Here is a 72,089-nt window from a genome sequence, read left to right as displayed (position 1 = left end):
GTGAGAGGAAAGAGTCTTGGCTCATGCCAGGAAGGGAAAAGAGAGCCTGGGGTGGTGCACTGAATAGGGGATTTATAGGCAGTTGAGGACTTTTGGGAACTGAGGGTTTAGGGTGTGGACTTGTACCACCTGCCCTGCCCTCAAGGTGGGCTGGGTCATTGTCTGTCTGCTAGGGCTGTTTACAGTGAAGTCACGGGTTATGCTGATATATCCTTGCAGAACACTCAAACATTCCAGGCCAAGTTGCTCCTGGCCTTTTGACCTTTAACTGATCTCACTGAAGATGTCTATATTCCTAGTCTAGTATCTTTACCCTAGAGAATTAGTGAGACCTTGACTTTGCATAATGCTGAACACAGAGTTTGATAAGGACTTTACATTGTTACATTGCTTTGATTGTAAATATTTTGCTTTGCTTTTTCCGGAGGGCTTCACCCTACTCTAAGCCCATGGTCCCTGTCTCAATAAGAAATGCTGGCATCCTGCCCATACCGGTAAGATACCATATCCCTTGATTAGAAGTTGAGAACAGTGGGAGTCCCATCTTTTTGGCCATACACACATGAAATGAAACTTCCATCAAGCTGAGCTGGGTAATGGGGAAGGAAGAAGTGGGTCATGGATCAAGTGCCACAAACCCTAACTGCTCTTATTACGTTTTAGTAGGTTTCCTTGAATAAATATTTGCTGTATGCCCTTACAACAATTTCTAGATTTTCTTAAAGTTTATGTCAGTTATGCTTATTTCACCAGGGAATGGATCTGTGGAAGTCCTCATAGTTCTGATCCCAGAAGTTGATTCTTAAATTAGTTTTTAAAGTTAAGACCTTTGTGAAAGGGTGTCTTACCAATGGATTCAATGTGACCAAAGAAATTGACAACAAAATGTTCCTGGGGTGAAAGGGCTATACCCAACTTTATTTCCAGGTGGCAGGCAGGTCAGTCACTAAAATCCCGTTCACTCAGAGCAAGTCTGTATGCAGCAAGCTGGTCTCCGCCTCTGGGCCCCTCTGTCTGCACAGCCGTCCTCTGGGCCTCTCTGCCTGCACAGCTGTCCCATGCCATCCCCTGGGCCTGTCATCAGTGCTGCCACCACTCCAGCCTCTGCTCTGCTCTCCTGCAGCCTTGCAGCCCTGCCACGGTGTCATGCCCAGAGCATTGGGCGGAGCTCTTTATATAGAGTCAACAGCCATGTATTGCCCACAGGTGTGCAGTGAGCTAGTCAACCACAGCCAGGTGAGAATCCTGGCCACAGGAACTCTCATTTTATCCACACTCTATCCCTCCAGGATTCTCTCCTCTCAATCTATGAGCCCTTAGTCCTCTGCAGTGGTCCCTGGGAAAGTAAGCTTGAACATTGTTCTCCAGCCTCTCCAGCAAAAAGTCTTGCAGACACACAGGCCAGACTCATGGATCTGTCTGACCTCTGCCTCTTTGGTCTTAATGGCTGGAACTGCTGCTCTGGTTTCAGTTGTTGCCATAGCTCCAGTAAGATCCTATTTGGCTTCCCATCTAATTTCCTTCCATCTACTCCTGCCCGTATTAAATCAACCCACATCTGTGTCCTCGTAACCCTCAAGGGGGCCCTCAAATTCCTCCTGTAACAGGTCTTATTTCTTTCCAGGTTCTTGCTGCTTCAGCTACTGTATGTGTCACCTCACATTTTGTAATTGCTGCCTCAAGCCGGGCTGCACTGTCAGGGAAGACAGCTTTCCCATCTCTGATCCCGACAGAACAATTCCATCCACCCCTAAGTTCCACAGCCACCTGCTCAGCCTGAGTATAGGGGTGGACCATAGAGTGCTCCATGAACTGGGGAGGGGGCTGCTCCTCTCCCTGGGGAACTTTCAGCTGCTAGGTCTTTCTTTACAAACACTGGGTGTGCTTTCAGTACAGGAGGCGCCAGTGCCTCTGGCACCACCCCTTCATCCTTCCCCCAGCTCCTCCATTTCTGGGGCTGATGGCACCTTTCTCTCCACTCCCCCAAGTGCCTCCTCTGGTACAGTGCCTCGTAACAATGCCAGCTCAGTCTTCAGAAGGTCTCTTACCTTCAGCTCAATGTTTTACAGCTGACATTCTTGTGCCACCTCCTCTCACATCAAGGCCATCTCCTTCCTCAGGGAATCCACAGAAGTTTGTAGCTTGTGTTCTTGTGCCACCATTTCTTGGATCTCTTCTGTGGACCTTTTTAATACTGTGAGAAGTAGCCAACTCACAGTCCCTGCTGCCTCATGGGCACTCTGCTTCTCAAAGGATCTACTTATTATACCAAGGGCCACCCCTACTGCCTCAGGTATCACCTCCACTTGCCTCCAGTCCTGGGGTGGGGCCCAGTCCTCTAGGAGGCAAGCCACCTCAGACCACATATCCATTGGGGGACAATCCACTGTTTCCCCATTCACAAGGGCAGCTTGTCTTTTCACTTGGTCAACAGTGAACCCTGCCAACTTTCGCCAATTGTCGTGCCATGGGTTTCAGCCCCAGGCAGGTTTGCTGTGAATTCAATGTGACCAAAGAAATTGACAGCAAAACATTCTTGGGATGAAAGGGTTATACCCAACTTTATTTCCAGATGGCAGGTCAGTCACTAAAATCCCATTCACTCAGAGCAAGTCTGTATGCAGCAAGCCAGCCTCTGCCTCTGGGCCCTTCTGTCTGCACAGCGGTCCTCTGGGGGCCTCTCTGTCCGCACAGCCATCCTTTGGGCCTCTCTGCCTGCACAGCCATCCCCTGGGCCTCTGCACAGTCGTCCCACACAGCCATCCCCTGGGCCTCTGTCCTCGGCACTGCCACCACTCCAGCCTCTGCTCTGCTCTCCTGCAGCCTTGCAGCTGTACCACTGTGTTGCACCCAGAGAACTGGGCGGAGCTCTTTATATAGAGTCAACAGCCATGTATGTATTGCCCACAGGTGTGCAGTGAGCTAGTCAACCAGGGCCCGGTGAGAATCCTGGCCACCAGAACTCTCATTTTATCCACAAATGGCATGGATAGCAACATAAGCTCTGCCCTCAGGAAGCAAATATTATCAGAAGGAAGAAGAATACTCACAGGTCCCAATGGCATGGGGTAGAATATAATGAGGTTACTTCACTGAGTAGATGAGGGGAAAGTAATGCCAGGGAGATCAGGGAAAGCTTCATGAAGGAGGTTACATCTGAAGGTGGTTTAAAATGTAAGTGGAGATGAAGAGGAGAACTTTCAGGCAGAGGGCATTGCATTAATTCATTCATTTGTTCAGTGAATATTTACTGAGAACCCACTATATGCAATATACTGTTTCTAGGTGCTGGGTATACAGCAGTGAACAACACAGACAAAAATCTCTGCCTGACTGTGCAGCACAGAGAAGACAAGTAGTGATTTTACAGCATCTTACTACGCTGATGGACAGTGACTGTGAAGGGATATGTGGGGGGGACTTGGTGAAGGGGGGAGCCTAGTAAACATAATGTTCTTCATGAATTGTAGATTAATGATACTGAGACAGGGACCATAGATGTAGTCAGAGTAGGGTGAGGGCCTCCGGAGGGGGCATGGCAGAATATTTGCAGTCAGAGCAATGTAACTACATACAAGGTAACCCCCCTACTAAAACTCTATGTTAAACATTAAGCGCTAGAATCATTCTTCAGTGAAATCAGTTAATGTTCCCCCAGATAAAGAAGAGTAGCACATGTTTTATTATGCTAATCATTTGTAACCATGTGTAAGATTCACTTTAGCATGCTAAAAGGCCCAGGCCTATGTGCTGTCTTTCCTCCTTCAGATCTGACAAGGTGATTTTGCAAACTGAGCAACTAACTTAGCATGCAGACCCCGCTGTAGACGGCATAGTTAAAGGCAGGAAGAATTCCATCTTAAAGATAAGATTGCATTTTAACACCCAGGAAGTTCAAGAGGCAAGATTCTTTAGCAAGTAGACAGCCCACCTTGGGGGCTGGGCAGGCAGCCTTTTGATATGCTCCCAGACCAAGGCGCCGGTGTCCCAGAGAGAAATCAAGGCAGGAAATTCCTTACAGTTAATTTTTAATATTCAGGAACCACTTAACAAGTCCCCACCCCTAAGTTTTTTCATGTTCTCGAAAAATCATCAACTGCCTATAAAACCCCCTAGATAACGCACCACTACAGACTCTCTTGTCCCCTCCTGGTGTGAGCTGGGAGCTCTGTCCTTTCACTTTATCTCTAAATAAAAGCCTGTACCTTGCTCTCCTACCTTGACTGTTTGTAAGCTCATTCTTCAGCTCCGCAAACAAGAACCCTGGCATCAATACCAAAATAAAATATATATACACAGACACACACACACACATACATATACATATATTATATAAAACATATATAAAAATATATAACTATTTATATATTAAAGAAAACATTTTTAAATAAAATTGCTACTTACCATACCTTGAAAAAAAAATCTCTGCCTGAATGAAACTTAAATTCTGGTGGGAAGGAGAGCAGAAAAGAAATATAGTATATAAGCAAGTGATAATAATAGAGCAGAGCATGGTACTATGAAAAAGGTAAAGCAGGGTAGGTGATACGGAGAGCTATTTAGCAGGCCAGGAAGTCTTTAATTTGAAATAAAGTGGTCAAGAAAGACCCCACAGGAAAACCAAGATTTGAGGAGTGTCTTAAAGGAGATAAGGGAACAAGCCCATCCTATAACTCCGACAGTGTTCCAGGCAAGAAGGAGCAGGAAGTGCAAAGGTCTTGAGGCAGAAGCATGATCAGCAAAGAAAAACAGTGAAGAGATTTGTGTGGCTGGGACTAAGTGAGGGAGAAAGTGGTAGGATTTAAGTTTAACGAAATAGCAGGAGGGACAAGAGTCTAACATGAGCAAGTGTGTGTGGATGAGTAGAGAAAGACCTGGAACAATGGATTGAAGCCAAATTATGGAAGGCCTCAAATGTCAGGCAGATGAGTTTGTATTTAACTCAGTGGGAAAAATAAAGCTTCAGAGGTATTAGCCTTCAAAACCCAGACTAATGAGGTAGTATATGTCACTTTCTCTCTCCTTATTCTCCTCCTTGCTTTTTCCCCATCTCCCTACTGAGGCCTGAAGTGGGCAAGTAGCAAGATCAAGCAACAGAAGGTGGGTACAGGACAGACATAACCACAGCACTGGCTCTATCCCCTCCCATCTCAAGCCTTGATTGACTTCTCGGTGGAAAACACATCCCTTAACACTCCACAGCTTCCTTTGACAAAATTAGTTCCCATGTTTTACTACACTGTCAGGAATTTTCTCCTTACATCTCACCTAAGTTCCTTTACCTTTGGTTTATTGCTTTTAGAAGCAAGCAACTCTTCCATCAGCTTGGAATTCTGAAGAAAGCACGATGAAAAATAAGTCTCACACTCAAAAACCTCTGTCACCCTCAAAGAAAGGAAGTCAGTCTTTATTTATGTTTATAATTACCAAGAAACCCCTGTCCAAGGAAAGTCAGATATCGCTAACTATCAGCACATTTCCCAGAAAGGGTAAAGTCAGTTATAAGCAGCCTTCTAAATCAATTGATTGGACTTCAGCTTTTACCACTAAAAGAAAATCCTCTGCGTTATAATAAAAGAAAATCTCCATCATAGAACAAAACAAAACAAAACAAAAGCAGCAATCCAAAGCCTAAAGAATCACCTCTGACACTTAGGGAAATTATTTTGCTACATCAGAAGCCAATATTGTCTCTATCATAATGCTTTCAATTGGACTTACAATTCAGATAGCAATGCTGCAGGTTAAGGTTGCTGGTTTTGACATGAATAGTTTGAAAGCATGGAGACATTGAGGCCAATCTTAAAGAAAAGGAGCTCCGAAAAATTAATTAATTGTTGGTGTGTGTTTCTACAGAAACACACAGCATTTTAGCAACTGAAACTTTCAGCTGTCACTTCAGCTTATTTGTGGAATGAGGAAAATTGCTCTTTTTATTAAGGTGCCCTGACAACTTTGTATGATTCTGTAGTGTATTCAAGATCATCAGAAAAATTTTATGTATCTGCAACATCAATTTACTGTCAAGTATATGGTACTGATGTCTCAGTATTTGAAAACTGGCATATGAGTGATGACTTTTTTATTAACCAGAATGCTGGATTAACTAGAACATCATTTTCCCTAGCCATATCCCATAGCTGATATTTTAGTGCACAAGGAATCATGTTTTACTAGAAAGTACTGTTACAGAACAAGAACAAACACCAGGAGCAGCTTTATCATTATGTATCAGGGTCTTGTAATCTACTCAAAATTTAAAAGCAAAGATCTTGTAACGAAATTTGAAAACCCTAAGTCAGCTGAAGCTGTTGTAACACAAATATCATAGACTGGGTGGTTTAAACAACCAAAATGTGTGTCTCCCAGTTCTGGAGGCTAGAAGTCTGAGATCAGGGAGCCAGCACATTTGGGTTCTCAGTGCTGGACTTCTTCCTGGTCTCCCTGTATCCTTACATGGCAGAGGGGGTGAGCACATGTGGCTATGGTGAGCACAGAGCTCCCACTTTATGCCTAGTTAGATGTGAAGAACAGGCAAGGGTGAGGACCAGGAAGCAGTGGTGTGATGGAAGCTACGGATCCAGCTCCTTACAAGTCAGTTTTGTCTCCCTGGTGTTCTCCCAGGCTGGTGCCAGAGTAGAGAGGGGACAAAGGCTCCATTTAGGAGAAGCAAGCACTCTGGTGTGTCCTCCTATAACGGCATTCATTCCATTAATAAGGGCTCCACCTTATGACTTAATTACCTACAAAAGGTCCCACCTCCTAATGCTCCTAATACTACCACATTGGTGGTTCAGATTTCAACATAAGAATTCGTGGGGGCAGGAACACAAGCATTCAGGCCATACCAACCTCTACTATTAAAAGTGTTCACTTTCCAGGCAGCTGAACTTAGAAATGCTGGGAGCCATTGAAAGCCTCCAATAGGAGCTACCCATCCAACACCTAGGCCTATTCTGCTCCCAATATGAATGTTCACTTCTTAGAACGTAAGAGAACATCTTAGGGATCTTGGTAACTGTTATCTATTTCCAAGGAAGGTACCAGAGAAAACTCACACTAATTAATTTTCAAAACATAAAATTTCACTTTGTTGGACTTTCACTGAATGCTGGTTATTTTAGATCATACACGTTGAGGCAAAGCAGCAAAGCTCTGTGCAGAACATACTAGGGTAAGAATCAGAAAATCTGAGAAATTTTTCTGTTGCTGTTGCTATTGTTTTTAAAAGCCTGGTTCTGCTATTCATCTGTTCCTCATTTGTTTTTCTCTAAATTGCCTTGGGAGGAGGGGGCTGGCAAATATTGTCACCTGACAAGGAGATGGTGCAGAATAATAAAAAAGTGCCTGCAAAGCATTTAGAATGCCTTGGAGATAAATACCAACTAGCTATTATTATAGTATCATTAATAAGCTAAAAATAATAATCAGACACATTTAGTGAAAACGCTGGGCTAACATGAAATACACTCTTTCACAGAAGAAAGAATGGATTTGGATCTTGATATTTTTCTTTGTCTCCTTCCTAGTATTGCCATTTCCCATGAATCACTACAGAGAACCAATCTCAGGTCCTCTGAGCCCATCTCCTATGTGCTGACCAGGATTGAAATTTCTTTTTCTTTAATTGTCATGACCACAAGCTTTAGACACAGCAGTGATTCTACAAATTCACTCCAGAGCAACAAATCTATTACCAGTATTGAATCTAAATTTTTCAATTAAAAGGAGTCAATAAGCAGAACTTTCTCTTTTATATGCCAAAACTCCATACAAGAAAGCTAACACCTTTTCAGCAATTTGGAACCCCTGCCACTTTAGATCATCTTTCACTTCTCTTGTCAGGATTATGGCATGAAAGTGTTATGTTTTAAATTACTTATCATGTCACTTCTTAGAGTCATCTCTTTTTTTAGTTGAATTAAGAGATTAGGAGCATTGGAATAAAATAACCCATGGACTTAGAAATATATAGTAAGGTGAAATTATTTTTAATGAGACCTTTGATTTATATTTTAATTTTAAATGCACAGATAAAGTGGTATCATTAAACATACTTTAACTTTTTATAATAAATCAATGGTACCTTAATTATTATGTTATAAAGTAAGGACATATAAATTATTCATATATAGCTGCTGCAAATTGAATTTTTAAAACTAGCTTTATATTCCATATTCTGGCCTCATCTTAGCCACTAGTGGAAAATAGTCCATTTCACAGCTACTGATAATGTGACACAGTTGGCAGTCTTTACTCAGAATAGACCTAAGAGTGAATGAAAAGAGAAATGTCAATGTTGTAGAATATAGATCGGATGAGAATATATTTCCAGCGAAACTGAACATTTGTGCAATGACAGAATAAGGAATGAGTTCTCAAAAATGTTACCATTGGTTAAAAGAGTATTTAGACATCTAAATATTTAAAATTTTGTTTTTGGGGGGTATATTGATTTTATGGATTTTTTTAATTTAACTCATTATTTGATAACATTGCACTAAAGGCCTACCCCTCCCTCCTTTTAGGTCCAATTTGCCTGTGCACTTTGCTCCTTATCCCCTAAGGGCCATGGTGAACACAGAGCTCCCACTTTATGCCTAGTTAGGTGTGAAGAACAGACAAGGGTGAGGAAGAGGAAGCAGTGGTGTGATGGAAGCTACAGATCCAGCCCCTTAAAAGGTCAGTTTTGTCTCCCTCGTGTTCTCCTAGGCTGGCGCCAGAGGAAGGGGGAAAAGGCTCTATTCAACCCCTCTCTGCATACCAGTTGCCATGCCACAGAAGCTCTCCCATTTGCACTACTACCCAGGACAGGAATCTTCAGCAAAAATGGTCGCTTTGATTTTGCATCTCCTTGCTTTTGGTATCTAGCACCGAGAAACCCAAGCTGTCTCTTGGACTGCCCAAGGTTACCCCATTTAGTCACCTCGCCTGGGCCTTCTCTTTCCTGGCAGCACTCCATACTTCAAACCTTTCCCCTTTGCTTGCCCTTCAAACTTGACCTTCCCTTTGCTCCAGCCCCTTGGATCCTTGCTCTCAATTTGCAAACTGAGGAGACATTCAGGTGACGATGGATGATTGTACCGTGTATAGTATCCAGTGCTAACAGAAGCCCTTTCTTTATCACCAACAAGAGCCCAGAGATGTTCAGCTCTGGAGCAAGAAAGGAAATTATTTTGTGTCAGGAATGGGACCCCTTCCATCACATCCCCCACAGAGCGAGGCTACCCAAAGGCACACAAAGCACTAGTTCAGGCTCCCGCAATGGAGCCAGCAACCCCCCGCCACACTCCCTTACCAACAATAATTTCTGAAAGATGTTGATACGTGATAAGTAGAGGGCAAAAACATCGATTTAGTCATACAAGAGATTATTAGAACTTTAAAAATGTTCAGTTATTTGAAGGTTTGGAGTTGCTATGGGGGAGCTATAATCTTAATCCTTGAGACCTCTCAAGGTCTTGTCCCTGCTTGAGGCTGGCTGAGAGAAGGTGGACTATTACAGCCATTGTCACAACCTGTTCCTTTGTAAACTCAAGCACAGCTAGGACGCAGGGAGGAGGAAAATGCAAGCTATAACACGTGCAGGAAAAATATCTCTGACCTTTCTAATGCTTTCAGGCCTGGGATGCCTCTGTTTGCTCCTGGGACGTATGTCAGAACCTTAATGCCAAACCAAAATGATCAGCCCAGCTGTGAAGGAGAAGATTCTTTGGTGGACATCTGAACTCTGGCCCTTCCCCCACAAGTGCCTGCCCCTTCAGAGCTTACTTCTCCCTAGCTTTTTCTAACTGCTCCACTGAAGCTCATCAGCCAATCACATGTATACTTCTCCTTTCTCCCTTTGCCTCCCCCCACTCTGCTCCCTACTCTCCCCAAAAATCATTAAAGTAAGAACTAATTTGGTAAACTCACTTCTAATAATGTGTTTGAGGGGGTGATCACTTACAGGAAAAACATGAGCCTGGAATTCATATAAACTTAGATTAAAATTCTAGCAGCCCCAGTACTTATGATCTGTATGACCTTGGGCATAATAGCTAGCCTCACTGTTCTTTAGTTCCTCATCTGTAAAATGGGTATAATAATAATCATGCCTACTTCATTAGAAATTGTTTTGAGAATTAAATAATATATCCTATGAAAAGTACTTATCATACTGGCAGATACTCAGTAACTGTTAGTCCCTTTTTCCCCTAATAAAAGACATGTATATTTGTATAGTAAAGTCACAACCCAATGTCTTTAGTTCTTATTGAAACAAATATTTGTGGACCATCTGCTATGTGGCAGGCAGTCGTCTAAGTTCTGGGGATTAGCACTAAATAAAATAGATAAAATTCTATAGTCTCATGGGGCTTATATCCTAGTCGAAAGAGAATGAACAGGTTATATATATGTAACATGTCAGATGCTGATAAGCGATATGAACAGAGATAAAGCAGTGACAAGGGAATAGCTTGCATGGTGTAAGCAGAGAGAGGTGCAATTTTAAATAGAGTGCTCAAGATAGAAAGATCTATATAGATAGGAAAGGATCATCCCAAGCAAAGAAGACAGCAGGGGCAAAGACTGGCAGGTGGGAGTGTGCCTGGTGTGTTCAGAGAACAGCAAGAAGGCCAGTGTGGCTGGAACAGTATTAGTGAGAGGGTTAGTAATAGAATCTCAGAGGGGTGACGTCAGATCATGTAGGATCTCATGGATCACAGTAGGAACTTTGAGTCTTCCTTTGACTGAGATGAAAAGCAATTGGTGGGTTTTCAAGCAGAGCCGTGACATGATATGACAAGACTTTTAAAAGCCACTCAGTGGCTATGTAAGGGGAGAAAGGGAAGAAGCAGAAATCCAACCAAGAGATTATGGTAGCTTAGACTAGAATGGTAGCAGTGGAAATGGCAAGAAGTAGACTGGTTTTGATATATTACCCCTGTCAAATGATGATTAATACTTGGAAGAATACTAAATTAGTGTGAGAGGGAAAGATTGTTGGGATCTGGGTAGGGTTTCCAAGGAAGTCTAATGCTCATCAAGCATATTGCAGGAAAGGACAACACTGTGAGAAATATGAGGAAATTCTATTTGAGGCAGACATCCTTGCAGGGCTTTGTGATTCATCTAGGTCAGTTGTTCTCAACCCTCTCTGTGCACTGGAACTCCTGGAGAAATTTTTCAAATGAACCAAAACAAAACTAGGAAATATCACTTCCCCAGGCCCCATTCCAGATTGAATAAATATGAATTTGTGAGGGTTGGAGCCTGGGCACCAGTACTTTTTACAGCTCCCTAGGTAAGGCTAAAGAACATCCAAAGTTGAGAACCATCCGCCTAGATACAAGTCTGGCCCTGACACTCAACTTTAGGAAGAGCTCCAGATGGGTTCCACTCCTGGGAATACTATTGGATTAGTTGAATCCTTTGCCTTGATCATGTGATACATAACCTCAGAATGTTGCCACAAATCAGGGACTTCCAAATCTGCTGCCTCCCTTTCCCAGATCGTTACTTCTCTTCCAATGAAGTTTGCTTTCTCATAACAACCCAGATCCAAGACAGGACTGCAGATGCCGCATCTCTCCTGCCGCTCTAGCCTGTACCATATATCAAGGCTGCCTCCTCTAGGAAGCTTTGGTCACTTAAGGCACAGCAGCAGAATGCTCTCCCTGCGCCATCTACAAACATTCACATTTAAAATACACCTCAGAAGTGCTTCACTGTCATGAAAGCAGTAGTTCCCAACATTGCACTTTAAAATTACTAGGGAAGCTTTTAAATAATGCCGAGGCTCAGGCCTCAACCCAGACCAATTTAATCAGCCTGTCTGGTGGTAGAGCCCCAGGATCAGCATTTTTCAAAAGCTCCCTAGTTTTTTCTAATGTGCAGCCAAGTCGAGAGAACATCATTGTTCTACATCTATGCTTTTAATACCAGTCCTCTAATTTTACACCTGACAGTTGTGTTTTTAAATCTGTTTTCTCGAATTTACCTAATGAGCAAGATGAAAAAATCTCTTATTCTAAGAAATAATAACCTTAACAATATTAACAAACAGTGATGTAACAAGGATGGGACACTGCAACAACTGCCCTGGATGCAGACAATAAGGGGTGTATTTTCTGTACAGCATTTAAAAACAAACTATCAGTTTGCTTTGTATTGTCACCACGTGCTATCATTTACAAACAACGTTAGTGATAAAAACCTCACAAAGCTCCCACTGCCCTCCCCTCTTAGTATGCCTCTGCTAACAAAAAATCACTTTCACAAGCAGGTGGGGAAGTGCAATTGCTACCAGTTGGTTTCAACTATAATTTCACAATGGAGAGAACAAGACAGACATCTTTGCATAAATCTTCCAAGAATCTCACCTGGTAAAGCCATTTAGAGAGAGAAGTCATTCTTAACTATACTAGCTTTGCAAAATAAGCTCCCCCCCTTTTTTGCAAGAGAATAGTGATGTTTAAATAAGAGCACTTGATAGATGGTTAAATATAATATACAGCCTCTGTTTGGTATAATTGGAGCAGTAGATACAACGAATTGGCACACAGTATCCATTGCCACATCCCTCTAGTGTTCTTGTCTGTAATATAGAAGACAAGAAGACTAAAAACTTCAGTGTTCTAGACCCTAGGAAATGTAAATGAGGTAGAGACATCTTTTTGCCACTTTGGCCATTGCTAATCACCAAAAGCAAGATCTGGAAACCCTTCTTGCTTCAGCAACATTCTAGGGTCCAATGAATAGACTTGTGAGTATTGAGAAGTAGTTGTAGTAACAATAGTGAATTCCTTATTGCAGGATTGCAGATATGGCACTGTAGTCATAAGGTCAACTTTCAAGTTCCAGCTGTGGCCTCCTCACTGCTGTCACTCCTCACCTTCTTGAATGTAGCAGAGTTAGCAGTACCCCTGATGCGCTAGTTTGACAGTGTTGATTGGGGAGTCCTTCCTAGAAGCCTAGCCCAAAGCCCAGTTCTCCAGCCAAGAACTTTGTAAGTACCTGATTCCCTGTATTAAACCATTTTCTGCTTAAAATAGCTAGAGTGGTTCTGTTTCATATAAAGTAGTTGGTACCATGCAACCATTAAACAAATATTGATCAAACAATATTACAGTGAACATGACAACTTAAAATCCCTGCCCTCATAGAGCTTATATTCTAGTGGAAGGATACAGAAAATAAAAGGTATCTTTTTAGAAGTAAATGATACAGTATGCTAGAAACTGATAGTGCTATTGAAGTAAACAAGAGGGATAGGAAACACCAGGGTTTATAGCAGGATGCAATTCTAAATGAAATGGCCATGCACTATAATTCACAACCACAATATAGGTAGGTCATGGGGAAGGCAGAAGCAACAGAAAATACTCCATTTCTGGAAAATAACATTATTTTGAACTTCACATTATTTCTAAAAACAAATGTTATAATACAGTATCTGGCATACATGAAAGATGAACCAAACCAGGCAACCTGAACAAGAAACAGAAGCAACTACAGGACAAAGAAACAGACCCACAGAACTCTGATATTGAAATATTCAGAAACAGATTTTAAGATAACTGTTTACTAGTTTCTAGGAGATAAGGGGAATGGTTGGAAATTTAAACAGAGAACAGGTGCTGGGAAACACTAAGAAAATGTAATAACAGAGAATAAGAATTAGTGGTTGAGTTAAACAGAGATTAGATGCACAGGAAAAGAGAATTCATGAACTAAAATATAGTTCTGAAGACAGCACCCATAAAGATGCATGGAGAGGCAAAAGTGTGGGAAAATAGGAGGGAAAATATTCTGCTTCTGAGTACATGCTCAACAGAAAAACATGCACATGTGCATTGAGAGACATATAGAATATTCATTACAGCATTACTGTAACAGCACCAAATTGAAAATAACCCAGACATTTTTCAACAGAACAGATAAACTTTAGTATAGAATGAATACTATTCAGCAATCAAAAGAGCTACATATGACAACTTGGATAAATCTCACAACTGCATTGATGTGCAAAAGAAACCAGATAAAATAATACATACTCCTGTTTAATGTATACTCTCAATACATACTTCCATTAAAACAAGGTTCAAAAACAGGTCAATTTTTTTTACATGAATGATGTGTGTTATGGTGGCAAAATTATAAATAAATGTAATTTAAAGTTTACCATAAAATGGATAAGTTACATGTTGGCAAAAGAGAGTTATTTGACTGAGAGTGGCAGGCAGAACATTCCTAGGGTGCACGCATTGCTCTATTTTGTAATCTTCATGATTGTCCTACAAATGTTCACTTTATCATAACTCATTAAGCTGTACATTTTTGCTTTATGCACTTTTCTGAATGTGTTATATTTCACCAAAATAAGGAATTTAAAATAACCACCATAGTGGCTAACCTCTGTAATGTGATGAAGGTAGGGGACCCACCACTGAAATGGGCTGCCTTACTTTAATAGGAATGATGGTATCAAAGGTTAACAGATATCAAGGGGCCACACTTAACCACCAGAGGTAAGGTAAGCATGCTTATTGTAATGAGCAGCAGAGTTAGAGTGTTAGAATGGCTTGATCTGCATAGGACTTACATAGTAGCTAATTATTCATGAAGCCCTTGGACTAAAATAGATGAGCAGCCCTCTAAACTCCTACTGGATAACATGGTCTCTTACCCAATTCCCAAACCTGAGACAATTTACAGAACAAAAGCCCCTTTAGGGAGGGTCCTGTAATACCATCAAGTATGTACTGTACATCTTTCTTTCTAGGTTTACCAAAAGGAACATGTAAGTCATTTACCCAGGTAACTCTTTACTGGGGAAAGAAAAATACCTAAAATGTTTAGGGGTCATTGGACACTGGCTCTGAGTTATACTAACCCATGGATCCAGAATGTCACTGAGGTCTACTTGTAAATGCAGGGGTTTATATGAGTCAGATAACAAAATGGAATTTTGGCTATCTTACTGGGCTCAGTAGATCTGTAAACCAGTAATGTGGTTCTTTCTCCAGTTCCTAAATGCATAAATTTGAATTATTACTTGGCAAAAGCTAAATCCTTGCATTGGCTCCCTAACCAGTAAATCAAGGGCTATTATGGAAAGAAGAGCCAAGTGAAGGCCTGTGGAACTTCCCTCTCCACCAAAGGGGTAGACCAAAAGTAATACTGTATTCCTGGGAGAAGCACAAAGAGTAGCGACGCCATCAAAGATGTGTGCAGGGATTGTGATTCCTATCACGTCCCATTTTCCTATCACGTCCCATTTAAGCAGCCTATTTTGGCTTTGCTGAAGAATCAGGTCTTAGAGACTGACAGTGAATTATCTTCAGCTTCGTCAGTGGGAAAGTCCAATTTGCAGCTGCTGTTCTAGATGGAGTTTCTTTAAGAAACTGGAGCAAATCGACACAGTTCACAGCACCTGGGTACAGTTTTCATTCTGGCAAGTGCTTTTTTACCCCTGTACCACTCAGCAGGAAAGAACAGGAGCAATTTTCCCTAATCTAACAAGAACAACGCTTAGATATACACTATTTTATTTCAAGGATACATCAATTTTCTGTCATAATTTAGAACACTGGAACCTTGATCATCCCACAGGACATCATGCTAGTATGCTATTGTCAGTAACATCTTGCTGATAGGGACATGGTGAGCAGGAACACCTGAGGCCTTGGTGGTAGGAAGATAAAATCCATGAAAATTAGGGGCCTGCTTCCTCAGTGAAGTTTCTGGTGGTCCACTGGCCAGAAATATACTGGGATATCTTCAATGAGAAAGGCAAGTTTCTGCATCTCTCAGCTCCTGCCACTAATAAAGAGGCACAATACTTGGTTTCTTTGCAATTTGGTGTCAACCTATATCACACTTGAATGAGCTGGTTTGATTCATTTACCAAGTAACTCATGATTCTGGCAACTTTGAGTGAGGCCCAGACATTAGAAGGTTCTCTAGTGTGGCCAGGCTAGAAAGCAAAAAGTTCAGTCACTTGGGCCTTATGGCCAAACATTCAGTGGAAACTTAAAAGAGACCTAGAACTCAATATAATGAAAACTCTAAATAATGAAACTTTCAAGGGTAATAAAAGCAGTATTTTGAGGGATATTTATAGCCCTAAATTCCTGTAATAAAGAAGAAACAAGTCAAAAAATTAATGAGAGAACTGTCTATCTTAAGAAATTATGTTTTAAAAACCCAAGAGAATAAGCCCAATGCAAATACAAGGAAAGATATTAATTAATAAATGTAAGACTGGAAACTAATTAAATAAGAAACAAAGATACAAAACCAGTAGATCTTTTTGGAAAAAAAGTAACAAAACAAACCTCTGACAAGATTGATTAAGAGGAAAAGAGAGAAGACACAATATATGAATGAAAGGGAGCATAACTACAAGTGACAGTACTTTAAAAGATAACACTACAATGTCATCAACACCAAAGGCCAATGGTTTTTGAAACTTTAGAAAAATGGACAAATACCTAAAAACCATAATATACCAGAACTTACTAAAAAATCTTTTCTTAATCTTAAAATATCTTATAACTATTTTAAAATTTGAAAGCAGTGGTTATAATCTTCATGCAAAGGAAACACTAAATCAAGACTTTTATAGATGAGTTCTACAGAACTTTCAAGAGATAATCCAAGTTTTACACACTTTCAGATAATTAAAAAAGAGGGAATACCACACAACCTATTCTTCAAGGCAAGTAAAGCTTGACACCAGAAAAAAAGAAATTATAGGAAATGAAGATTATGAATTCTCTCAACTCATAAATACAGATGCAAAACTCCTAACAAAATATTAACAAATCAAACCCAACAGTGTATAGAAAAGACAGAATATCATAACCAAATTGAATTTATCATAGGCATGCAGGGATGGTTTAATATTAGAAAACCCATAAGTGCACCTTATATATATTAATGGATTAATACAGAAAACCACATGATCATTTTGTAGATAAGAAAAGTCTTTCATCAAATTTAAAGCCTATTTATGACAAAAGGAAAACTCTTCTTAAATTAGAAATGAAAAAGGAGATTTCCTCCCCTGATACAAAGCATCTGCAAAATAATTCTAAAGTTAGCATTGACTTAAATGAGCAAACATTGGAAGCATTCTCTTTAACATCGGAACAATACAAAGAAAACCATTTGTGGGGAAGTTGGGGTTCCTATGGCCAGGATCCTCACTGAACTTAAACCACCTGATGATGTAACTGGCCTGTTGCTAGGCTACCGCTTCCACACCTTTAGGCAATAAGCTGTAATTGCACTATATAGAGAGCTCAGCCCAGTGCTCTGCATGGAGACAGACGCTAGTGCTCGACCTACCGCCAGAGAATAAGCCGGGTAATAAACCCTTTCACCCCAAAGAACGTTCTGCTGTCAATTTCTTTGGTCTCATTGAATCCATAGAGAACTTGCCCGGGGCTGAAACCCGTTGGCAAGACAATTGGCGAAAGTCAGCAGGGTTCATTGTTGACCAAGGAAAAAGACAAGCTGCCCTTATGGGAGGGGTGCTTCAGCAGGCTGCCCCTGTGAATGGGGAAACATCCCCCAGTGGGTATGTGGTCTGAGGTGGCTTGCCTCCTGGAGAACTGGGTCCCACCCCAGGACTGGAGGCAGGTGGAGGCAACACCTGAGACAGTAGGGGTGGCCCTTGGTACAGTAAGCAGATCCTTTGAGAAGCAGAGTGCCCATGAGGCAGCAGGGACTGTGGGTTGGCTGCTTCTCAAAGTATTAAAAAAATCTACAGAGGAGACCCAAGAAATGGCGGCACAAGAACACAAGCTGCAAACTTCTGTGGATTCCCTGAGAAAGGAAATGGCATTGATGCGAGGGGCCTATACCCCTCTTCAGGTGGCAGATAAACTATATTGGGCCTCTACCTGTGTCAGAAGTTTATCAGTATGCGATGACTTGTGTGGACACAGCTACTGGACTTCTGGTTGCTTTTCCTACCCATTGTGCAGACCAGCAGGTGACCAAAAGAGGCCTGGAGCGTCTCTTTGCTGCCTATGGCTGACCACCGGTAATTGAGAGTGATCAGGGCACCCATTTTACTGGACATACACTGCAAGAATGGGTGTGACAGCTGGGAATCAAATGGAAGTTTCATGTGCCACACAATCCTACCGCAGCAGGCATGATAGAGAGGCACAATGGCTTGTTAAAATCCGGACTAAAGTCAGATGCCAATAGTCTGCAGGGATGGTCAGTCCGCTTATAGACTGTGCTACGGCATTTGAACGAGAGACCCTGAAAGGGAGCCCTGAGCCCCGTAGACATGTTAACACATATGGCTGCCTCCCCTATACAGCTGCAAGTACAAATCAAGGAAGAATCACTGAAGCTGAGGTTCTTCATTGTCATTCTGAGATTCATTTCTGGAGGCCCAGTTCAAGATTCATTCCTCTAGCCCAGCCAATATTTTGGGAGGCCCCTATTCCATAAATAAATATGTAGAAAGGAGGAATGATTTTGTTTCCTGTAAGTGAATCCTGACTGATACAGATGCACTCTTGAGAAATAATTTTTACGAGGAATCCTTCTTTGCTTATTGAAGAACATACTATAACAGACCATAGTTTCATTTTGATTGAATTTCAGGGAATATTTGGCTTATAAAATGTTAAATTTAAATTTCTCTAATGCCTGGCTTATCTATCAAGCTTTTAATTATATATGGAAACTTGTTTTCATAAATAAATAACCACATGACAAAGGGGAAAAAAAACCTGCTCCAAATATTTATGGATTTGGAAATTATTCCTGTCATTTCAACTAAGCTTTTAAAATATGGGCATTTTTGCTAAAATAAATTGAATTAAACTTAGTCTAGTATCAGCTCATATTTATTCAGGGCTTATTCTGAGCTAAGCAGTGTTCCATCATTCCATTTTCCACTTTCTTTTTTGCTTCCTCACCACATATCTTTTGATCCCCAGAAAACAGTCTTCTTGTTTTCCGAAGACAAACTAACATGGGATTATTTTAATGGTTAAAACAGACACAAGTGAGTTTGCAGCTTCAAGAGGTACCATCTTCTATAGATTCGGGTTCATTTCTATGCCTAGCTACATTATCATTAGAATTATCACAACAATACAGATAAAAACTAAGTCAGTAATCCCCTATTTGTATGTCGATAGTAGGAAATACAGTCCTCTTCACAGGGGTTGTGCCATAACGAGTTCATATAATGTTGATGCAAGTAAATACTCTAATAGAAACACATTCCCCATTGACAAATGAGGTATGTCTTTTATTTCAAGTATTTCCGCTTTTCTCCACCTTCATCTACCACCCTGTTACAAGCTTTTATGATCTCCCATCTTGACTTCTACTGCAGCCTCCTATCTCTTCTCTCTGTTCCACTCTTCCTTTCTAATGTTCTCTTTACACAGCACTTAGGGCGATCTTTTGTTAATGATCAAATCAAAACATATCCCTGCCCTTCTTAAAACTCTTATTTCCTTCTCTTTGTACTTGGGACAAAAATCTCAAATCCTTAACATAGCGCTCATGATCCTGCTTGATCACATGCCTGTTAACTCTCTAGCCTCACACTCTCACTATGTAAAACACCTCAATTTCTCCATATTCTGGACTTGCATTCATTTTCTTGAACACCCAGGTGTTACTGACACAGCACAGTATCACTTGCTGTTTCCTCTCCTTGGAATACTTTCCTCTTCACATTCACATGACTGGCTCCTTCTTATCCTTCAAGGTCTTAAATGTCACTTCCTCAAAAGAAAAAAAACCCTCTCATTTTCAGAATACTTAGCTCTTCCTTTGTAACGCATATCACAGTTACACTTATATACTTATTTGAATTTATTATCATCTGTCTCTCCCACTAGACAATGAGCTTCATGATGGTAAAAATGGAGGATTCTGATTCCCTCACCCAGTGGTGCTAGTGGGGGCAGCTTGAGGAGTTAATCTTCCATCTCTTGCCTGGGGTAAACTAGCAAATCTGATTTCCTCCACCTAGTGGTGTTGGCAGGCTAAGTGTGGAGATGTTCCTCCCAGGGGAAACAGGTGGCACTCTTATTCTCCTGCCAGGGTGGTGTTACTTGGGTTCAGTGGAGAGCTGAGCCTTCACTCACACCCAATATCAAGGGGGCTGAAGAAGGCGTTGCGATCTGGGGCTAGTAAGCCCTCCCCTCTGCCCTATGTCTGGTGCCAGTGACATCCATGGGGGAGCTGAACCTCCCTCCAAGCACACCTGGCAGCAATAAGACTAAATAAGGTGATGTGAAGCAGGACTACTTAGCATTCCACTTACCACTTTCCCTGGTGTCAGCAGAAGCCAGTGAGAACCTGTGCCTCCACAGAAACCTGGCACTAATGAGACACAGCAAGGCAGTGGCAGGCAGGGTTACCTGGCATCCCACCTCCTCTTCTCCCTCCACTGGTGTCAGTAGTGCCCAGTGGAAGCTGATAGCCTGCTTCCTACCCTGCACCCTACTTCCCCTGGTGATGGGGCTGAGCAGGGAACTGCTCTTACACCCCCACCTGTGGGCAATGAGGTGGCAAGTCAGTGTCCCACTTTCATAGAGAAGTGTCAGCAGGGCCAAGCACGGAGCTGATACTCCATTCCAGCCATCTGAAGTAAGGCACTGTGGGTCAGCAATCCACTTTGTCAGGCAATATCAAGAGGACCAAGTGGGAAGCTGAACATATATAAATTGCATGCTATACCTCAACAGGGGATTACCTGCTTTTTAAAAAAATTAAGTGGGATCAAGTCTCATAATATCCAAAATGTCCAGGATAGAATAGAAAATCATTTGTCATTCCAAGCACCAGGAAAAACATAACATGAATGACAAAATACAGGCACACCTCAGACATATTGCGAGTTTGGTTCCAGATCACCACAATAAAGCAAGTGTCGCAATAAAGCAAGGCAAATGAATTTTTTGGTTTCCAGCCCATACAAAAGTTATGTTTATACTATACTGTGGTCCATTAACTGATGGATCAGGGTAGTGGTTGCTGACGGTTGGGATGGTGATGGCAATTCCTTAAGACACCAATGGACTTTGCCACATCAATGGACTCGTCCTTTCATGAATGATTTCTCCGTAGTATGTGATGCTGTTTGATAGCATCTTACCCACAGCAGAACTTCTTTCAAAATTAGAATCAATCCTGTTGGACCCTGCCTCTGCTCTATCAACTAAGTTTATGTAATATTCTAAATCCTTGGTTGTCATTTCAATGATCTTCACAGCATCTTCACCAGGAGTAGATTCCACCTCACAAAACCATTTTCTTTGCTCATGCATAAGAAGCAGCTCCTCATCCATTAGAAGTGTTATCTTGAGACTGCAGTGATTTGGTCACATCTTCAGACTCCACTTCTAATTCTAGTTCTCTTGCTATTTCTACCACATCTATAGTTACTTCCTCCAGTGAAGTGTTAAGCCCCTTAAGTCATCCATGAGGGTTGGAATCCACTTCTTCCAAACTCTTGTTAATGTTGATATTTTGTTCTTCTTCCCATGAATCATGAACATTCTTAACAGCATCTAGAATGGTGAATCCCTTCCAGAAGGTTTTCAATTACTTTTTCCCAGATCCATCAATGGAATCACTGTCTATGACCCCTAAATCCTTACAGAATGTATTTCTTAAATAATAAGACTTCAAAGTTGAAATGATTCCTTGAGCCATGGGCTACAGAATGGATGTTGTGTTAGCAGGCATGAAAACAACATTGATCTCATTGTCCATCTCCATCAGAGTTCTTGGGACACCAGGTGCATTGTCAGTGCACAGTCATACTTTGAAAAGAATCTTTTTTTCTAAGCAGTGGGTCTCAACAGTGGGCTGAAAATATTCAGTAAACCATGTTGTAAACAGATGTGCTGTCATCCAGGCTTTGTTGTTCAATTCATAAAGCAAAGACAGAATAGCTTTAGCATAATTCTTAAGGGCTGTAGGACTTACAGAATGGTAAATGAGCACTGACTTCAACTTAAAGTCACCAGCTGCATTATCCCTAACAAGAGAGCCAGTCTGTCCTCTGAAGCCAGGTATTGACTTCTCCTCTCTAGCTATGAAAGCCCTAGATGGCATCTTCTTCCAATAGAAGGTTTTATCATCTACACTGAAAATCTCTTGTTTAGAGTAGTCAGCTTCACCAATGATCTTAGCTAGATCTTCTGGATAACTTACTTCAACTTTTATATCAGCACCAGCTTTACCTTGTTATGGAGATGGCTTTTCTTAAACCTCATGAACCAGCCTGTGTTAGCTTCAAATTTTTCTTCAGCAGCTTCTGAGCAGGTAAAACAGTAAGCCACTCTAGAAACAGTTTGGCACTTTCTTATGAAACTAAATGTGCAACTCTGATATGAGCCAGTAATAATACTCTTGGGAAATTTATCCCAGAAAGTGACAGTTCCATTTACACAAAAACCTGTACACAAATGTTCACAGCAACTGTATAAATTTATTTGAGCTGCCATAGCAAAATACCACCACAAGGCAAGGTGGCTTAAACAATGGAAATTTATTTTCTCACAATTCTGGAGGGCTAGAAGTACAAAGTCAAGGTGTCAGCAGGGTTGGTTTCCTCTGAGGTCTCTCCTTATGGCTTTCTGATAAACACCCTCTTGCTGTCTCTTCACATGGTTGTCTCTCATCCCTCTATGCACACATGCCCCTGGTGTTTCTTCATTATTAAGACACCACACATAATTGGGTTAGGTTCCTACCCTAACAGACTCATTTTTACTTAATTGCCTCATTAAAGACCTATCTCCAAATACAGTTACATTCTGAGCTACTGCAGGGTTGGGACTTCAACACATGAAGTTTGGGGAAACACAATTCAGCCCATAACAGTGGCTTCATGTAAAATAACAAAGAAGTGGAAACAACCTAAATGTCCTTCAACAAGTGAATGGTTGAACAAGCTGTGAAGCATTCATACCGTAGAATACTACTCAGCAATAAAAAGGGAAAAACTAGTGATACACAGAACAACCAGGATAAATTTCCAGGAAATTACACTGAGAGAAAAAAATCAACACCAGAAGGTTACACACACTGTATGATTAAATTTACATAACATACTTGAAATGACAAAATTATAGACATCGGGAGAAATCCATGGTTGCCAGGATCAGGGACAGGAAGTTGTGTGGCTATTAAAGGGCCAATATCTCCACAGAGAGATGGGTGTGACTAGAAAAGGATAACATGAAGGATCCTTGTGGTGATGAAACTGCTCTTTATCTTGATGGAATCAACATCAATATCCTGGTTGTGAGACTCTACTATAATTTCACAAGATACCGTTGAGGAAAAGAGGGTTAAAGGGTACATGGGATCTCTGTATATTACTTCTTGCAATTGCACCTGAATCTACAATTAACTCAAAATAAAAACTATAAAAATAACCTAATTGTTAAATAAACTGCCATAAAAATATAAAAACTAGTTATAGTTCTCCATAAAAAGGTATTTGTTGAATAAATGAATTAATGCTTTAACTTTACACCCTGATCTCATAACCACTAACCATATTATTTACCCAAATGTGACCCTCTGCCTGAACATGTGTTACTCAAAAGAGCATGTTGATGCTAGAAAGCCATATGAAAGCTGTAAGATAATAAAGGAGAGAAAGAATAAGAAAATGAGTCAACAGCTACTACAAATGGTCCCAGGAAACTACCTTTGGGACTGGTGTGAAAGCCTGAATGGCAGCAGTAGAACAGCTCACTGGATAATATGTGCCCAGGAATAGGGGACTAGCATGGAAAGTCCCCAGGAGTAAGGTACTAAGGAAGATTTACTCAGCTGGAGTTTGGATGCTTCTACAGAGAGCAGGTTTGATCTTGCAGTAAGGGGTGGAGCAAAAACACAGCTTGCTTCATCAGTCAACAGCAGCTGGGAAGGAAAGAGCTGCAAGCTTGGCTCAGGATAAAAGTAAGGGAGAAATTGCCAAGTGACTACTGGGAGAGCTCTGGGAGTGAGTCACCCAACTTAACTATTAGTGAGTTTGAGTGACATCAGAAATTTTTAAGTAATGAGATCCATGCACTGTATCTCACCAACTTGTATGTAGGGTGTACTTTGAAACACTATAAGCTGCAGTAAAGAAATACTGTGATTTGATTGACTTACTGATCACAGGCCATGCTGAGGAACAATGTTGAGAGATGAGTTCCTGGGAGAAGTAACAGTGGAAGTAGGAAGTCTGAAGAGCAGCCTCTTTGGAAACCCACTCCCTTCCCTAGGCTCTTTCCTTGACAGAAGCAGTTTATTAGTGATGTCCATGTGCAAAATTTCTCTGAGGGGGCGGGTTGTCTTTAGTTTGGTTTGTCATCCCCCCAATCCCCATAAGTGCTTTATTTTACAAAGAATATTTTAGTATTTAGTTTCCTTAAACAAAAATAAGCCTCTACTTCTAATGAAAGATTTATTAATTTTTGCTAATTGAATAGGGGAAAAGGGACCTCCATGCTTTTATTTTTAAGAATTTAAAATGAAAGTTCACTTCCCAACAAGTTGAATGAGACATTAGTTAGAAATGTTAGCACAGATACCTATCCCTGGAAAATAATGGTCTCAAGCCACATATATTTTGACACAAGTAGATCTCAAGAAATGTAGAATTCTGAATTCCACAGGAAGGGCGATCTTCAAATGGCCAATGCCTGCTTATTCAAGGAGTCTTGGGTTTGGATTTAATGCCATTAATGCCTGACAATTAGTAGTACCAGAATATAAGTGAAGATGGCCACTGCTTCAACTAGCCCCAACCTTGAAGGAACTCAACATCTGCTTCTCTTCACCTTCATCCTGGGCCTTTGAACCAGGCCAGCTCACTCAGGAAGCCAGTTAATAAAAATTAGCTTAAGCTCTTCACCCTCACTCACAGAAATGATTCTGGAGTCCCCTCTGCCTTCAGGTCCCATCCTGAGTTCCTACGATTAGCTGCTTTCCAATGTCAACCAGCTTTTAATCCTGTTGGCTTTGTTTTTCTTTTATGGGACTCCACTTGACCCCAGAAGATAGAATTGTGCTTCCTAAGCTTTGATTTAAGACATTCTATTGACTATTTCTACTTCTGACCTCCCTGGGTGTCTTGGACCATTTGGGCTGCTATAACAAAATACCATAGACAAGGTGGTGTATAAACAACAGAAACTTTTTATAACCATTTTAATGAAACATACTTTACATAAAACATTATATTGGCTTCAGATGAACAACAGATGGTAACTACACTTGCTCTGGTGAGCATGGATGTGACTGATGAAACCACAGAAATGTATCATTCACAGTGCTGGCAGCTGGCAGTCTGAGACCAGGGTACCAGAATCATTTAGTAGAGACCTTCTTTCAGATCACAAACTTGTATCCTCACACGGTGAAAGGGACAAGCTAGTTCTCTGGGGCCTCTTTTATAAGGGCACTGATCTCATTTGTAAGGGCTTTGCCCTCGTGACCTAATCATCTCCCAAAGGCTGCAGTTCCTAACACCATCACACTGGGCATTAAAATTTCAACATATGAATTTGGGGGAGGGGTAACACAAACATTCAGACCATAGTACTGATGCCCCCTGACTTGCCACACTGAGTCCAGTTACAGACTCTGAAACTCCTTCAAGGCTCTTCCTTAGTTGACTAGAACCCTATCCAGGCCCACACACAGGCTCCCTTGCAAGAAGGGATGAGACAAGTACCATTCCAATCCCTGCTGCTCGGTTAAGGTTTGGGGAGTGTGAGAAAGAAGATGATAACTTCTAAGTCAACAACAGAACCAGACTCAATATGAAGATAAGAGCACAGGCCACATTAACTATTACAGTGGTTACATTAATGATGGCAACAATTATTGAGCAATTACTATGTGCCAGATATTGTACCAAGAAATTCATCTGTTTACTCATTTAATAACCACAACAACCTATAAGATAAATGCTTTTATTATATCCATTTTATACATAAAGAAACTGAGTGTGGGGAAGTTGGGGTTCGTATGGCCAGGATCCTCACTGAACTTAAACCACCTGATGATGTAACTGGTCTGTTGCTGGGCTGTCGCTTCGACACCTTTAGGCAATCAGCTATTATTATGCTATATAGAGAGCTCAGCCCAGTGCTCTGGGCAGAGGCAGAGATGCTAGTGCTCACCCTACTGCCGGAGAACATGCCGGGTAATAAACTCTTTCACCCCAAGAACATTTTGCTGTCGATTTCTTTGGTCACAGTGAATCCATAGCGAACTTGCCTGGGGCTGAAACCCATTGGCAAGACACTGAGACACAAAGATATTGAGTAATTTGTCCAAAGGGTCACAGCTGGAAAGTGCCAGCTGGAAAACAAACCAAGATAATTTGGACCTACAGTCTTTATTTTTAATGACTATACCATGTGAGTAACCAGTGAGAAGGCAGCCACCTGCAAGCCAGGACCTGACATGCAGGTGCCCTAATCTTGGATATCCAGCCTTCAGAACTGTGAGAAATAAATGTCTGTTGTTTAAGCCATCTAGTCTATAGCATGTGTTATGGCAGCCCAAGCTAAGACAGGACTATGTAAGTTTGTCTCATTCCTCTTAAAAAATATTGGCTCTAGAAAAAATGCTCATAAGGAAAACAGAAAGGATATTTCCCTGTACTAACTAGCTTTTAGGTGACTATAGAAGTTATTTAGCTAATAGTTTTAATAGGCCATAAAATATTCACAACACAGCAAAGTATTTCAATCTGATATCAGATTTCAAGGCTGTTTTAAAAAGTAACCAGATGCCAGGTTGGCTAAAACTCAGAGCAATACAGTGACCTGAAAGGGAAAAAGGAAAGTCACACACACAAAAAAAGGGAAAACCTGGCTAGTGTCCTAAGGAGGAGTTAAAAGAAATAATATGAGATATAAAAAGTAACAGGAGAACATTCCCAGATCACGAGAGGTAAGAATGAAAAAGAGCATGATGGCCCTCAGACAAATGAGGAGAGAAAGCTGAGGGCAGGTGGCTGGGCAAAGCTGTTTTCCTGGTCTTTCTGAAAATGTCCAACTGTGATCAGTTACCCAGAATAAAAGCCACTAGTGAAGGGAGGATGATATGCCAGACCATAGGAAGGGAGGGACCAGTAACAAGCACTAAAATGCTGAACTGGCCATTTTAGAAAACTGGCAAACGTGAAGCCTTAGAGATGTCTGTCCTTTAGAAGTGCTCAAGCCTAGAATGCACAGCATAGACCCCCAAGTTTAGAAAAGGTTACTTTACTTTACCTGTGGCTCATTAACTCATTGTATTCTGAAAAGTGAACTCCTCTTTCTTTCATGTTCTTTCAGGTATTGGCCCTAGCACCTGCAACAGGGTAGGATATATGGTAGATCCTTAGTAAATATTCGCCAATGTCATCACTTAGAAGAGCTTCAGATTCGAGGGAGCAACCAACAGGCTTCTATGCAGAGCAACTTATAACAAATTCTAACTATGCCCCCCTATGAACAGATCTTGGGAAAAATATTGGGAAATAGTAGGTGAAATGTCACTGAATATAAATGAAGGAGCTTTGTATTGTAACATTTGGCACTCTCCCTAAAGAGACAGGAAGAATGGACTTAGACCAAGGATACCAGCTTACGCAAGAGTAAGAATAAGAACTGACCATATCATTGAAGGGCCATGCCAAATCTAAATCTTATGAAAAAGGGTAATTTAAATATTTCACTATTGTCATGAAAATATTGTTCCAACTGATGGTTTAAAGTTTGCAATGTGTCTTTGGTTTACCATAGACTTTTCTTAATTGAAAAGTACATAACTACAGTTCTAATCACAAAAGTCACTTAGTTCCATGTGGCATTATTTTTCTCTTTGCTTTTTAGTCATATCTGAAGCTTTGAGGAGCTATGCAAAGCCATGGGGCACTGGCATCAGCACTCTGACTTGACCAATATGACTAGAAGTGGCCAACCATTAATCAAATATCAATTAACAAATATTAATTATATTTCTCTGCCAAGCACTATTCTAGGAAGTGGAGATATAGTAGTGAATGAGACAAGGCCAGCACCTTCAATGAGCCTATGGTCCAGTGAAGGAAGACAGGTAAGAAGGAAACATATAACTAAAAAGATAGTTGCAGGTGTTGACAAGTAGAGTGAAGAACATGATAAAGTGACTGAAAGACATAGCTGAGGTAGTCAAGAAAGGCCTTGCTGCGGAGGTGATACCGGAGGTGGTTTCTAAATGATGAAAAGGAGGCAGCCACGTTGTGGTGGAAGAGCATTCTGAGAATGGAGATGCTCAATGATAGTCATTATTCTCAGGGAACATATTAGCATCCTTGTGTCTACCCTTCGCCTTCCTCCACTCTAACCATACTGGACTTTTCACCATGCCCTTTTCTCTGCCCATAACACTCCTCTCCACTTCCCTTTGGTCATCCTCCCTTATTATTCAGGGTTCAGGCTAAGATGTTTTTTTCCTCAGGTACACCTTCCCCAATATCCCTTGAATGAAATTAGGATCCTATGATAGGCTTCCCATAGCACCCTGTACTTGCCCTTTATAACTCTCATCCTACATACAATTCACTCAGCTACAGAATTCCTAGCTTTGCTGTTAAGTCCCATGAGGGTACAGGCCACCTATTAACTATTATTGTTATAATTATCATCATCATCGTCGTCGTCATCATTATCATCTGCTTTTGATGATTTAAACATTCACCTTCTTGGAATCAGGAATCTGAGCTTAATAACCTATTCATGGTCCTGTGATTCATTTAATATGCATATAAACACTTTGGCACAGATGCTTTAAGGTTAAATATGTCTTTTCCATTTAGTAAATTGCATTCATTCCCATCAATATTTACTATTTTCATCATTCCATTAATTAAATTCACTGAAGTGGCTTTCCCAAGTGTGGATAAAATGAGAGTTCCTGTGGCCAGTATTCTTACGTGGCCCTGGTTGACTAGCTCACTGCACACCTGTGGGCAATACATTGCTGTTGACGCTATATAAAGAACTCTGCCCAGTGCTCTGGGTGCAACACTGTGGCAGGGCTGCAAGGCTGCAGGAAAGCAGAGCAGAGGCTGGAGTGGTGGCAGTGCGAAGGACAGAGGCCCAGAGGATGGCTGTGCAGGACGACTGTGCAGAGAGGCCCAGAGGACGGCTGTGGGGTCAGAGAGGCCCAGAGGCAGAGACCAGCTTGCTGCATGCAGACTCACGCTGAGTGAACAGGATTTTAGTGATTGACCTGCCACCGTGAGAATAAAGTTGGGTATAACCCTTTCACCGCAAGAAGGTTTTGCTGTCAATTTCTTTGGTCACATTGAATCCATAGCAAACTTGCCCAGGGCTGAAACCCATTGGCAAGACACCAAGATTTTGAAAACATAGTCAGGGTTTCTCAAACTTGGCATCAGAATTGCCTGGGTTGCTGGCTAAAAGTAAACCACACTCATCTGTATCTATTCTTTGAACATTTTGCACTGCCCATTGCTATCTAATTTTAGGGTGGCGAATGAGTAAAGTGTAATTTGAGATCCCTAGATTAAGGAGAGGTAGTTTTGAGCTCTGACAACTTTTTATTTCTTTTTTTAATAATATTGTTTACTGAAGTATCATTGATATACAATCTTATATTGCTTTAAAATATACAACACAGTGGTTCAACAGTTACCCATTTTATAAAATCCTCACCCCCACAAGTGTGGTTACTACCTGTCAACACAGGAAGATGATGCAGAATCACTGGCTGTATTCATGATGTACTACCATCCCTATAACCAATTTATATTATGATTGAGAATTTTTGTGCCCTTTTTCTCCCTCATACTCTCCACTTTTTAGCCAGCAATACATCAGGAAAAGTTTATCACATAAGATGTGACTGTTTCTTATGTGAACCTAGCAAAGAACACACAATAGTGTGAAAATTTCTTCAAAGGCACTTTGGATTTTCCAAGCTTTCTGGCCAAAGTAAAATTTTAATAAAGCAAAATTGGCTTGAAGTTCTGCAGAAAGTACTGAGTATGGTTCAACTCTGAGCATGTTATCTAATTTAAAAAGTCAATAATTGGAAGGTGAAAAATAATGAGCTCTCTTACAATGCTAATAGCTTAATGAGGGATTTGAGGTTTGTTTATTCACTCAATATTGTTTTTCTAGACTGGCCTCCTGTCAGAAATTGCTTTAAAGCAGTAGTACAGAGTGGATTGGAACTGAGAGGCAAATTTGGATCTACATTTAGAATGAGTGTTTTTCTCACATTATATTTAGTGTATAATCCTAGAGCCTGAATGTCCATGGGTTTTGTGCTCAGCAATGATAGGGGCCACTCTCCTGTGCTGGTGTGGAGATGGGAATTTCCTTAGCACCTGATAGCCAAGGCGCCACTAAACAAAGTCTAAGGGAAGCCATGCAGATGTGCAAGAATATGGAAAACCCTCCTTCTTAATAAGATGATGAATAATTTCCATTCTATCATGCTTTTTGCTCCCAGTGCAGATGCTTCTGGGGAGTACATACAACTGCTCTTATTGAAGATAAGATGATTGGGTGCTTTAAGAAAAGCCCACATGGTACTCACCACCAACTACAGAGACGAACAGCTTTGGAGAACACATGCAGGATGTGCCAAACATTTAGCTGTGTGAAATGTCCATGCTTTGAGGTTGAAAAGAAACTTATTTCCAATATTTCTGTTTAAACAAGGCAATTTGCACTGCATTCTGCAGTAGAGAAGACTAAAATGCTCTCTTTTTCAATGAAAACACACACACACACACACACACACACATTTGCCAGGTCTTCAGAAAACTGTAAAATGGATTAGGCTGTCTTTGGCTCTCACCTAACCTTTCTTTACTCACGTCTCTTCCCATTTGGCGCCCATCAGCATCTGCTGCTTGCCTCCCCCATTTCTCTCACACTGCCTCCTAAAGGATGGTAATTCCCTTTAAGAAGGACCCTAGATACTGAACTTACCCCCAGTCCCCCACTCCCAAACTACATCACATGTTATTCATCCTCTATTCCATTTTTATCGGAACACTGCTCCCTATCTGAGCTAAGCTGACTCTCTCTCTCTCTCTCTCTCTCTCTCTCTGTCTGTCTCTCTCTCTCTCTCTCTGTCACCAACTGCACTATGGAAAGGCCCAAATGGTGAGGAACTGAAGGCTCCTGCTCACAGCCCCATGAGTGAGCTTGGAAGTATACCCTCCACTGCAGGCAAGCTTTCTGACGGCAGCAGGCCTGGATGACAGCTTGACTGACACCTCATGAGGGATCCAGACCCACAACAACTCAACTCAACCACTCTCGAATTCCTGATCCTCAAATATTGTGAGGCTGTAAATGGTTATTATTTTAAGTTGCTAAATTTGGGGGAAAACTTCTTGTGCAGCAGGAGATAACTAATACTGCTTCCAAAATATTACTTACCTTAGAATATCCCCCACAGTGCCTAAAATTCTGAGTAGATACTTAAATCTTGAAGATATCATCCACTCACAAATGTCTTACAATGATTGTTTATTTGGGGGGGGGTTTGAATATGGCACATTAAGTCATTATTGGCCCTTAATACCTCATACAAAATAAATTATCCAAAATGGTTGTTGCCTACAAAGCCTTACAAATAAGACTTAGGGAAATTCTTTGTTTTTGATCATATTTATTTCACTTTATTTTAAGTCTTCCTTTTTTCATTAGTTCCTGATTATAAAAGTAATGTTTGTTCACTGTAGAAAATTCAAAAACATAATGCCAATACAAAAGTGACCACTGTTAATAAGGGTTAATAAGAGTTAAGCAGCAGATGAGATCAAGCAGGGGAGTGACAACTGAAAACCAATTTCCCAAGTTAACAGTTTTGTCGAGGAAAGTGATTTTCACCCTATCAGACCCAACATTGTTGTTTTCTAATATGGGTAATGTTCATTTTAATATTCTAAAATGAAATTCATAGATAATATAAATCTCTTAGCCACATAATTTGAAAAAAATGTGATGCTCTAACTGTAATATAAAGGAGAAAGAGACAGTAATTAATAGTAAAATAATCTGTACCTTAATTTGTAAATGTTTTGATCTGACTATACTAGGAGACATATGAAGGGATCATAGGTCTACTGTGAATGTGACAGCTGAATATGCAGGTTGATCTGGGAGTGTTGTACTAGTGGCTCAAACACTACAAGTAGTATGCAAACCAGAAGACAATGGAGTGACATCTTTAAAGTACTGAAAGAAAGATGTCAATCCATAAGTCTATACCCAGTGAAAACAGCTTTCAAAAATGAAGGGCAAATAAAGGCATTTTCAGACAAGAGCAGAGAGAATTCATTGCCAAGTAACCTGCAGTACAAGAAATGTTAAAGGAAGTTGTTCAGGGAAAAGGAGTATGATACAAGAGAGATACTTGGATGTATGGGAAAAAGTGACGCATACCAGAAATGCTAAAAAATAAAGGTAAATACCATACAAAGCATTGCCATCAATAACACAGTTTTCCAAAATGGTGACTGCAACTTGCTAAAGCTGTGTGCCCTTGAGCAAGTTATTTAATTTCTCTATGCCTCAGTTTCTTCTTCTCTAAAATGGAAATAATAATAGTATGTGCTTTTTAGGGTGTTGTGAGGATTAAATAACTTAATATATATAACATCCTTACAACAGTACCTAGCATATAGTAAGCTGGATAAATGTTAGCTATTATTATTACTGAGGTTCTAAATAAAACAAGTAAAATCTTTGTTCAATAAACAATTACATTCCTAGAAAAATGTAGCACATACTAAAACTGTGCAAAACATATTTTGTGTTTACAAGTAATACAGACTGGGGTTCTAGGTTTGGATTACTTTAAATATGTCTTACAGCTATCTGAACACCTTGACTGACATTCAAAAGTCTTGTGGGATGTGAGCAGGACAATTTTTCATTGTGTGAAAATGTCCTCCTCATTGCAGAGCATCTAACATCCCTCATCCTTCCTTTCACCCAGTACCACCATGTGACAACCCAAAACACCCTGAAAAAAATCCAAAACAAACCCTCTGGCAATGTAATCCTATTGAAAATCCTAACCCAGGAGCAGGCCTAGGTACCATGTAATATTACCAAAGGCAATGGGACAGACAGATGATTTCCTGGAAGGACAGTTTTGCTACATTCCATATGTAGTTCTATGTCAACTTGGGTTCAGATACTTACTAGGTATGTGATCTTGGGCTAGCCTTTTCATCCCTCTGTGCCTCAGTTTCTCATTTGTGACATGTGATTCTAATAGTACCTACCCTACAGAGTCATGAGAGTTAAATGAGATACTGTGCGTACAGCACTTACTTAGCAAACTGTCTGGCTCAAAATAAATAGTAGTAGGTGTTGTTGTTAACATCCCTATATACTATTAGAGGAAAAGAGTTACCCTTGTGGCAGGGGCTATTAGTGCCCACTAAATACTGCACGTAGTCCCTTACATTTCCCAGCCTCCTTTGCAGTTAGGGTCAGACCTTGTGACTGTTACAGCCGATGAACTCTGAGCAGAAGTGATGTCACTGAGAAGCTGAAGTAGGTAAGAGCTGGCATGCTGTCTCCATGTCTTTCTTCTCCACATCTGCCTTGCATGAGAGAGAAATAAACCTGTGATCAGTGCATTGCTATTTTACAGATGAGAAAATTGAGGTACAAAGAATATAGGATCAAACTGGCTGTCATATGCACTGACTTTCAGTTTCACGTGTGCTGTAAAATAGGCCCTTGACATAAACAAGGATTGTTTCCAAACTCACCATTTCATATAATTTCCTTCATGATACTGTTTCTAATAAGTAAAGAAAAACAGAACCCTGTTGATAAGGAGGTGATAGATAAGCAGTTGGTTAAGCTCACTCACTAGCTAGGTGATACACTCCAGCCTTGACTAGGAAATTCAGTTTCATGCCTTAGCAAAATGACAAACTTATCCACCATGGACCTGAAGTGGTATCCTTAAAGAGTCAAGACAACAAATGATAAAATCATGTATGTTAAAGACCTATTATGCCCAAATCACAGAATATTAGAGATAGAAGTGGATATTAGAGGTCATGTGATCCAATGCCTACACATTACACATGATCAAGCTAGATAATGATAGTCCTAGGATAATAAACAAGGCCCCCTACTTCCTAGATCAGTAATCGAATTTCCACTAATACCCACCACCTCTGACATTTGACTATCTAAATATACATGGCTCTGTTTCCCCTTTCTTTAGCAAGGGTCCATGAAGTTATGTAAGAGGCTGAAACAGCACATCAGAATGAGCTGAGAAACAGGCCCAGATCTCACTGAGAGATGAGAAAAGCTAGCTTAAGAGTATGTAAACCTATCCAGGAAAAGAACATTAGCACACCAAATCTCTACTCAAAATCCCCTAGAATCATTCATCACCACAAAACATCTGTACTGTCCAATAAGAAAATGCATTTGGAGTTCTTCTTCCCCAGGATGGGATTGCACAGAAGCATCTACCCTTGTTCCCATAACTTCAGAAGTGACTGACTGGCAATAAGGATACAGCACAAGGCTACAGTCAGGAGTGTGGCCTATTACTGTATTGGGGGGACACTAGCTGATTTGTAGAAGGAATGGTCCCAACTCGTGTCTTGGCTTCACAAGCCTTAGGTCTGACCAAGTGGCTGACCCAGCCTGCCCCTTGGGCTCCAGAGCAGTAGGAACCAGAGGCTTTCATTCATCCCCAAGGAGCTCATACCTCCAGCCAAGTATCTGTTCAGCTACTTCAGTCTCTCCATTTTTAGCCTCCAAACCTTGCAAGAGGAGAAAGCATCATCAGAATGGAAGTTGCTTTGATCTCCAACTCCCTTTCTGTGGAAAAGCTCTTAGCTTTCTCTCTCCAGTCCTACTGCCAGACTGTAAACCCATACATCTCAGCACAAGCAGCTGAAGGCCACATAGGCCCAGCTGCCCTGGGTAGGCCTTGGTTGGGGGCGGGGGGGATGGGGGGCACATTTGTCACGTGTTACTCACCAGGTGCTTGAATTACTGCATGCAGAGCTGAGGAGCATCCCTTTATAAAAAGGACTTTTTTTAAAGAGTATATTCCCTTAAGTCTGATACCTTCTACACCTAGAAATGGAGTCTTCTTTCCTTGGTGGGAGGGGCACGGTAGCGAGGGCCTAGTGAAGGTACCTGCCAGAATACCACCATTATGCTGAATGCTGACAAGGCAAAATGTGGTGCATACCCAAGTGAGTTTTGTCAGGCTTTCCAGTTGTCAGTGGCTTAGTGAAATCATTAGTGAATTCCCTCAAGACCCCAGAATGCATATCATCTGGACCTGCTGATTGGTGTCTGTTTCAAGTTTGTTCACTTGCCTGCATTTTTTATCAATTGCTATTGCTCAGATTTTTATTGCTAATGTCTCTCCTTCTCCAGGGATTATTTTAATTATATTACATGTATAATTATTTGCATGTGCATGCACATATACATACATATACACATACACACATGTGTATATGATTGCTATAATCATGTGTGTATAGTATATATAGCCCCTTTCAAGAGAGTTGCTATTTACAGATCTGATCTAGTACAAGCACAAATACCCTAAATGAAACCTTTGCAAGTAATTCATTCCACATCGCCATGCCTATATTTTCCTGCTCATATCAACTCCTGGCTGACTGCTGCAGCTGTCTGAAGGTTTAGACAGAAAACAGTTTAGGGGTAGAGAATGTTTAAGGGCAGTGGTTCTCAAACTTCAGCGGGGATCCTGAGAGTTCTCATTTCTAACAAATTCCCAGGTGACACTGATGCTGCTGGTCTGGGGGCTATGGTTTGAGAACTACTGCTACGGGAGCTGTGGTGAAGAGGTTGGCTTGGAAGCTTGCTTATGCACGTGTACCTGACTCCAACTCTGACTCCTTAGATCAGAAATGGCTCCCAGGGAGGGTACTGAGGAAGAAAGAAAAATAGAGCTTCTGTTTGCATGTGCCAATCTGAGGAAAAGGACTATACCCATTTGTGGATAAAATGAAGGTTCCTGTGGCCAGGATTCTCACTTGGCCCTGGTTGGCTAGCTCACTACACATGTGTGGGGATTGCATCATTATTGACTCTATATAAAGAACCCTGCCCAGTGCTCTGAGCGACACAGTAGCACAGCTGCAGGAGAACAGAGGCTGGAGTGGTGGCAGCACTAAGGACAGAGGCCCAGAGGACAGCCGTGCAGGCAGAGAGGCCCAGAGGCAGAGACCAGCTTGCTGCATGCAGACTCGTTCAGAGTGAACTGGATTCTAGTGATTGACCTGCTACCATGGAACTAAAGTTGGGTATAACCCTTTCACCCCAAGAACATTTTGCTGTCAATTTCTTTGGTCACATTGAATCCACAGTGAACTTGCCCAGGGCTGAAACCCATTGGCAAAACACCATTCCTCTCCTACAACTATGCGAGTTTGCACAGAATGTGGTATCCTGTACTTGTGGTGAGAAATGAGGCAGAGAAATATGGAATAACATGTACTAGTTGGCCTGTCCAGGTTTGCTGGACACCAATCTTCAGACTCTGACAGATAAAGGGAAAGATGATGAGTTTACCAGTTCACCTCTGCCCTAGGCCAGCTTAATGCTGTAGGTCTGAGATACTGGTGTGAAAATTTTGATCGCAGGGATCCTCGTGAGACCTTGATGTGAATCTTGGGGCACTCGCCCACGAGTGTGCACTTGAACAAGTGATTATGGTGCACAGGGCATAAGGACTGCACTCTGAGAAGCATTATTCTAAAGGTAAAAAAAAAAAAGACAAAACACATAGGAAAGAGACAAGAATGCTGCTTACAAGAAAATCTAGAGGAAAGTGGCACTTCATATAGTTCAGGCAACACACGGTCAGGGCTAGCAAACAAATGGAGGGGTCAGCATAAAATTTGTTCCTGCAAATGACATTTAGGATTTTTGCTAATGTAAACAGGGATTTGTTTAGTAAAGAATAAGGCACTGAAAAATAATTAAGTTATGTGATGCTTTTGTATAACGATTTACACATTTCCTGGAAGCACTTGTGTTAATTGTGTCCTCATTGTGCCTCTGTGAACTCACCTTGCTGCACTTGAAAGACAAATAAACAGAAATCTCAAGACTGCTTTGCCCTTGGTCATGCAAGTTAAGTGAGTAAGCTAAGATTAGAACTCAGCCCTTAGGACTGTCCAGAGACCCCTCCTTTGTGCCAGGGCGAAGTCACAGGAAGAGATAACTGAAAAATACACCTCACACTCTACCAGGTGGGCATCATTTTGGGTGCTACACCACATTTTGTGTCAGAAGCTCATAAAACACGCTGCTAGTTAACAGGAACAAGAATAAACAAGCAAATGGCCTCATCCACTTAGGTGTGTTTTGTCTTCTAAGCTACCCTTTAAAATCTTCCAGGAGCGCAGTTACAGCAGGGGAGTGAGGAGACATGAGGGGAATGACACCAGCCAGACCCATGACTCTCATTACTCTTTGCATTATCATAGTTTCAGAAACACACCAGAAGACTCTGTTCTGCTACAAGCTTTTAAAAAAAGGTATTTGGGGGAAATTAGCATAATCTGGTATTCTTTTGCCATCTGCAAACTGCATTTACCTGAAAGCAGCTGTGCCTAATTATTAGATACCCTTGTGTATCCAGTACAGCCCCCATCTGTCTACACAGCCAATAGCTTTTGCTAAATGAAAAATCATTAGGGAAAGAGACCAATCAGGGCCATGTTTAAAGAGCCAGGACACAGTTGCTCTGTTGTTGACTAGAACATACAGCAGCCCCTAAATTTAAAGACAATGATGCAAAGAGGTGGTCTCGAGGACCACCCAACAACAGGAATTAGGGACACAAAGGTCCTGACCAGGAGAACAGACTTGTATAAATAACAAAAGTTGGCTGTGTAACGGAATGCAGAGAGCATCAAGTCAGGAAAAAGAACTAATGACACTTAACCTGACTGCCTAGAGCGAGAGCCACCCAGTCTTTTCTTGTGTAAATTACCTGAGGCTTCTGAGAAATGCGCCTACCCTAAATTAGATAACTAGAAGTGGGCAACAGCCTGGGAACGCCTGGGGATGTAACCCGTGATAAGTCACATAGACATGCTTGGGTAAGCAAGAGATAACAATTGAAGCGGGCAGGCAACTGGCGGGTTCCCTAAAAAGGTTACAATGTTTCCCATTGGTTACAATATAGAGTGTGTTTTAAACCTATTAGTTGTAGAACTGCACGGGCTTTGGTGTAACTGCTGTGAAGATCCTATATAATCAGTACCCAAAGTTGCTTCGGGGTCGGCAGCTCGGACTCGGCCTGCGTGTCAGGGGAGGTGCTGTTGACCCCAGCTTGCTGGCTGAATAAAGACTTTGCTTAGATTTTCATCTCCGTGTCCGTGTGTCTTGTTCTCTGGGAAACCCCGGAGTCCTAGACCCTAACAGGCTGGAGCCTCTAATTCTAACTGAATCTCTCCTATCCTGCTGATCAGGTCAAAAAGGTATATGTTTTATCCCTTCCTGCCCTCCTGATTCCTAAATCTAATTCAATGTGAAAAAGAACCCCTATTCTTCCATTTCGTACCTAATTACTGAGGGAAGATAGACATTTTGGAGTGGGTTTTTATTAATTTGTTTTTTGCATAATGTATTAGCATTCCAACTTGTCAGAATACTTGTTGTTCTGTAGCATTTGGGTTGGGGGGGAGCTATAAATAAATAGAGCTGTGAGAAGACAGCCCGCTGTCAGCATGGCTTGTGAGCCATCCCATTAGAAAAACACACTCTGGAGTTTTCCTTATTACCTTGCATGATCCATAGTTGGCCTCTGCTCATGGTCACACTGGGACACCCTAGGCGTTGACACTTCACCTTCCCTTTCTTCCAGCTCTTACTCTCTTCCTCTACTGCAGGGAACAAGAGAGATGAGCCTTACTTCACAGGGTACAGAGACAATTTTAATGAACATAGGGTGTTGGATGCAAGAAGAAAAAAACGCAGACACTATTTTTTGCCTATTGTGAAACAGTGCTCAGTATCAAAGACAGAAGCCAAGCAGTACATAAGTAACAAACTTTCAACAGAGCCCAATCTTCTAAAGCTGATTATGCCTTCACATTTGAAGATACGCAAGTAATGCAACAGACCAAATCAGTATGATTTTCTCCTTTCATGACACACTTCAAACCTCTCCCTAGGCAAACAGTTCTTTGTAGACCAACATTAAACATTCCCTTCACTTGTCTTCCCCACCACCACATTCATGTATTTCCATGTAATAGTCATGTGCAACTATGCTGCCTGGACTTCAGGTGGGCTGCAGCCTCCAATTTGTTTCAATGTTGAACAAAAATCACAGTTGTCTTCTCTAATTGTTGTGGTACAGGATATGGGGAAGGTGTTGTGGGAGAAGAGTGTAACTGTGCTCTGGATTGACTTCTAAGGAAAAGCCATTCTGTAGTGCCTCCACTTCCTTTCTTTCCTACATCCAGTTTGCCCTTTCTATCCTCCTGGCAGAGAGTGTGAGTTTTTGAAAGAAGAAAAGGAATTAGAGAACCTGTTTTTCTGATTTCTCCCTACTATCTCAAGACTTACATGCAGCTTGGGACTTGCACAACTTCTACATTTCTCCTAGAAGAAATGAACTTGTGTTGATATGCCAAGATCAGAGCTTGAGATAGTGAGCGAATCAAGCTCATTTGTTCAGTTGGTATACTGTTGCTGCAAACAATAAAATGAATAGCTACCACTTATTGATTACATATGCTATTGCAAAGCACTTTACATGTTCCATCTCATTTCACCTTCACTAAGTACTATTATCTACAGTTTACAGTTTTGGAAACTAAGGCCTTGAGAAGTTGTTTAACTTCTAGGCATGGAATTGAGACTTACAACCAGATAGTTATGACTCCGTAGCCTATCCTTGTGATCACTATATTTTACTGCCACTCATAGTCAAATCAATGCTGCCAAGAGGTAAAAAAAATCACTTAAAGAGGAAATACCTTGGAAAGTGTTATTGTGCTTTTCTCTTCTGCCTTTTTGAATGCTTAACTTACACCCTAGTCTGCCTGAGGCAATCATTTGGGGAGGGGGTGGGAGTAGATGGCAGAGACATTAGCATTTATGACAGAAGGAGAAGAAATGAAAAGAGAAAGACGGGGCAATATTTGCTCCTGACATACAAAACAGGATCATGCAGGACAGTAAGCCAGGCTTTCGTCTTACAACAGTAACAATAACATAACTAGTAAGATTTTTACTGCTGCTGAAATGTCCCTACTCTTCCATTTCTTGCTAGGAATTATATATATGTATATATATATATATATATACATATATATAATTTTTAACATAAAATTACATACAATTTTTATATGTGTATATATGCATACATACATACATACATGCAAAAATACATATATATCCAAATTCCTTTATTTCCTCCTTTAGTAAATCAAGGATTAAGTTTTAAGGTTCCAGATCATAGAGTGTCCCCTCAAGATAATCCATTTCCCTGTGACAGCTAGGCCAATTCTATGGTAGAAGCAATATACAATCTAGTGGAGGTAAAAGAAAGTTTCCCCCATCCTAGTCCTAAGAAACTGTCAAAGGAAGAAGGGAGGGAGAAAGGCAGTAAAGAGAGATGAATTTACAGGAAGAATCACAGTAAGACAAGTAAGGGTAACATACTTCCCAGCTGAAACTGTGAGAGGAGGCCACCTCACAGACTTCCCTATAACTTCCAGTCTAGGCCAGCTACGTTGAAGTCTCTTTGACAAGGAAGTGAGACCCCTGAAGTTTAGTTTTCCCGACTGCCCTTGGTTTACATGAAGAATGGATGCTGAGATGAGAGACACTGGGTCTGTCAAGAGAACTACTGTAGTGAAGAAATGAGCCCACTCTGGGACCAGCCAGTGGGCTAAACGGAGGACCTGGCAGGGACTTGTAGCCTATAAAAAATGTGGGCGGAGAGGAAGCAGAGGCAACCAGGGCCCGTTTTCAGGCTCTGAACAAACCAAGAAAAGAAAGTCAAATTATAATTGGTAAGACTGTACCCTTCAGCTGTAAATGCCAGTAGAGTAAGCAGTGAACAGTGGGCAAGAAACATCAGTCAGCCACCAGAACCAGAGCACAGGACAAAGGCTGTATGGACCCATGAACCCCCATCTGTTCCTTAACACAAAGGGGGTTCCACAAGCTCTCTCCTCATACATTTAGACACCATCTTTTAGAAAGTAGGGCAATGTTATCTGACATAGCATTTTTATTCGAGAGAAACTGGACACTATCTAAAGGAATTACTTCAATTGGAAGTTGGAAAACTATGGGCCCATGGGTCAACTCTGCCACCTGTTCTTGCAAATAGAGTTTTATTGGAATTTAGATACTCCTATTTATTCACTGACATACTGTCTATAGCTGCTTTCATTCTCAGAGTTGACTACTTGCGACAGACACATAAGACTCACAAAGCCAAAAATATTTATTATCTAGTCCTCTACAGAAAAGTTTGCCAATCCCTGGTTTAAACCACCAAATCAGACTAAGTTTTAAATCAAGTTGAATATTTATGCTTTTGGTACCCGCCCTTCCCAAGTGGGTGGGTAGGCACAGAAGAAAGGACTGATTAGATATAGGCAAAATTATACATGTTGATTTTCTCTGCACATCCAAGTTGCCCTGCACATTATATCTGCAATTCTGCTACAAATCATTTCTGATAATAACACTAATAACACTTTACAATTATATAGTGCTTTAGACCTTATAAAGTGCATTCACATCCTCTGGCTCATCTAATCTTCATGCAAATTCTTGTGAGGAAGGGGTTTAGCCCCATTAAATAGATGAGGGCATAGCTGAGTCTCAGTGAGGTTAAATGACTTGCTCAAGGTTACACATCTAGTAAGTAAGAAATCCAGAATGTGAGCTTGGGTGTTCTGATTATATGTCTACTGTGCTTCCCATCCCTACTACAACCAGACACTAGGAGTATCCATTCCTACTCAACCAAAGCAAAATCAGCATGTTCCTACACACTTAGAACCTGTTTCTCCAGCTGTTCCTTGGGTTGTCAAAATAAGAGTTTTCAAGCCTGACTGTCAAGCAAATACCTTCCAAGGAATATGTTGTATTATTAACTTGCTGCATGACAAACTGAACAATTTGCTACTTGCTTTACTTGGAGCCATTTTCCCAAGGAGTAGGTAAGATAAGTGTCACTGTTAAGAGTACAGATAGGCTTTGCAATCAGATTAGCCTGAAGTCAAATCCAGCTCTGCCACTTCCCAGTTGTGTGACCTTGAAAACATTACTTAACCTCTCAGGGCCTCAATTTCCTCATATGTTAAAATGGGGTATTTGGGGGAATTAAATGAGAGATGCACGTTAAGTACTTAGCACAGGATCTGGAACATGGTTAGCATAAAATAAATGACCACTCAATATAAGACTGTTAATGCAAATGGTATGGCCACTCTATAAAACAGTATGACAGTCTTACAAAACTAAACATGCAACTATGATATGATGAAGAATTCTCACTCCTGGGCATTTATCTGCAAGAAATGAAGGCTTACATTTCGCATATAAGCCTGTATATGAATGTTTTTAGCAGCTTTAATTGTAATAGACAAAAATTGGAAACAATCCAGATATCCTTAAATAGATGAATGGTTAAACAAACTGTGGTAATGCATACCATGGAATGCTACTCAGCAAAAAGAAAAAAAAAAGAACAAACTATTGATACACAAAACAACTCAGATGAATCTCCAGAGAATTGTGCTGAGTGAAAAAGCTAGTTTCAAAGGTCACATACTGTATGATTCAATTCGTATAACATTCTTGAAATGACAAAATTATGGAGACAGAGAATGGAGCAGCGGTAGGGAGGGAGAGGAAGAGAGGGGGCTGTGGCTATAAAATGGTAACACAGGAGATCCTTGTGGTGATGGAGCTGTTCTGTAACTAGATTTGGGTGGTGGTCACAAGAATATGTGATAAAATTACATATGTGATAAAATTACACAGAACTAAATACATACAAACACATATAAATAAGTACATGTAAAACTAATGAAATCTAAATAAGATCAATGGATCATATCCATGTCGACTTTCTGGTTGTACTACATATTGTATTGTAGTACTATGTATATATAATGTCTTTTCTTCTAAAATAGGCATAACCCAATATAACCTACCACTATATACAGTGAGGTCCCTTCTGCACCCAGGCACTGTTAGTTTTTACAATAAAAAAGGGCACATTTTAAAAATGCTTTCTTGGAATCCTAGATTTAAATTTTTACCACTACCTACAATCAACTTGATGAGGGAGGAGGATAGTTTCCCATTTCCAACTTAACACCCAAGATCCGTCTGAAGAACCCTGTTAACCATCATGCCATTTACAAATCAGCAGATAAAAAAGTGCCTCCACAAAATCTGGGACATGCAGTCAACCAGACCTGGGTTTGAGCTTCCTGCTCTGCAACCTCACTTACTAGCTTTGTGATAATGGCAGGTCACTGAAATTCATTACACCTGGGTTATTATGAGGCTGAAATAAAAAGACATTGGTGGGAAAATGTAGAGCATTTCAGGTGACAAGTTTGTTTCTTCTACCATCCCTCTTACACACACTGAGCCCCACCACAGTTTCCACGCATGCATAGGATTTAATCTTATGTGCATGAAAAAATGAAGAAGGCATTTTCTGGAGATCTCAGACTCTCTAAAAGAAGTGAAATGTTTTATTAAAAGTGCCAGATTAATTTCCTGGTTGTGATAGGTACTAAAGTTTTGGAAGATGTAATCATTGGGGGAAACTGGGTGAAGAGTACATAAGACTTCCTTTACTAGTCTTGCAATTTCTGTGAATCTGTAATTATTTCAAAATAAAAACTGTTTTTACAAAGGGAAAATGTGTCATGGTTCTGAGATTCTTGAACATTTCATATTCATCATCTCTTAAACCTTTGTAAAAATCTGATCCCTTCCCTCCAAACAACTACTTTGAAATATTGTAACAAAACAAAACTCAAGAGTTGAGTAGGACCTTAGAAACTATCCCAATTAGATAATACATAAATCCCTTGCACAATTTCCCTAACATATTATTATTAAATTTGAATATCTCCATTGATAAGAAATTTACTCCCTACTAAAGGAGCCCTATCTATTTATAAGCAGATTTAATACTTTAAAAATATTTCTTTATATTGTCCTAAAATCCACCTCCTTCCAATTTTCACCTTTGGTTCATATTTTTCCCTACTCCTCATTCCCAAGGAAGTAAGAAAACATTCTTGGCAGACTTTCAGTATATTTAAATAAGTCATTCTTTCTCCATGTGGACTAGGAAGTAAGACAGGTAGCTGATACTTCTTTTATCCGTAGAGGCTGTTAACTACTATCATTTCCTGTAGAAACATCAGACCAACAGTCAACATAATTTAACAAATTCAACAACATATAGTGATAATAATAGGAAATGACAAGACTGTGCCTTGGATTTACAAAACACCTTTTCTCTGAACGGCAGCTAATAACACGGCTGGTGTCAGCGCCTCTTCTGTCTTAGAAGCAAGGAGCCTCTCGCATACACCTCATCTTTGTTTCAACTTATGTGATTTGCATGGGCGATTTCCAGTTTTGCGCTCTTTATTATCCCTTGCATTATGAAAAGCTAAGGGGGGAGAAAAAGATTTCTCAGACGACCATCCAGGTGTAAAAGAACTGACACTCCTTTGGATTTGCTGGAAATTTACATGTGAAATCCTCATAAATGCTAATATGGACTCTCGTACTGCGTAAATCTTTCAGATCAAGGAAAAACATGCTACCTGCCAGACTTCAACTGACATATTCTATTAACTCTCTGAGATTCCTAACTAATTGATTTTCCTTTTAATCACTGCCCTGTCCCCACTACTGTCCCCACAATGGAAAAAAAAATTGTATTTTTCATCATGAAAATCAATGCAGCTCTCTTTCTCCTTCACAATGGGAACTGTAAGTGTGACATGACCTTTAAAACCTTCTTTTGCAGCCAAATCCTCTGCTCTTCCTGACTCCTATGTGACAGCAAGGGCTTCTGGCCCCTGGGGCACTAAGTACTCATAAAAAATCCCTTCTTAGTAATTATTGTTATTATTTCCCATTTGGTAAGTGGCAATATCGTCCATCTAGGCTAAGAGGCCACATCCTGTGTCCTCCTCACAAGAGCCTACAAAATGGTGTTGACACTGCTGCAAAATATAAACTTCTGTCCTTGGTTGCTTTTTGTGGCACCAGAGAGGGAGAGGGGGAGAGGTCTACTGGATTTTCAGCTTTGGGGAATATTATGGCAGTGAGTCCTAGGTGCAAAAGTAGGAGCCAGGGTCAGGAGAGCTGCGGTAAGTCTGAGCACACAGAAAAGGGAGTTGGCACAAGAGTGAGGCAGTGCCTGGGAAGTACCTGGGACCCAGTGCCCAAGGCTGTGTGACTGGTGTGAGCTCTCCAGAATTGGAAAGGGTAGGAAACCAGAAACAACAGGTCAGAACAAGCAGCAAGTCAGAACCAGCCAAACAACATGCAGTCAGGGCTCAAAGGCGATCTAAGGCACAGTGTGTCCAATCTAAGGCACAGAACTCCAATAGGTAGATTAGCACCAGGAAGTCATGCACATCAGAGCAGGGCAAGGAGGATAAAGGAAAATTTAAGCCAGTAATTTGCCCTCAGGAGGACTACTGAGAGAGAATAAGGGCAGGAGTAAGGCAACAGCAATGAAAAAAACCTGGAAAATGGAGGTAATTACTTGGCCCTATGTAAAGGGTTTATATGATTCTTGTGAAGGCAGAAACCAGTTCTTGAATAGCCAACTCTAGCTGGGCACATAACTGAGAATTTGTGACTGTGATAAGTACCAACTTTAGCAGAAAGATCTTGGCTTGAAAATAAACATGCAATAGGAAAAAAATCCAAGGAGACATAAAATCCTGCAGTGTGAAAGGCAAATACTGTATTTTATTATTTTGGATTCTGCTGGGCAAGAAAACTTTAAGTTGGGCTATCTTTAGCCCAGCCAATTTACAGATTTCCAAAGTGGCTGCTAGTGGTGAAAGAAGCCACATTGTTCTAAAGTAGTGTTGGACAACCAAGAGTAGACCTGGGGTGGGAGGCTGACATTAGAATTTCCAGGGATGCTATACCCATCTCAGCCCCAGTCCTGGACACCTTTTGATGGTTGTATGTGTGTTTTGTGCATGTTTTACTCTCAGGTAAAGAGCTAATCATATATCTTAGTTCATGGTACATTACCAAAGTTGGTCACAAGTTTTGTTTACTTAGTTATTTCCCTTTATCCCCATTCCCATCCCATCTCCACAGCCACAAATTTTAAGGTGTTACTATGTAAACATGTTTTTGAAATATGTCTACTGTTGCACACATACATTTTCCCCCATTTTTACTGAGGTCTCCCCTGACCACCCTATTTAAAATTGCAACCTTGTGCTAGATATGTTCTATCTTCATCCTGTTCTCTGCTCCTCTCTCAAGGACTGACCAGCTGGACTACATCAGTGCGCTCCCTCTCTCTTCTGCCTTCTGGTAATGTTTGGCCAGTAGGGAAGACCAGGATGAGATCTGAAGCTGGAAGGAGAGTTGGGGTGTTAACTCACCCAACTCACTCCCTGCAGTCATCCAGGGCTCGCTGAATTCCTCAGTCAGAAGGCTTTTCTATACAATCCTCAATTTCTCCTTATTCTGGACTTCTCCATCCTTTTGATCCTTCAAGTCCTAGGGTGGTAACTGAATCCTACCGTATATTATCTTTTATGATTTACCTCTACCCTGCCCACAGCTTTGTAAATAGTCCTTTAGGAAACACTGCTCAGAATATCCAATCTGAGTGTTCCATCTCTTCCCTGCCAAGATCCTGAGTAATTCAAATTGCCTTCCCCCTCAATGCTCTCCCTACCTCTTCCCTGCCTTATTTTTCTCCATAGCACATACTCTATGTAACCTACTACATATTTACCTTTTTGTGTTGTTTGTTGTCTGCCTGTCCTCAATCCAAATGTCAGGGCAGGGATTTTTATCTGTTTTGTTCACCCTGAACATGGTAGGCACTTGTAGATATTTGCTGAATGTTTGAATAAATACATGAATATACAGGTAGACAGGGGCCACCTCATACAAAACTTTGCAGGCAATAGTTAGGAGTTTGCATTGTATTCTGTGTGTAATGGGAAGCCATTTAAGAAGAATGTTATGCAAGAGAGTGATAGGATGTAATTTAAATTGTAAGATCACCATGAGTGCTGTGGAGAGTGTATGTGGACATGAATGAAAGTTGAAAAAACAGATAACTGCCCCTTGCCCCAGTCCAAATGAAAGCCTAGAATAAGGTGGTGGCAGCAGCAATGGTAGACAAGAGAAGAAGAAAAGTGACATACGAAGTAGGCTCTTCCTGGAGCATTCTCAAGCTAGAGGCAGTTAATGGAACTTGTCATTAGTCAGAGCTGGGGTGGTTTGGCTGAGGATGTTCTCAGCATCCCGAGAGATGATCTCAGCAGGATTTGTCCAGCTTTGTAATGCTTTGGACATATTTGCTGGATCTTGGAAATTCAGAACATGTGGATTAAGTTTTGGGAAAATATCCACTTGGAATCCTACTAGACATGGGATTTTCATAAAAGCATAAAGCCCCATGTTCCTCATACTCAAAACTGAGATGTCAAAAGCATCGTAAGAGCTTGTGAATAATATGATTTTCAAATCAGAACCCGAACATTTAAAAGCAAAATAATACAATATGGAAACCATTAAACCAAGTGGTAATCTACTGCCTATGCTGTGTAGCCAAAAGATTATTCGTTTTTTCTCTCCAGAAAATGCTCTATGATTCCATTAGCAGATAATATGCTTCAAAAAAGTGATTTCACATGTAGACAAATTCCAGCTCAATAGCAATTGTATATTGATGTTTCTGAAAGGGAATTAAAGGTTAACAAATGATAGGAGTCCTTCTCTTGTCAGAGTAGATATTTAGAATATTTTTCCCCAAGAGCTTCCTCAATACATTATCCATTACAGAAAAATGGAATTTTGCCTCATCTATTATGCCAGGCAGGTTCAAACAGCTTTTAGGAAACATCAAAGACCTAAAGCCCCTATTCTTCATGGATTAAGTTATTTTCCTAATAGCATCTATAATTCCTAGTCTTTTGGCATTTGAAATAGGAATATTACACCATGTTATAGAGTAGTTGGAAGACACCCCAGCACAGACTTCCTGACTAAATGGTAAGTGTTCATGGGATCCCAACAGATGATGACAAACCCTAGCAAAGACTAAATTAGCTTGAGACCTATTTACCCCTGGAGATATTTCTTACACTTTGAGTTCTGTGAAATCCATGGGATAAAATGTTACTCTTAGGAATTAATGCTTAAAATAGCAATCCCATAAGAGGTTTAGAAGTCTGAAAGGGAGAGGTGTGGGACTCTCACTGGGAACAATCAGAGAATACCACTAAAGCCAAAATAGTGGTTCCCAAGTGCGTGTTTGTAAACTCATTCATGCCAGTCCATGATTTTACTTGACCACGGTGAAATGAGAAAAACATGGACAAAGTGTGTTTTTCATAATGCTAAAGTCATTCAATATTTTTACTGTAAGATTATGTTCCACTTCCTTCTTTTTAAATATTGATCCTTTCATAAAATGATAGTGTAATCAGATGGGAGGTGAGTTTTGATTTTTTTTAAATGTCCCTACTGAGCCATGTAAAATGTTGGCAGTCCTATGTCAGTCCATCCATTTGGTGGGGTGGGGGCAATTTTGTTAATTTATGAAATCTAAATTTGGTTGTCACTGTCCTAGATGATTTTTCAGACAAAATATTGAATGATCTGGGCTCAGGACACATCACATTTTCCTTCCTTTAAGCTCTCAATGCATGTAACCTTGACAAGTATTATGACAACTTTCACCCTCCTCTATCTTTCATTAATGTGAAGTGACAGGAGGAATGAGCACTCATCCTGTATGCCTCTGCAGCTGATCTGGCCATGAGCACAACTCAAAGCTCCCCACCACAGAAGTGACATCTTTACATCTACTCAGTGTGAAGGGAAAGGGAAAGTGGCTTCCTGTGAACCTAGATAAAATGTGTTGCAAGGCCACTCATTCCACTGTTGGGTAGCCCAGGTGCTTAGAAAGTGTTTATATTGAGCTCAAATAATATTCCATCTTAGAATTTTCATCTATGGGTCTTAGCTCTGTACATGGGGGCAACAGAAATTCAGGCTAATCCTTCCCTGTATCAGAGGGCAACTAGTGTATGTACCTCCCTCAAAGTATTTTTTACTCCAGTTGCCATCATTGCTTCTCAGACTCAATTTTTAGATTTCTCTGGATTCTGAAATTAGCCTTCTTTAAAGAAGACTTCTCAAAACCATCTTCATGCCTGGATCTGAACCAAGGTGGGATCTGGCCAATTCCTAATTACCCACTGCCTCCTTTGATACAGACACATGCCTGAATATTTTTCTTAATTATAAATATTTTTCTGAACATATCTACTATATTGGGGTCATAATATACATACATCTGGAATCATTACAATGATCCAATCATTTGTTTATTATTTCAGGAAATACTACAGATCTACTATGCATGGCACAATGGGCAGAGAGGGAGTATATTCATCAGAGTTCTCTAGAAAAACAGGACCAATGGGATACAAAAGGAGTTTTATTATGAGGAATTAGCAATGCAATTATGGAGGCTAGGCCATATCATGGTCTGTGTACAAGCTGGAGATCCAGGAAAGCCAATGATGTAAAAAGTCCAAGTCTGATGGCCTGAGAACCACTGGAGCCAAGGTTTAAGTCCTAGTTCAAGGGCAGGAGAAGATAAGATGAGATATCCCAGCTCAAGAATAAGGCTGGAAAAAAGGGGTGAATTTCTCCTTCCTTTGCCTTTTTGTTCTATTCAGGCCCTCAGTGGGTTGGGTGATGCCAACCTACACTAGGGAAGGCAATCTACTTTAATGAGTCCACCAATTCAAATGTTAATGTCATCCAGAAACACTCTCACAGACACAAGCCAAAATAATGCTTAACTAGATATCTGGATATCCCCTGATCTAGCTAAGATGATACATAAAATTAATTATCATAGGGAGTGAATATTGAAAACATACTACTTGCCATCAGCCTTAAAAATCATTTCAGAAATGAGAAACATCCAAATATATAATAACAAAATAGCTAACATTTATATAACACTATTGGCCAAGTACCTGCTAAACACTATACACATTTAAAATTTTTTTATCCTCACAATCCTATAAGGTAGGTGCTATTATTACCATCTCTATTTTGTAGATAAGGAAACTGAGACATGAATAGGTTCATTGCTTCAAATCACACTGTTATTACATAGCAGAGCTAGCAGCAAACCCTGACAGTCTGACTCCAGAACTCAAGCTACCAACTGCTGTGCTCTAATGCAGAATGTGGGATATAAAACAAATTCTTAAAATTAGAACTGTACCTAAATGCCAAAAAATACTAATAGAAGTAGAATAATATTAAGAGATGTGGGCAGCCATGGGTATGGGGAGGATTGCGGGTATGTTTAGAGAGGTAGTTTGTCAGAGAAGTCTTCTTAGAATATAGTGAGTCTTGTGCCAGACCTTGAATGAAAAGGAAAGCAGTTAGCTGTCGGACTTGCTATTCCTAACCTCAGCCATTTTAATACAGAAAAGACCTTAATAGGATTTAAAACAATTATCTCATGATAAGGTTGTCTGATTCTTAGCCTCACATATAAATTTTCTTTTTGGTATCATTTATCTACAATTACACGAGGAACATTATGTTTACTAGACTCCCCCCATTACCAAGTTTCCCCCACTTACCCCATTACAGTCACTGTCCATCAGCATAGTAAGATGTTGTATAATCACTACTTGTCTTCTCTGTGTTGTACAGCCCTCCCTGTGCCCCACTCTTACATTGTACATGCTAATCATAATGCCCCCTTTCTTTTCCTTCCCCTTATCCCTCCCTTCCCACCCACCCTCCCTAGTCCCTTTCCCTTTGGTAACTGTTAGTACATTCTTGAGTTCTGTGAGTCTGCTGCTGTTTTGTTCCTTCCGTTTTTTTCTTTGTTCTTATACTCCACAGATGAGTGAAATCATTTGATACTTGTCTTTCTCTGCTTGGCTTATTTCACTGAGCATAATACCCTCTAGCTCCAACCATGTTGTTGCAAATGGTAGGATTTGTTTTCTTCTTATAGCTGAATAATATTCCATTGTGTATATGTACCACCACTTCTTTATCCATTCATCTACTGATGGACACTTAGGTTGCTTCCATTTCTTGGCTATTGTGAATAGTGCTGCAATAAACATAGGGATGCACATGTCATTTTCAAACTGGGCTGCTGCATTCTTAGGGTAAATTCCTAGGAGTGGAATTCCTGGGTCAAATGGTATTTCTATTTTGAGTTTCTTGAGGAACCTCCACACTGCTTTCCACAGCAGTTGAACTAATTTACATTTCCACCAGCAGGGTAGGAGGCTTTCCTTTCTCCACAACCTCGCCAACATTTGTTGTTGTTTGTCTTTTGGATGGTGGCGATCCTTACTGATGTGAGGTGATATCTTATTGTGGTTTTAATTTGCATTTCTCTGATGAATAGTGATGTGGAGCATCTTTTCATGTGTCTGTTGGCCATCTGAATTTCTTCTTTGGAGAACTGTTCAGCTCCTCTGACCATTTTTTGATTGAATTATTTGCTTTTTATTTGTTGAGGTGCATGAGCTCTTTACATATTTTGGATGTCAACCCTTTATTGGATCTGTCATTTATGAATATATTCTCCCATACTGTAGGATGCCTTTTTGTTCTATTGGTGGTGTCCTTTGCTGTACAGAAGCTTTTCAGTTTTATGTAGTCCCAACATGTTCATTTTTGCTTTTGTTTCCCTTGCCCCGGGGAGATATGTTCATGAAGAAATCATTCATATTTATGTCCAAGAGATTTTTGCCTATGATTTTTTTCTAAGAGTTTTATGGTTTCATGACTTACATTTAGGTCTTGGATCCATTTCTAATTTACTTTTGTGTGTGGTGTTAGACAATGACCCAGTTTCATTCTCTTACATGTAGCTGTCCAGTTTTGCCAACACCAGCTGTTGAAGAGGCTGTCATTTCCCCATTGTATATCCATGGCTCCTTTATCATATATTAATTGGCCACATATGTTTGGGTTTATATCTGGACTCTCTATTCTGTTCCACTGGTTGTGGGTCTGTTCTTGTGCCAGTACCAAATTGTCTTGATTACTGTGGCTTTGTAGTAGAGTCACATATAAATTTGAAGCAATCTGGCACATGCATTCCAAAGGTAGACATAACTAAAAGGAAGTAAGGGCTGATTTACAAGACTTTATGAGATGGACTATAAAGTTCAGAAATTGGCCATAGCAGTTGGAGATGTAGTTAATCTTGTTGAATTGAAGGGTAAGCCAGCTATTTCAGAAGAAATCACTGATAGAGAAATCAATACATCTTGGATAAGATCCTGTGATAAGAATAGTGGGAAAGTGTGTGGGGGGACGGAGAGTATATAAAGTAAATTCGTTATAATAGCAAATGTGTTGGGCATTAATCATCCACAAATGTTATTTGCAAATATCAGGTGAAAATCACTAGGGTTTTTCCTCCCTTGAAAGAAGATGATTGGCTTAAAGTTGATGGAGCTTATCTAGTTTTATCATCATTTTGATGCCCTTGATCTCAGTTTATATTTTTTAATCACTGAATGGCACTACCCTTACTTCCTATCTTCTATTTTCAAATTTCCATACTACATATGGGAATTTTTTAAAGAAAAAATAGGAATGACTTACCTTGAACATACAGTTTCACGTGCTTGCAGAACCATGATTCTTTAGTTCAGTACTTTGTATAAATAATCAAATAATTGCTTTTCATCAAACTATGGTTTTGATCTTGGAGCTTTTCACTTCTTTTCAGCCAGCTAAGGCTAAAATTAAGTATGAAAACTAAAATTGCAGTCACTTTATGAAACTATTCATGGTATGTTCTTTCACCTATTATTAGCACATGAAAAAAATAACTGATTCAGCAAAGAATTCCTTTATAAAAAAGTAAACCATTAGTTTTTTAGTCTCTTTGGGGCTAATTTATGCATTGAAGATATTTAAGAGAGGTGAACATTCAGCACCTAGCACAGCATGGCTGTGTTTCTACATCAAGATTCTGTTATCCAGGGTGTTTCAAATAACCAGATTGCTTATAGCATTTAGCAGAAAATCGTGGCTAAAGTTTTCACTGTTACCTGATTTTTTCTGGCTCATCCTTGTTCACTGAGGGCTTGAAATCTATTCTAACTTGTACTGTCCCTCATGATTACATGGCCACATCTTACATCCCAGCTCTTAAAGGGCAAGAACTGTATTACTATGTAATAGCACCACAAGAGTCTAGCATAAAGCTGATCTCATTCAATGCTGATGATGAAATTATAAATATATAAATGTGGCCTTCAAGGCTATCAGAGATCAACAAATGAGAACAAAATTGATTTAAATAAACCACATTTGCACAGATTTATACACAAGATTGGACATTCGGGCATTTCCTTTAGTCTGCAGATAACACTAAATCAGAAACACACAACCAGACTGTGTAAAGTCCAACAAGATTCCCACTACTATGAAAGCTTCAGAATAATACAACCAAATATCCAAGGAACAAACTTGTATTGAGCACCTGTTATATCCCAAGTCCTCTGCTGGGCAATAAGGGTACAAAAAGGAATAAAAACAATCTATTTTCTCAACGTGCTTTCAAACCAGTGAAGAGATAGACAAGTAAATCAGCAACCACTGACCATCTCTCATTGAGCCAGTCATATAAAGGCTGTATCACAGAACAATGTCAAAGCATACAGCCCCTAATAGTAGCCAACCCCAGTCCCACTCTGCTTTGACCTAAACATATCTGCCCCCCATGCCTTCTGAATGCCCCACTGGGGAAGAATGCACTAGTGTGGTCAGACCCATGAGGTAAACCAGCTAAACAGTTTTATAAAAGGTGGGGTAGAGAATGGACAATATATAAGCAGACTGAGAATGCCCAGTATATCACATTTCTATTACATATGATTAAGAAAGGACTATGTAAGTCCTATCACACCCCTCAAAACAGTTACCAGTGCAGATGGAAGCAACTGTTACACATTCTCCTGCACTGACGTTATGTGCAACAGATGGTGTTTTCAATTTTATTTCAATTAGAAGTTAACCAATCTCCAGAAAAGGTGAACTTAGTTACTTGGCTTTTAAAAATCTCTTATCATCACCTAGAACAGGCTTGCTAGGTTCCCAGTTTAGCTCACGTGCTGCCTAAGAAAACTGCTGCCACCTGCTGACAAGAATGAAAAATAAATTCCTTCCCCACCCTACACCCAAATAATAAGATAAAATCCCACAAAAAGTTTGGATTTCCCATGATGCAGATTATACTCAATGCTCTAACTTTTTATTTATTATATCACCATTCCTTTTTCAGAGGAATTTTTCTTATGGGAAAAACTATTTTGGTGTGTTTGGGGGTGTTAATTTACCTCCCAAACAAAAAAAGCCTCAGCCCATTGTTTGCTCTTGATGTCATTGCTGAGGAGAGAGTAAGCATGGATAAAAACAGAGAGCTACAACTTTCCATTTTTAGTCTTGTTAAATAGAAAAAATAAGTGTGGAGATTAAACAAGATGGTGGCATGAGAAGTGAGGAAGAAACTTCCTCCACAAACCACATATAACATGAAAATACAGCAAATGCAACTAATACTGAAAGAAAACCCGGAAAGAAGACTGCAAGAGTTGGCCTACATCTGGGGAAAAGAGAAGACATTATAGAAAAGGTAAAGTAGCAAAGCTGTGATACAGTGGGACCCAATCCCTCCCCTGACCCCAGCTCATCAGCATGAGGAAGAGAAATGGAGCAGGGATGGGATAAAAGTCAAGGACTGCTAAATACACACACCTGGAGATCTACTCCAGGAGCACGAACCCACATTACATGGTGCTCTAGAGATTGGAAGGGTTGGAAAGCAAAGACAGGAGGAATACTCAGACAGACTGAGAGAGATTCCAGCCACTGTGGAGAACAGGTATCCAAAACTGGCCGCTCTGGGGCAAAAGAAAAGTGGGCATGTTGAAAGACTTCCCAACAATGAGAAAGCTGCTAAAGGAGCAAGGATTACAGAGAGCTTGCTGCTAAGGTGAAAGGACAGATGGACAAAATACTCCCAGCACACTCAGCCCAGCAGGGTGGTAACTCTCAGGAGCTTCACACACCCCATCCCACTGGCTACAAATGCAATGACAAGGCTCCCCACTGTGATATGCAGCTTGCCACTCCTTCTTCCAAGACAGCACCATTTTGCAAACCTACAGCCACCACCATTGCACCAGGCCAGCAAGAGAACAGCACCACCTAAGGCAGCTACAGGGGTGTGACACAGAGGTTGCTACCTGCATGCTAGGTCCACTGGCCCTGGCAGTGGAAACAGGCACTGCAGCCACAAAGCAGGAAAGAGCTCTTGCCTCCCGGCAGGCACTGGCACCAATTGCCTGCAACCCCCACCATAGCTCCAGAGGCCAGGCAGCTCCAGAGAGTAAAGATTCTGGGTACTAAAGGGTACCACTGACACAGTTATTATTCCATACTAATCATTAGGAATATGAAATAGCAAAAGAACCTGGTACAAACCAAAATCCCACAAACACCAGAAAGAGGGCCAACTGAAACTCAACTCACCAATCTTTGTGAAAAAGATTTCAAAACAAAAATCATAAACATTCTCACAGATCTAAAGAAAAAATTCAAGACCTCAGGAAGGACTTCAAGAAACAGATAGAAATTTTGAAAAACACATTATCTGAAATGAAACATACAATGGAGGGATTTAAAAGCAGATTAGATGAGGTAAAGATGATAGTAAATGAACTAGAAATTAGAGAGCAGGAATACAAAGAAGCTGAGGCACAGAGAAAAAAGGGACATCTAGGAATGAAAGAATATTAAAAGAGTTGTGTGACCAATCCACATGGAACAATATTCACATTATAGGGGTACCAGAAGAAGAGAGAGAAAAAGGGATAGAAAGTGTATTTGAGAAGGCAATTGCTGAACACTTCCCCTGTTTGGGGAAGGAGATAGTCCTCAGGCCATGGAGGTGCACAGATCTCCCAACACATGGGACCCAAGGAAGACAACAGCAAAACATATCATCAGTAAAATGGCAAAGATCGAGGATAAGGACAGACTATTAAAAGCAGCCAGAGAGAGAGAAAAAATCATATGCAAAGGCAAACCCATCAGGCTATCATCAGACTTCTCAGCAGAAACCTTACAGGCCAGAGGGGGGTGGCATGATATATTTAATGCAATGAAGCAGAAGGGCCTTGAACCAAGAATACTTTATCCAGCAAGATTATCATTTAAACTTGATACAGGGATTAAACAATTCCCAGATGAGCAAAAGTTGAGGGAATTAACCTCTCACAAACTGTCCCTACAGTGTATTTTGGAGGGACTGCTGCTATAGATGGAAGTGCTCCTAAGGCCAAATAGCTGTCACCAAAGAAAATAAAAGCACAGTAAAGGGAGTAGACCAATTAATTACTAAGCAAATGCAAAATTAAATCAACTACCAGCAAAGTTAGTCAAGGAATACACAAAGACTACAGAATATGACACCTAATATATAAAGAGTGGAGGAGTAAGAAAAAGAAGGGAGAAAAAAACCCATTAGGTTGTGTTTGAAATAGTGTAATAAGCAAGTTAAGTTAGACTGTTAGATTGTAAAGAACCTGCCCTTGAACCTTTGGTAAGCAGAAATCTTAAACCTGCAATGGTAATAAGTACATATCTATCAATAATCACACTAAATGTAAATGGACTGAATACACCAATCAAAAGACATAGAGTTACAGAATGGATGGAAAAACAAGACCTATCAATATGCTGCCTAAAAGGGACTCACTTCAAACCCAAAGACCTACACAGACTAAAAGGGAAGTGATAGAAAAGCATATTTCATGCAAATAATAGGGAGAAAAGAGCAGGAGTTTCAGTATTTCTTTCATACAAAATAGACTTCAAAACAAAGAAGGTAACAAGACATAAAGAATTACATTACATAATGATAAAGGAGTCAGTCAAACAAGAGGATATAGCCATACAAACATCTATGTGCCCAATATAGGGGCACCTAAATATGTGAAACAAATACTAACAGAATTAAAAGGGAAATACAATGCAATGCATTCATTACAGGAGACTTCAACACGTCACTCACTCGAAGGGACAGATTGATCAGAAAGAAAATAAGTAAGGAGACAGAGGCACTGAAAAACACACTAGAACAGATGGACCTAACAGACATCTACAGAACAGTCACCCAAAAGCAGCAGGATACCCATTCTTCTCAAGTGCACATGGAACATTTTCCAGAATAGATCACATACTAGGACACAAAAAGGGCCTCCGTAAATTCAGAAGGACTGAAATTGTACCAACCAACTTCTTAGACCACAAAAGTATGAAATTAGAAATAAATTGTACAAAGAAAACAAAAAAGCCCACAAACACATGGAGGCTTAACAACATGCTCCTAAATAATCAATGGATCAATGACCAAATAAGAACAGAGATCAAGCAATATATGGAGACAAATGAAAACAACTCAACACCTTTAAATCTGTGGGACGCAGTGAAGGCAGCTCTAAGAGGAAAGTATATAGCAATAGAGGCCTAACTCAAGAAAGAAGAACAATCTCAAATAAACAGTCTAAACTCACAATTAGTGAAAAAGAAAACAAGAACAAATGAGGCTCAAAGTCAGGAGAAGGAGGGACATAATAAAGATCAGAGAAGAAATAAATAAAATTGAAAAGAATAAAACTACAGAAAGAATCAATGAAACTAGGAGCTGGTTCTTCAAGAAAATAAACAAAATAGATAAACCCTTAGCCAGACATATCAAGGAAAAAAGAGAGTCTACACACATAAACAGAATCAGAAATGAGAAAGGAAAAATCACTAGGGACACCACAGAAACACAAAGAATTATTAGAGAATACTATGAAAAATTATATGCCAACAAACTGGATAACCTAGAAGAAATGGACAACTTTCTAGAAAAATACAACCTTTCAAGACTGACCCATGAAGAAACAGAAAATCTGAATAGACCAATTATCATCATCAAATTGAATTGGAAATCAAAAAACTACCTAAGAACAAAATGCCTGCACCAGATGGCTTCACTGCTGAATTTTATCCAACATTTAGAGAAGTTAAAGTTTTCCAAAAAGTAGAAGAGGAGGGAATACTTCCAAACTCATTCTATGAGACCAGCACCACTCTAATACCAAAATCAGGCAAAGATACCACAAAAAAAGAAAATTACAGACCAACATCCCTGATGAACATAGATGCAAAAATACTCAACAAAATATTAGAAAACTGAATTCAAAAATACATCAAAAAGATCATCCATCATGATCAAGTAGGATTTATTCCAGGGATACAAGACGGTATAATACTTGAAAATCCATCAATGTAATATACCACATCCACAAAAAGAAGGACAAAAATCACACAATCATCTCAATAGATGCAGAAAAAGCATTTGACAAAATTCAACATCCATTCATGATAAAAACTCTCAACAAAATGGGTATACAGGGCAAGTCCTCAAAAAATAAAGGCCATATATGACAAACCCACAGCCAACCTCATACTTAATAAGGAAAAGCTAAAAGCTTTTCTTCTAAGATCAGGAACACAACAAGGATGCCCACTGTCCCCACTTTTACTCAACATACTACTGGAGGTCCTAGCCATGGCAATCAGATGACACAAAGAAATAAAAGGTATCCAGATTGGTAAGGAAGAAGTCAAACTGTCACTGTTTGCAGATGACATGATATTGTACATAAAAAACCCTAAAGAATCCACCAGAAAACTGCTAGAACTAATAATTTCACAAAGTTACAGGATACAAAATTAATACACAGAAATCTGTTGCATTTCTATATACTAAAAGTGAACTAGAAGAATGGAAAATCAGGAAAACAATTCTAGTAACAATCGCATCAAAACTATTAAAATACCTAGGAATAAACCTAACCAAGGAGGTGAAAAACCTGTACCCTAAAAACTGCATGAGAGAAATTAAAGAAGACACCAATAAATGGAAACACATCCCATGCTCATGGATAGGAAGAATTAATATTGTCAAAATGGCCATCCCACCTAAAGCAATCTACAGATTCAATGCAAACCCTATCAAAATACCAATAGCATTCCTCAATAAACTATAACAAATAGTTCTAAAATTCATATGGATCCACAAAAGACCCCAAATAGCCAAAGCAACCCTGATAAGGACGAATAAAGCAGGGGGGATTACACTCCCCAACTTCAAGCTCTACTTCAAATCCACAGTAATCAAGACAATATGGTACTAGCATAAGAACAGACCCATAGATCAATGGACCAGAATAGAGATCCCTGATATAAACCCAAACATATATAGCCAATTAATATATGATAAAGGAACCATGGATATACAATGGGGAAATGAAAGCCTCTTCAACAACTGGTGTTGGCAAAACTGGACAGCTACATGTAAGAGAATGAAACTGGATTATTGTCTAATTCAATACAGAAAAGTAAACTCAAAATGGATCAAAGACCTGAACATAAGTCATGAAACCATTAAACTCTTAGTAGAAAACATAGGCAAATGCTCTTGAATATAAACATGAGCAATTTTTTTTGTACACATCCCTTTGGGCAAGGGAAACAAAAGCAAAAATAAACAAATGGGACTACATCAAACTAAAAATCTTCTGTACAGCAAAGGACGCCATCAGCAGAACAAAAAGGCATCCTACAGTATGGGAGAATATATTCATAAACGATATGTCTAGTAAGGGGTTAACATCCAAAATATAAAAAGAGTTCACATGCCTCAACATCCAAAAAAGCAAATAACCCAATTAAAAAACAGGAAGAGGATCTGAACAGACACTTCTCCAAAGAAGAAATTCAGATGGCCAACAGGAACATGAAAAGATGCTCCACATCACTAATTATCAGAGAAATGCAAATTAAAACCACAATGAGATATAACCTCACACCAGTTAGGGTTGGCCAACATCCAAAAGACAAAGAACAACAAATGATGGCAAGGATGTGGAGAAAGGGGAACCCTCTTACACTGTTGGTGGGAACGTAAATTAGTTCAACCGCTGTGGAAAGCAGTATGGAGGTTTCCCAAAAAAACTGAAAACAGAAATAGCACTTGACCCAGGAGTTCCACTCCTAGGAATTTACCCAAAGAAAACAAGATCCCAGATTCAAAAAGACATATGCACCCCTATGTTTATTGCAGCACTATTTACAATAGCCAAAATATGGAAGCAACCTAATTGTCCATCAGTAAATGAATGGATAAAGAAGATGTGGTACATATACACACTGGAATGTTATTCAGCCATAAGAAGACAACAAATCCTACCATTTGCAACAACATGGATGGAGCTGAAGGATATTATGCTCAGTGAAATAAGCCAGGTAGAGAAAGACAAATGCCAAATGATTTCACTTATCTGTGGAGCATAAGAGCAAAGCAAAAACTGAAGGAACAAAACAGCAGCAGACTCACAGACTGCAAGAAGGGACTAGCAGTTACCAAAGGGAAGGGGATGGGGAGGGCGGGTGGGAAGGGGGAGAGAGAAGGGTATTAAAGGGCATTATCATGAGCACACATAATGTAGGCAGGTCATAGGGAAGGTAGTATAGTATAGAGAAGGCAAGTAGTGACTCTACAGCATCTTAGTGTGCCAAAGGACAGTGACTGCAATGGGGTGTGGGGGACAAATGTAATAACCACAATGTTGCTCATGTGAAACCTTTATACGATTGTATATCAATGATACCTTAATTAAAAAATAGAAAAAGAAAAAATAACTGTGGAAAGAGAGGAGCAATACGGTGTAGTCAAAAAATCAAAGGCTTTGGAGTTGCGTAGATATAGGATGGAGTTCCGCCTCCAGCAGGTTTGGTCACTTGTTCAACCATGAACAGCAGGCACCTACTATATGCCTCGGAGTGTTCTAAAAGCAAGGCATACATTGATGAATTTAATAGAATCTCTGCCCTCAAGGCCTTTCCATTCTAGTATCGGAGAACAACAATAAACATGGGAACAAACACGGCAACAAAAATTAATTGGGATACTTAGTGATAATGGAGTGTAGGGGGAGAGAGTGATGGAAAGCCACTAAGGTTTGTGACTAGCTACATGACCAATGGCAAGTCAGTAATCTCTGAAGGTCCATTTTTGTCATCGAGAAAATGGGAATAACAATAGTTGTTACCTCATAAGATTGTTGTGAGACTAGGAAACAATGCACATAAAGCATTGAGCATATCCCCCATCATATTATAGGAATGAAATGGAATGAAAATGTTATCATCATTGTTGTTCTCTCAGTATTGCAATAAAACTATGATGAATACAGTGGATACCAAATGCTTAAGTGAATCAAAGAGCACTTATTTCCCTCTGTAATGCATATTGAGCCTTTTCTCTTTTAAGAACACTGTTTAGGTACAATGTGATTTTCAGTAGGACAAAATACTTTTAATGTAGTTCATTTCTCTAATTCCATGATGCTCCTATGAAGTTCTGGGTGACTTTATTTCTTTTCCACAGCAGCCAAATGCCAGGACTATTTTCTCAGCAGGAAAACTGTGTCAGGGAAGAATGATTTCACCTGCAGGTTCCGTCCTAGAATGGTAGGTCCTTTACGTGTCTGTAGGTCTGCATGTGGTGAGTGGTACACTCTTTCACAAGCTCATGCATGATGCACTCTGATTTCCACCTGTATTCCTTCTCCCTTCACATAATTCTAGTCTATCAGAAAATGGCAAAGCACTAAGATCAAGAAGAAAAGAGGCAGCTCACTCTCAAACCTGCCTTTCCTCTTTGTTCCTCTGAGCCTGCCCTGCTAGTGCGCTTTCTCGTTTGTTAGGTCCCTTTGGTGTGTGTGGAAGCCAGCTTCCTTCCTCCTTTCCCTATCCTGAACTTGTATTAACCTTTACTTTGAACTTGGAGCCTGTGGTGCATTTTACCTCTACTGCTGCCTAACACTTGGGACTCACTGATCTTCAGACAGAGAAATTCAACAGAAGCAGGTTTTAAATGATGAGCTACTTTCAAAGAACATTTACTTCACATCTCACAACAACTTCTGTAGGCGGGTGTGGGGAATATTACTAGTCACAGTTTTAGATATGGAAATGGGGGTTGGGAAGTCAAGTGGACTACAAAGGTCACATAGCAAATCAATTACTGCTTCTAAACTGGCTGAAGAACTTCCTAAACCCAGACAGGTTTCCATATGGGCAAAGTGAAGTATGAGTCTAAAATCCCAGTGTGGAAAACTATTTTTGCTTTCCTTCCTGACAGCAGCAAAGAGACAGTGTATGTAATAAGACCTTTGATGCTGGAGCCAGACCCCCAAGATGCTGAAATCATAAAACCCTGCCCTGCCACTTTACTAGCCATGTGACCTTGAGCAAGTGACTTTACCCCTCTGTGCCTCAGTTTTCTCTCTATGAACTGAGTGAAATAACAGTATCACCTCACTGCTTTGTGGTGAGGATTCCATGAATAATACCTGCCTGCTTATACAGCACTTCCCCCTTAGCTGTGGGAGATAAATTCCAAAACTTCTAGTGGGTAGCTGAAACCATGGATAGTACCAAACCCTAGATGTACTGTTTTTTTCCCATATATACATATCTTTGGTCAAGTTTAATTTATAAATTAGGCACAATTAGAGATTAACAACAATAACCAATAATACAATAGAACAATCATAATATCCTGCAATAAAAGTCATATGAATGTGATCTCTCTCAAAACATCTTTTGCACTATACTCACCCTTTTTGTAATGATCATCTATGATAAAATACTTACGTGTTGAGATGAGGTGAGGTGAATGATGAGGGCATTACGACATTTTGTAGGCTCCTGTTGACCTTCTGAAGGAGGATCATCTCCTGCAGGACCATGGTTGACCATGAGTAACTCAAACTGTGGAAAGTGAGAGTCCAAATAAGAAGAGACAACTTACCAATGCCTGGCACATAGTAAAAACTCAATAAATGTTACCTATTATATTTTTATTATTCTTTCATTGCTGAGTGGTTCCATTTCCTGGCTGCACCATGATTTCGGCAGTTTCTTAACAAGTTAAACATACGCCTACCATATGATCCAGCCTAGGTATTCTCTAAAAAGAAAGGAAAGCCTGTATACATACAAAGCCTTACACTTGACTACACAAACTGTGGCACAGCCATACACTGGAATACTATTCAGCAGAAAAAATGAAACAGCATAGTTGAATATCAAAGTAAATGTGCGGAGTGAAATAAGCCAGAGGACAAACAGTCCCTGGCAGATGATTCCATGTATATGAAACTGTATAAAATGCAAATTAATCCACAGTGACAGAAAGTGGATCAGTGTTTGCCTGGGGCCAAGGGTCGGGTGGGAGGCAGGAGCTACACAGGGGCAGGATGAAGCATTTTCGGCAGATGGAGATGTTCATTCTCTTGACTGAGCTGACGGTTGCACAAGGCTGTATACATATGTCTTTTTAAATGTTTACCTTGTTGTGGTAAGAATGCTTAACATGATATCGACCCTCTTAACAGATTTTGTAGGTGTATAATATAGCATCATCACCCATAGGCACAATGTTGTACAGCAGATCTCTAGAATATACTCATCTTGCACAACTGAGATTTTATACTTGTTGATTAGCAACTACTCCTTTCTCCTTCCCCCAAACCCCTGGCAACCACAATTCCAGTATTTGCTTCTAGGAATTTGGCTACTATGGATACACTTTTGCTTGCTTGTACCAATGTCTGGCACATAGGAAGAACTCAGTAAATCCTACGTGTTATACTTATTATTGCAGGGGCCTAAGGTCCTAATATTTCCACTGTTGATTCAGTCCTATTAAGGCAGAGTCAATGTTAAAGAGATCATTTCTGGTCCTTGGTTCAAATCAGCTTAGCTCATGAGGGTGTAAGTGTAGTCATGGGTCTTTGTTTGCTGGTGAACACTTCACTGGTTGTTCTGGCCATTTCTGTAAATCTGTATGAAAGGCCTGGCAGCTTACAATGACGTCAAATTTGCACAACTTAGCAAAACAAAATAAAGAGGCAATGCTGGCGACCTAGCAGTAACTCTCTGGGGAATGCATCACTGGGGAAGGCTGTTGAGCTCTTTGTCAGCAGTTTATAGCACAGCTCTTACAAGCAATAGTGGACAGGTGCCAACCTGAATGCATCACTGGGGAAGGCTGTTGAGCTCTTGGTCAGCAGTTTATAGCACAACTCTTATAAGCAATAGTGGACAGGTGCCAACCTGGCTACTAGCTGGAAAATCTCCTGGTCACCAGTACATTTGCTTGGACACCATGTCTGCCTGAGATTTGAGACTGGTACTCACAGGCAAGGTAATATTACTCCACTTGAGATGTATCACAGGTCAAATCCTCTTGCTCAGAACAACAAACACCAATCAAAGCTTCCTACTACAAGCTTACAGTCCAACAAGAATGTTGATCCTATCTGCCAACCTGTGTCATGAAGGTGGCCCTTGGTGAAACTGAAAGATCAGGACGCTCCAAATCAAATTCCAATACATCACACTGCTTCAAAAACTCTGACATCATAGGAAAACATTCCACATCCATTTCAAGGGGGGAAGTATTTGCAATATCTTACTATCATGGGAATTTGCCTCCATGGTGCATTCATGCCAGGTGAACTTGCAAAGGGAATGGCAGCTGCAGGATGCAGAGAGGTACATCTGCAAGACATTTACTAAGCCAGAAGAAAAAATTGTGCATGGTGTTCTCCCCAAAGAGACATTTCTGTAACCTTTCTCCAAAAGGCAAATAATAAGTATTCACACAGGAGCATGTTGCTTATATTTCCCGGACAGGCAAAAATGTTTTTTACCCTGGCAAAAAATATGAAGGATAAACTGCGGATATATTTTTCATGCTAATCCAGGTGCAAGATTTCATTGCTTGAGTGAAGCCAAAGGCAAAGAGTCAATAAAATACTCCAAGACTATAACAGAGGAATAAGGCAGATTGTGAGGTGAAGACAAAACACAAGTCTTAAGGGCTCCTAGGTACTTAAGATGGCTTCAGTCTCTAGAAAACAGATGAAGTTTTGGGGTACCTCTTTGCTTATCTCTAACCCAGGAAAATGTGCCAATTAAGAATGTTATTATCTACAGATCATGGCTGCTGTCTGTCAATGAGCAGCATTATACTGGCAATGTCTTCTTGCATGTTTTATGCAATGATGCTTTATTCTTTTTTAGTAATGTGTGCGTGTGTGTCTGTGTGTGTGTGTGTGTGTGTGTGTGTGTGTAAACAGTAGCAATAATACTAATAATTAGACTTGAGAACTCAAAAGGAAACACAATCCAGGGTTATTGGCCAGGCTCAGTGAGACTTACTGTGAGTTGCCAGTACTCCCTAACAATGGCAGCCATCAGTTAACTGAAGGAGTTCTAGAGAGAAGAGAAATGTCGGCTGAAATTTCATGGTGACTGACAGGCATTAGTCAGGAATGTACTTTGTCTCTGACAGCAAGTGATCGTGCCTATAGTCTCCCATACTCACTGAAGGGATGCCCTAGAATTGCATATCTAGGCACCACCACATCCTGCTCTGTGAAGTGAATGGTATGAGCTTTAGTGGCAATCCCGCTGGTTGCAAGATGGCTTCAACAGTTTCAACACAGATATTAAGAAGAAAACCAATGGGTAACACATTAAATATTTGCACCATGGGTGAAAGGAGAACTGGGCTGGTGAGGCAGTGGAGGGAGGGCTACAGCAGCAGATATGCCTTTATTCTCTCAGGGTTGTGGCTTCATCTGTGGACATCTCTGTTTTCAAATCCCTGCTCTTTTTCCATCTTCATTGTCTCCCTCTTCCAGTCTCTATTCCTTTCTGTCCCATTCAAATTCCATTTCTTCCTGTAATTCCCACAGCTGTCCACCATTTCTGGCTTTTTAGAGAATACACTGGCTCTGAGGGTCCTCCAGCAGGATCCAAGGTGCCCTTTCCCCAAGTTGCCAGGGGTCTCACCTAGCCCCAAAGATTCCGAGGAATCCTCTCCCCAGTAACAGGACACTCCACGAAAGCAGGCAGTACTCCATTTGCTCACCTTTTTCCACCCTGAATACCATTTTATTGATTTCCTATTTTTTATGCAGTGCTAGTAAGCTCACTTTTGTTAGTGGTTATTGGGTTACTCTAGCTCTTGTAATTTATTGTATTTTAACTGGAAATATTCTGGAGATAATGTCATGGCCCCCGAATAGTTACTTTAATAATGAAAATACTAGACACTTTGTCAGGCCAGGGAGAGATGCTTCTGGCCAGGGGCAAACCCTGAGATAGGACAGAGGCCTCCAGATCATACCTTCAACACCATCAGTAGCAAGATTGGTCCAGATCACAAGCCTGCTACAGATTAGCCATGTGCTAGGTTCTGCTGCATCCATTCCTGAAAAGAGGAGGGTGGTGGGAGAAGGTGCCAAGCAAGATTAACTCTCAATTGCACAGGGCTAGACGACACCTGTCATTGTTTTCTACTAAAGAAGGTCATTATTTTCTACTACAAAATGATTAATAAATAGAAAAGTGACAAGTTCTGTGCAAAATATAAGACACCCATTACCAGGAACAATTAAGCAACAAACTAATTATGAGAATTCAAATGGCAGGACCTTCACAAGTTTCGAAGTCATTTGCTAATACCTTTTCAGCTCCCTTCTATGGAGTAGGAACAAGAGCATCATTATGCCAAAGCTGTTTTTTTTTACCAAGTGCTTGAGGAGGCGCTTGAGTTTAATTGCAGCCAGCCAACCTACTTCCCAGGATCCGTTAGGCAGGTGTGGAGCAGGGGAAAGGCAGGATGTGGGAGGGAGATGAATTAAGTCCTTCCCAAGCATGCTAATGTGCTTTCAGCTATCTTTACCTTACCCAATAAGACTTTAACGGGTCCAGAGAAACTGAGCTTCCTACTGCAGTGAAATGTTTGTTTTCAAATTTTTTCCTTCTTGGTATAGGGGATTAGGGATAAAGGAATGTCCAGCTAGGAGCCCTGATCACTAAAGGCCACACAGAAATATATACATGAAGCAACTTGAAAATGTTGATATGATGCATGAGACAGTTTATCTGGAAGATTGCATATAGGCCTAGTGTCCATGCATAATTCTGGGTAGTGGTGAGCCTGAAAAAACTCCTAAGAAGGACAATGATGACTATCCCCAGAAATTCTCTGCCTTGGTCAGCCTGGTCCCATGTTAACATTATACTACAAGCTTCAACAGAATAAAGCCTGAAATCTCAGTAGCTTAACATAATAGAAGTCTTACTCAAGTGAAGTCCAAAATAGATGTTATTCATGAATGAGGGATAGTCACAGTTCTTTAGGCATCCACACTGGTGGAGGTTCTACCAGCTTCACCACATTGATTCCAAGGTCACCCATGGCATCAACATCTAGTGAGTAGAGGGAGAAGAAACAGTGGAAGAGGACGTGGAGAATTTTATGGGCCAGGACTAAAAGTGACATGTAACTTCTACCCACACTCTGTTGGCCAGACTGAGGTAAACTGTCACACTTTACTGTGTGAGAACTGGGAAATGTAGTCCATGTGCCTAAAAGAAAAGAAAACAGATTTGAATTACTAGCCAGTCTCTGCAACATATCCCATTCTCCTCCCCATCTCCAGTACCCCTCTTTTGAATCTCCTAGCACCACCTCTTCTATACATCTGGCCCACCCCATGCAGGCTCCAATCAAACCTTCCTTGGCCACCCCCAGCCCTGATAAGTACCCCCACTTGCAGAGATATTTTTATCCCACTGCTTCCCAGAGTATGGTTTAGGAATCCCCACAGCAGAATAACCTAGGAATCTTAATAAAAATGCAGATTCCTAGGCACCACCCACACCCTGCAGAATCAGGCTCTTTAGAGTTAAGGAATTTGTGTGTTTAACAATGATCTCAGGTGATTCCAACGCGTCCGACATGCACTAATGTATGAGATTGCTGACCTAGAAGGCTTGCAGCCTCTGCTCTTGATTACACAGGATTTATAATGCTTCTCTGAATTTTTTCCATCTCCAAGTAATCTTCAACAAAATCTTAGGCTTTCTGTAGGCTGAGGTGATTTTTTTCCTTCTATTTCCCCTACAATGTCTAACACTACTTTGGGCACATAACAGAAGCTCAAAATGTACTACCAGGTTGCTAGTGGATTGATCAATGGAATGGGTAGCTGCCAAGTAAAATGCACTAGACACAGAGGATTCTTTCAACTGAAGACTGAAAAGGGACATGATGAGAGGCAGAAAATCATGAAAGTTAGCAGGAATAGGAACTGGGTCATTTCTTCCTGGTAATACTAGAACTTGTCTTCCCTTACCCCACAATGAAAAACAGCCAATCACATTTGAAAAAGGGTGAAGAGAAAAAACAAAAGAACAACTTTGCACCATGATTAATGAACTCAAAGACTGTCCCCTCAAAAATAACTTGCAAATTGTAGATTCAATACAGGACATTAATAGAAACTACGAAGTTGGAGGACATTCCCAACCTATGAAAGTTTTGATGTCATTGACAAAAGACACACATCTGCCTTTCAATTATGCCCTTGTACCCTTTGGAAAGTGGAATCTTTGCAACTTTGGGGAAGACCAGGTGTGTTTTGTAGGGGCAGAGTTGTGACAAAATGGGTAAATGTTCTGCAATCAACCATCTAACTTCAAACCAGGTCACTAATTCATGCACTACATGGGCATTAGCTCATAAAATAATCCACGGGTTATTCTGGCCCTATTCTGGTGTTCAACTGCTCCATAACCTTTCCTCTATTCTTGCTCTTGATTTCCTGCTCCCCTGCTCCAAACAAATTCAGCCCTGGTTCTGAGCTTTTGCTTTCTTCTCCTGTTTCTGGTTCTACTCTCACTCTTTAAACTAAAAAAAAAAAAAAAAAAAAAAGAGCTTTGGCTTCTTTGATTTTAATTTTTGGCACTCAATAAGTATACAACTTCCATTTCAAGACAAGAGATAAAACCTTGTAAGTCCTTAACCAAGCCCTGACACCCAGATTCTGGCACCCAGACCTGGCCCACTTCAGCCCCTGGGAAGGAAGACTCAATCAATTTTCTTGACACCAGAACCTTGAACAGTTCCCTCCCTATTCTGATATCACAGAATGATGATTGCTATGAGGCTACAGGCCATTTTCCCCTGAACTCATCTAAACTAAAGAGGGAGTGGGGGAGGAAAAGAATGTTTAGCTCTTTAACATGGACAAATCTCGTCTACCTCTCAGTCTCCTGGTCAGGGGCCAACAGGATCAGAAATTTCATAAATTGCATCTGCAATAATACTTTCTTACATTTATAGGGTATTTATTTTGTGCCAGGCACTGTGCTACTTCACATTTATTACCTACTTCAGTCCACGCAATGACACAGAAGATAGGCAATCTCATCACTCTTTACAAAAGAGGAAACTGAGACTGAAAGAAATTAGATCCTTGCCCAAAATCACATAGCTGCAAACTGGCTGATCTGGATTTGAACACAGACTTGTTCACCTCCAGAGCTTACATAATAACTATAATATAATTGCTCAGACATTCACTGGCATCACTGGAGAGGGCCCACAGTGAAAAATGCCAAAGCATTATTTTCAATAGGTCTATTTAGTCACAATGTTATCTGTCAATGAACATAAGCTTCCATGTAGGCAGAGGCCACATGTACTCTGTGTATAAGAATTAGGAAATCAATAAGACAAAGTTCCTGATTGTGCAAGACACTGGGAGAGGTGTTACTGCCAAAAATAACTTAAGTTTCAGACACTGATTGAAAGGTGGCGTGGAAAGTAGAATGTGTGTGGAGGGGTGATGTGAAAGAAGAAAAGAATTGAACACTAAATCCAGAATAGGCTGAACCTGGAGATTCAGAAAAAGCAGATCTCCACATGCCCTGAAACCAGATATAGCACTGTAGAATGAAAATTTTCATAGCCTTGTCTTTTCATATGTGGAAAGAGGGAAAAAAACAGATAAGAGAATAGAGCTGACATATCATGAAGGCTCTTAATTGGGAATATATAAAACCTGCATTATCAAAGATGGTGCAACAGCTTCAAAATCAACCTTAGCAACTCCAGTGAGTCAAGCTCTTAAAATTTCACCAGCTCAACAATAGAAGTATTACAGTATTTGCTCCTAAAAATGTATCTCCAATTGCTTTAAGAAATCCTTTTAGTCCTAAAGTGACTACATAATAGTCATCTGTATCTGTATATTATGACATTGGTACAGGACGAGAAATGTTCTTAGCCCCCAGCAAGGATAGTTTAAAGGTCAGAGCCTGCTTCTGGTGAGTGAAATAAAATGCCACTTAAATGAAATCAATGGAGTGGTTAAAAATAAAGATCTGAATAAAGTTTATACATTTATTTTATTTTATTAAGGTTCTCAGTATCATAAATGGATAAAAAAGCAAAGGAACAGAGATATTTGTTAATTTCCCATCATTGCCCAAGCAAAATAGAACAGAAAGTTTCTGGATAAATTGCCAGTTTACATTTTTCAAATGTCCTTGATCCATCACATAAAAACAGGATTTGACCAGACATACTGTTTTATTTTATATCTGTCAGTGAATGTAAAATGTCAGAAGATGCTTGGCTTTAAAACAACCTAAGCCACCAGTTCCTTATTAGAACAGATTAATAGCTTAATGAGTGAACATTCAAGCAACTCCTCCTATGGCAGACAATACTAGAATCATGATCACAGCAGTCCTTAGCAGAAATCCCAACTAAATCCAGGGGACACGCATAAGAAAAGCTTCTCATTACTTTTTCAGTCATCATCATCATCATCACCATTGTATGTGTGTGTGTGGAAGAGAGAGAGAAAGACAGCAAGAGAGACAGAAAGAGAGCACACTATGGCATAAAATGTATTCATTCTGTCATTATCAATGATTTGGAGGTTTGGACAGATGACATTTGACATATAACTGAAAGTCAGTGAAATAGAAGTGATTCCTAATTTAATATATCAACCGGTTTTCCAGAAAGTCCCATTTGAAATAACAATACCAAAGCAGAGGTAAACCACTAACCCTTTAATGCAAAGTTATCAGATTTACTTTAGTCACCAGGAGCGGCAGAGACAAATTAGCTATCCATCAAACCCATTCTCTCTCTATCCTAAACACACAGCTAAAGTGTATTTACCAGCTTCCACTGAAGTTAGGTGTGGCCCTGGACTATGAGCACAAGATACACTTCCATCCTGGCTCATACCTCACACATGACTCTCCATGCCCTTTCTTCTTCTGCCAGCTTGATGCAGAAGAGCATGACAACTTTTTTTTTCTTGGATTACAAAGAAAAGAGATTTTACTAGACAGGCAAGTACGTGAACCCCTTGGTTCTACAGTATTTTGTTTCTCCTAATGATGGTATTACGGTAAGCACTGTTGTTTTTTCCTTTGGTATCATTAATATACAGTCACATGCGCAACACTGTGGTTACTAGACTCCCCCCATTACCAAGTCCCCACCACATACCGCATTGCAATCACTGTCCATCAGCACAGTAAGATGCTATAGAACCACTACTTGTCTTCTCTGTGTTGTACTGCCTTCCCCATGCCCACCCCCCTACATTACAGCTGCTAATCATAATGCTCCTTTTTCCCCCTTCTCCCTCCCTTCCCACCCATCCTCCCCAGTCCCTTTTCCTTTGGTAACTGTTAGCTCATTCTTGGGTTCTGTGA

The sequence above is a fragment of the Manis javanica genome, chromosome X (assembly GCF_040802235.1).
Source record: "Manis javanica isolate MJ-LG chromosome X, MJ_LKY, whole genome shotgun sequence".
Lineage (NCBI taxonomy): Eukaryota > Metazoa > Chordata > Mammalia > Pholidota > Manidae > Manis > Manis javanica.
This window is presented reverse-complemented; position numbering follows the sequence as displayed.